The sequence below is a fragment of the Physcomitrium patens genome, chromosome 16, assembly GCF_059467195.1.
Source record: "Physcomitrium patens ecotype Gransden chromosome 16, ASM5946719v1, whole genome shotgun sequence".
NCBI lineage: Eukaryota > Viridiplantae > Streptophyta > Bryopsida > Funariales > Funariaceae > Physcomitrium > Physcomitrium patens.
In genome coordinates, this window is record NC_143425.1 from 6,154,517 (window position 1) to 6,226,605 (window position 72,089).

At 32.8% G+C, this 72,089-nt stretch overlaps 4 protein-coding genes across 7 annotated transcripts; 2 read left to right on the plus strand and 2 right to left on the minus strand.

Moving 5' to 3' along the window:
- Positions 1–4,924: 4,924 nt before the first annotated feature.
- LOC112293701 (metal tolerance protein 4) lies at positions 4,925–8,012 on the minus strand. Its single transcript, XM_024543428.3, has 7 exons — positions 7,473–8,012; positions 7,132–7,298; positions 6,810–7,008; positions 6,525–6,703; positions 6,124–6,274; positions 5,753–5,886; positions 4,925–5,541 (listed from the first exon to the last, which is right to left on the minus strand). The coding sequence occupies exons 1-7, from the start codon at positions 7,654–7,656 to the stop codon at positions 5,356–5,358; spliced, it is 1,200 nt and encodes a 399-aa protein (XP_024399196.1). The 5' UTR covers positions 7,657–8,012; the 3' UTR covers positions 4,925–5,355.
- A 4,448-nt stretch (positions 8,013–12,460) lies between these two features.
- LOC112293702 (mitogen-activated protein kinase kinase 1b) lies at positions 12,461–16,319 on the plus strand. Of its 2 annotated transcripts, none has more exons than XM_024543430.3 (8): positions 12,461–13,201; positions 13,826–13,910; positions 14,043–14,168; positions 14,278–14,508; positions 14,670–14,852; positions 15,033–15,256; positions 15,384–15,429; positions 15,798–16,319. In XM_024543430.3, the coding sequence occupies exons 1-8, from the start codon at positions 13,128–13,130 to the stop codon at positions 15,855–15,857; spliced, it is 1,029 nt and encodes a 342-aa protein (XP_024399198.1). In that variant the 5' UTR covers positions 12,461–13,127; the 3' UTR covers positions 15,858–16,319. The 2 variants fall into 2 exon arrangements, with proteins under 2 accessions (XP_024399198.1, XP_024399199.1); XM_024543431.3 differs by having other exon boundaries at positions 13,077–13,214.
- A 2,611-nt stretch (positions 16,320–18,930) lies between these two features.
- LOC112293932 (acid phosphatase 1) lies at positions 18,931–22,282 on the minus strand. 3 transcript variants are annotated; one of them, XM_024543942.3, is made up of 5 exons: positions 22,086–22,282; positions 20,759–20,937; positions 20,276–20,487; positions 19,868–20,077; positions 18,931–19,565 (listed from the first exon to the last, which is right to left on the minus strand). In XM_024543942.3, exons 2-5 carry the CDS (start codon positions 20,921–20,923, stop codon positions 19,388–19,390), a joined length of 765 nt encoding a protein of 254 aa, XP_024399710.1. In that variant the 5' UTR covers positions 20,924–20,937; positions 22,086–22,282; the 3' UTR covers positions 18,931–19,387. The 3 variants fall into 3 exon arrangements, with proteins under 3 accessions (XP_024399710.1, XP_024399708.1, XP_024399709.1); XM_024543940.3 differs by having other exon boundaries at positions 21,126–22,262; XM_024543941.3 differs by having other exon boundaries at positions 21,833–22,234.
- A 1,938-nt stretch (positions 22,283–24,220) lies between these two features.
- On the plus strand, positions 24,221–28,212 carry LOC141046383 (COP9 signalosome complex subunit 4-like). The gene is made up of 3 exons (XM_073539864.2): positions 24,221–24,700; positions 25,460–27,239; positions 27,588–28,212. Exons 2-3 carry the CDS (start codon positions 27,096–27,098, stop codon positions 27,681–27,683), a joined length of 240 nt encoding a protein of 79 aa, XP_073395965.1. The 5' UTR covers positions 24,221–24,700; positions 25,460–27,095; the 3' UTR covers positions 27,684–28,212.
- Positions 28,213–72,089: the final 43,877 nt, after the last annotated feature.

Below are 72,089 nucleotides of genomic sequence, written 5' to 3' on the forward strand. Positions count from 1 at the left end.
TTGATCTTGTTCCATGAAACTTCTCAGGGATACTAATCCTTGTCACTTTCATTCTTATAGAAAAAAAACTCCATGGATTTGATTGTAAGGTTGATCTATTTGCTTCTTTTAATTACACAACTTCTTGTCACTGATCCTAAACTTCTTCTATAGGCTCTAGTACTTCCATGATTCACGTTAGAAATATGTGAGATTTTCATTCTTAGAGTATCGATAAGCTCATGAAGATTGGCAACAGTTGCAAATCTATTCTCACTTCTACCAAGAGTAGCATCCATAATTTTTTCTTCTATAAATAACTCAAAAAAATTCAAAAAGTTAAATTAGAGGAGGATAATCCACAACCTCTAATAAAAAATTCCACAAAGAGGGATAATCCACTCTCTTTAAAGTAAAGATTATTATTAAAAAATAAGATTCTTTGTTTGAAGGTAGGTAGTCTACAATCTTTAAAATATAACAATAGAAGTGGGATTATCCACTCACTTCTAAAACAAGGCAAAAACAGTATGTTAGCACTCTTGTCAAACTGTTAAGGATATAAATCTGGAAGAAAGAAAGTCCTCAATACACTCTTGTGTCACTGAATAGAACTAGAAAGCCACTCAAAATATGATGTAATATTAAACTAGAATGGCTATTACCAAAAATAAAAAGATTAGAAAGTCTTGAAACAAGACTAAAGACTATAAAAGCATTGATATGAATGAGGAAGGCTTCACTCTTGCCTCCATATATACTCTTTATTAAGAGCTATGTGGTGATGTCTTATATGACCTCCAAAATATGATGACTTTGCAAGACTTGTATCTTAACTTGCAAGCCAAGTTTTCTATATATGCACCACATAGTTAGCTTCTTCCATAAGCTATCAACATAGAGTTAACTTATTGACCAAGTTTCTAACCTACCAATCAACTACAAACACATGTAAAGTCAAGCAGCATTGTCGTATTACGTATTGTTTTGCTTAGGAATGCACCAGGTACCTAGTTGTAGAAGGTGAGATTATATTTCACAAGTAGCTAAGAAATCCTAATAGATTTTGTCCATACGAGAAGAATATAATCCGAATTTCAATTCAAAAGTACTTAAAATACTATTCTTAGTGGTCTTAACCATACATAAATCCCAATTACCTTATTATTTTCATATTTAAGCAATTTAGATTTTTCTTGTAAGCCTCAATCCTAATCAGTGAGCTTTAATAAGTTGTAACATTCAATTTGACCATCCACTTAATGTGGAATTTTGCATGCAATTGTCAATATAAGTCTTCTATATGCTCAAGAATTTTTAGCCCAATTCAACTTATAGATTGTGAGAAAACCTCCAAAAATTGCACTAATGTCACTCCGCCGCCAACTTGAAAAGTGAAGCAAAAATCCCAGCAATGGTTTCTCCGTTTCCAACTATTAACTTTTTTTCAAAATTGATATGTAGCTTGATCTTCAAGTCCTTCAATACCATGCTAATTTTTACCTTAATCCGGCTAATAAATCTTCAAATATCATAGAAATCCTACCTGACCTCAAACTGCCACCTTCTGAAACCCTCTTGTGCTCAAAACTAGATATTTCTAAACCATGCCGTTAGATTATCACAAAAATTTGTATACACTTAGTACACTCAATAATTCAAACAACATCAAATTTTCAACTGTAGATGTTACACCAATTGCACGAACTAGCCAAAATTGCTAGCTTTAATTATATTATATAAAACCCAAATCACTAATACAAACCCTGACTTTGAACAACAATGGTAAGTCCTCCAAAATTTTCTCAAAATAATTCTTATGTCTATGAAAAGAACTTCAAGCTAGCTCTCAAACCCTAACCTCCAATCTTTGAATGCCTCCCTATTTTGTCCTAGGCTGTCATTTTAGTGGTCAGAGGTCTGATTTCGATCCTATCTCACAAACGGTCGACCCCCGAGTATCAATCTAATCTATCCCAAGGTTTTTTTAGCCCAACCCTATTCTCAACTTAAACCTAGTATCAACTATATGAATTATTTACCTCTTCTAATCTGATTTTATTAATTTATGGTCTTTCTAAGGTAGTAGAAGAGTCTCTACAACCTAGAAGGTAAAATTACTAACTAACCTTCAACCTACTAACTATTAAGATAAAAAAATAACCTAAGAGGCTTTTGTAAAAGCCATGTTTAGATACATCAAATTATAATTAAACTAAAATAATTAGATATTAATTAGAAATTCAACTTTGATTATAATTTCACTATATAGTCATATTACATCATGACTGCGTCTATGAAGCATTTAGGAATTTTGTCTAAAAGGTCTTATGAAATTAACCTAATTTTATCTATTTTTAACTATTCATACCTAATCATATAACTATTTAGTAAAATACATATGTATGTCCATGACATACTATCAACTATCAATAAGATGATTGAGCAACTCTTTTGTTATTTTTAGAGTTTACTTATAATAATACAATACATTCTTCTCTATAATAAATACCTTTTTTTGCTAATTATGGTTATCATCCACAACTTGATGCTTTTGACTTTCAAAAATTGATAATATAATGGCCGAAGATTTAGCAAATCATTTATTTGAGCTACATACAACAATGAAGGCGCAACTAAAAGAGGCTCATGAACAACAAAAGAGCACCGCAAATGCTTATTGCAAAGAACAAATACCACCCCTCTTGTAAAAGTAGATAATAATCAAGAATTTGAGGTAGAAGAAGTCTTAGACTTAAGATCGCGGTGACATAGGTTAGAATATCTTATTCATTGGCATGGATATAATATTAACAAATGCACATGGAAGCCAACAAAAAATCTTACAAATACAACAAAGAAGGTCAAAGCTTTTCATCAATGACATCTATCAAAACAAAGATGAAGGATATCAAACCTTTGCTATAAAAGAAACATAAATTAGAAAAGATTGTATTCTACCTTCTATCTTTGTTTGTAGTTTTTGTGTAATTGTAGCATTAAGATGATGGAGAATTAATAATGAACAAATTGAATTGAAGAGCCATCATTTGCTGACTTATTGGATGAGACATTGCAATTATCACAGCCTTCAAGACAATGTAATATGAATGAAGACTTCTAAGAACGACATGTTCTTCTACAAATAGATGGTGAGATAGAATGCATTTGATATCACAACTTGAGAAGAGACTCTTGATATTTGGTGATTTTATTAGAGGTAGAAACAACTCCTGATGATATTATAAATATTTTTTTTGAAAGAAGTTACAAAAGTTTCAACAATGATTAAATAACAAGATAGTCTTCCCACCTTAGAATGAAAAATTACTGATGGTTGAGAGGACCTATTAACTACCTTCAAAGGGAATAAAGATTAGAGTATGTGGCAAATATAATTTGCTGTATCTTAGATTTTTTCAACATGTGATCACCGCTCCTCGTAGAACTTGTCTCTAAAAGAGGAGATAATGTCATGGATATATATCTATTTTAATTTTTAACTTAGTAATATGAATAGGTAGAAGTAGATAAAAATAGATTGATTTCATAATATCTTTTAAAAAGCTTCTTAGAAGTTTCTTAGATGTTTTTTTGACTTTACATATATTTGTAGTTGATTGGTAGGTTAAAAACTTAATCAACAAGCTAACCATGTATGACATGTGTTGATAGCTTGCGGAACAAGCTAACTATGTGGCGCCCATATAAAAAATCTGCTTTGCAAGTTAAGATACATGTCATGCAAGTGTAGACACTTAAAAATCTAGCTTATTTAAACAAAAAATGATCACCATATTCAACCAAACAGGTAGAATTTTGTTATAACTCACTCTTTAAACGTACATACAACCAAAACACAAAGTATGTGTTATTTTAATCTATTACATGTTAATCAATTAATTATTCTTTTTGTATTAAAAACTACCATGTGAATAAGAGTGAGAGCATTGAGCAATTTTATTTACTACTATCATAAAATAATATGATAATATTTTTTTAATTAACATGAAAATTTTACTATTAAAATTGACTATAATAGGTGCATATAAAAAATAAATTAATTAAATAAAATAAATTAAATTACAAAACTATTTTAGCTAAATATTTTATATAAAAGTGTTAAATAAATACTTTAATTTTATATATTTTTAGAATATGTTACAATATATTAGTAAAAATTCAAGAAATATATCTTTATATTTTATTTATTTACAAAGGTAGTCTTTTTAAATGGAATAAATAAGACCAAAAAATACTTTTATTAAGAACTTAAAATTTCCTTATTAGAAAGGATGTTGAATCTTTTGTTTCATTAATTATTTTTTAAAAAAATATTTAACTTACTTAATGAATTATTTGTTTGTAATTCATATAATGATGCTTTTTATAATTTCTATACAAACATTTTAAAAATATATTCATGATTACTTAAAATCATGATACATGATTACTTAAAATCAAATACTATCTTTATATTTAATTAATAGTATTGTTTGCCACTAACTTTGACTTTGGTACATCCATATTTGATGATGGACAAATAGTTCAATCTTGAATATTTAAGGTTATATTATTTGTTCCAAACAAAAACAAAATATGGTTCAAAACTTGAGACTTTGAATCTACATATTTTGATTATTTATTTAATTGTCTAGCATCAACAATAATTTAGTGTAAATTTGGATTAATATTTTATTTTATTTTATAATTTCTTAATTTTAAAATCCAATTTACACCTAAAGAAAATTTTATGGTTCATTCGGACATCATTCTAGAATATTGTACTCAAAGAGGAGAAATTTCGTGACTCTAAGTCAAGGCCTTAATAGATATCCCTATCATGCAAAATGATTCAAATGGTACACAAAGTAGCAATGCACAATACAACCATTGCTCCATTAGTAACTGAAATTGTATTATGATTTCTGTTACTCAATTCATATGCAAAAATAAGGACGTTGCATGAAACTAGAAGCACAAAAACAAATGTTACAACCTTCACATGATGTGTGTTCAGGAATTTGGAATTCTAACACAATGTGAGATTTCCATCTCAGAGCCACTTGGCCGATTAATCTACCAACACTTCCATTGTGCATGGTGTGCTCTACCCAGTTTTCCTATTTCTTACATGTTTATTTAAATCAATGGATGTGCAAGATCAGTCTGTAATGTTTAAGTTGGCAATGATATCCTCAGAGCCGTTCCATAAACGAGCTTCACTTGGGTATGTGGGGTTCTACCCTGAATTAGCAGGCGTGAAAGGACTATCATATTAGAAACAGACTACATCTGAACCTATTCTGCCAGCTATTCTTAGCCTAAAATGCTTTAAAACAGTGATCAGATTCATCCTAGTCGGAGAGTTTTTGATCAGGAATCCATCAGACCTGTGGCTTTGCCGCGCTGCCTGGTGTGTTCAGGCCGATGTCTAGATTCAAAGTCAAGGTGTACGTAAGCTCGTTCAACCTCAGGCAAATCTTCGATCTTGTTCTGCAGGTCTTCTCCGATATCATGGGCTTCTCTCAGGTGCATTTGCTCTGGTAACTCTATGTCCACCTGATGCGCAGAAAGCTATGCATTAGAATCATAGATGAATGAGAAACCTAGATGTATTCTGGACCACTAGGTTGGAAGGAAGGACACAATTGGACTGCATGCAGGAAGAGCTCACAGCAATAGCAAAATGCAACATTGTTTTAGTGCTAGAATAAACTAGTCTGAACTGAAGATACACAACGACAAAGACGAGCTAGAGTTTCATACTGACCTCGACAAAGTAAAGACTTCCAAAAGTGTAAGCCCGGACAGTGTCTATCCGTCTAATTGCCTCATGGTGGCTTATTGTAATTAATGTGAGCTTTCGAATTAATTCTGGTGGTGCGGCTTTTCCAATGAGTGATCCTGTGTCCAAAGATTTGCCAAAGATGTAACAGCCACTGAATTATCATCATAAACGGTTCGACACTGCACACAACTGAATTGTTGAAGCCTAGGCGGAGGTTCAGGGTTTTTAAATAGAGTTCTGAATAATTCGGTAACCCCTCTGGTATGACCATCCTGGATGCCGAATTTATTTCAAAGTGAACTGACAGGCGATATACAACGTCAAACGATTTCATTTTCAGGAAGAATTCAAACCTGCATTCTCAAGCACAGCCTTGGACCATTCGACGATAGTGTATACAGCTAAAACAAGAGCTCCAATAGGATCTATCCACCAATAATATCGGTTTGCAAGCAACGCTGCTGCCAATCCGACAATGTTTGTAAGCGCATCAAAGCCATGATCCTGCTCTCATGATCACAAAATTCAAAAAAAATGGAGTGTATAAATGATTAAAAATCCAGGCAAGGGATCAGCAGTTTCTTAGTTACATCAAATGATACGTATATGAAACTGTCCTAAAAACCCTACAACGGTTATCGTTCTTTCAAAGTTGTGTGTCTAAAACCCTCTTTCTCGTGACGGAATCCTTAGTGGGAAAGTCACCGTCTATTACTTACAAGCCTGACAGCGCTGAATGACGGCAACTGCTTACCAAGGAGTAAGCGTGAACAATCTCGCTCTTGAAAGTGCGGCAGAAGAGATACAAAGCGAGCTTGGCAGCAGTGGCGACTACCATCACCACCGTCATCCACACAAGTTCGCTAGAGTTCATTTTATTTCCGTCATCTCCTTCCAAGAGGTGCTCCACGGCTGTGATCAGCACTTGTACACCTGGAGTGCAAGGGTTATGACTCCCCTGCGAAATTACATTGGCTTTCAAGCAAGTAACAAGCTCTTCGTTTCATGATCCTGAAGTGTAATAGAGGGGGAGCATTACCAAGGGTGGCCATAATGGCTGCGAAGATGACAATGCCCACAGGTTGAGTACGGAGCTTTCCAATTGGATACTTATATACATTTTCTCGCCTCATCGACCACCTTGTGAAGAGAAGAATCACCCCTGCAAGAAGATCCAACAAAGACTCCAAAGTAGACGCTACGATTGCCAACGACCTGCTCTTCACCGACGCAAAAATCTGTACCCAGTATATGAGTCTCTAAGCAACAAAGCAACAGGTTTCAATAGAGAGCAAGAAGGGAAGCTGCGTTTGCACTTCCGTCAGCCACGCTCGACACTTCATCAAATTGGAGATGAATACCTTGAGAACAAGGAGCACAACATTAGCAATGTTGGAAAGGTTTATCGCAAGGCTTTCATATGGCTCCTCTTCATCCCTTTCCTTGTGTGCTCCACCGACCGGACCCTCCGCTACTTCTCTGTACAATGACAATGTTTCTCTCTGCACCCGGTTGTACTCCCTTTGACCTGCATCTCGTGTTCCATGCAACTAAGGGATCACCAAAGCCGGGTCGCCATCGCTTCCAGACAAATTAGACGATGAGTAGGAAATTATCATACTCTCCAATTATGTTTGAGAGATTTACGTGAATCGCAACGCGTGTGGTTCTGCTAATTTTTTTGAGGCAAGAAACACTATACCTTCGCTGAGATTCGAAGAATCATTGAAAGCCTTGCCCGACAACACTCTATGGTACTTGAATGGCGCTCTTCCGGTGGATGAGCTTCTGGACGGTTGTACAGAAGCAGTCCCATCGCTGTCTTTGATTCCCGACTCCATGGCATCATCTCCACCCAGTAACGGAGTGGTGTTCTCCTCCGCCATAGCTCCTGTATTACTTTGCAACTAATCACACTAATGCAAAACACTAACCCTATTCCTTGCACAAATGTGCCAAATCGTTCACGAAACTGATAACACGACGCCGTGTCAGAAGCTAGATTAACTTCACCCTCCTGTCGACTCGGTACCTGTACAGATGTCAGGTTACAGGCAGAATGTGGTGCTAAACTCAAGTCAAAAGCACACACACAGCCTGAAAAAAATAAATAAATAATAAAAACTGAGAAAAAGTATGCCAAATCAACTTCTTCTTCGTTAGGTTAGCATCGCCATGTCACCTCAGGAAGTGCCTCGCACTACACTTTTCTCTCCACATTTCACGTGACGCAGATGGAGGAAAGATTTCGGATCCGAGATATAATTCCTGACTGATGCCTTTACTTCAATCATTTTGGTGGCACTCCGTCACCATCACCAAGTTTGACATATCTCAGTTTTGGGTCCCGTTATCGACCTGCACGGGACTGAGATACAGGGGCAGGTGGGCCTGTCATTTAGCGGGTGCAGTCTGAACTTATTTTCAAGTGATTGTTAACTGTAAGTAAACAATTACGATTAGAAGATGGGATTTGGCGATGCTCCTCCCGCCACGCAAAATCTGGTGTGGATAGGCTATCTGGCGTGCCTCCTAATCTCCAGTGGGTGGGCCAAGGGTGGTGCAGCCACGCTATGGTTCCGGTTCAGGTCCCATCGGAGTAGCCCGGTGGAGATGTTCAGTGTGGCTGCGCTTTCGTGGATCGTTGGGAATGCTACTTTCTGCAGTGTTGTCTGTTCATACATCTAGAATTGCATGTATGTCTGCCTTCGCAGCAGTCAATAGATTGTTGCGAAAGAGGGGGAGGGAGTGGGGCAGTGAACTTTCAAAGAGAGAATTCACAGACACCTGACAGGGCCGTGATCTCATGACCCCCAAGTCACTTGCAATTTGTGGGTGAGAGCAGGTATGGGCAGAGAGAGAGAGAGCTGGGGGTTGTCACCAACGAACTGCTACTTGTAGCGAGCATAGTGAGTTCCGATTCATCCTTCAGAAACCCAACCCAATCTTGTGCTCGGTGCTCAAAGTAACGCCACTAGTGGTAACAATTTATCTTGATGGTTTGAATTCTGTTGCGCTTCAGCAGACCACTTGATGTTAGTGTTCTGGCTACGAAGACCCCAATGTGCTGCAGGTTCGAATCGCACAACGAGGTATCATGCGTGAGGATACATATCGTAATCGCAAATTTTTACCATTCGTTGTATTCCTGTGGTACTCCCAAGTAGAACGACTCGCCATGCACAATGCAGCAATCGTAATTAGCCAAAAGATTTGGCGACATAGCTATTCAGCAGATGGAAGAATACTTCAATTGAAGCAGTGATGGAGACTGTTCATGTGCCACCGTGAACGCATTAGACAAGTCACAAATGATCCAAGACGTGATTCGTAATGAAAAAAAAGAAATTCATACTATGATAATTCCGTATTAGATTGCCCAAAACTCAATCTTCCTCTTCAACGATCTTCGTGCCCAGGTTTCGAAGCCCTTCCGCAGGAATCTGGGCAACGAAGACGTAAGAGTACAAGAGATTGAAACATTATGCATTAACATGTGCGATTGATTGAATGATAAACCGAGTTGAAGATCAAACACTAGTGAGAAAGAGAGGCATTCTCATAGATCTATGAAAAACACATCTCCACATCAGGAAAGAACATATGTGAAATTGGTTGGAAATGGTAGAAACTTCTTCCAGAAATAGATGTCATACTTCAAAACTTTCTAGTTAAGAAACGAAATAATAGAGATACTGGGATTATGCTAAAACAAACTACTGGACTGCAAGCAGGCCTGGATGAGGCAAATTTAATTCAGCCCACCAAACTGTTACGACGACTGTAACGACTGACCACCAATCCCACCAAGCTCTGATCATAATCCAAGAACACGCATTTATTCTAACATAGAAAAATAGTACTAAATGATAGAGAAATAGCAATACGTAATTAATAAATTAACGTAATGCAGAAAATGCTTAACTTAAAACCCTGAACCCAACAAAGAAGAATCGAGAAACCTTCCCAAAGACCCCGACATCTAATCGAGTTTGGTATTTCATTTTAAATTGGGGAGAAAAAAGAAAAAAAGAAAAAAAGAAGAAGAAGTACAACAACGTGAAAATTAATTGCCTGTTGTGTATTTTTGGTTGAGAAAAATATATAAGATTTGAATATATATATATATATATATATAAGGGAAATAAGTCAACATGATTTTTTTAAATATTATAACTCAACTTCTGCACATATCTTTTGAAAGTATGTCATAACACGAAAGTAACAAAGTGAGATTTAAGAATAATAATAATAATAATAATTGAGGCTTGAGAACTCTTTATAGTACAGTGATATCGATCAGAATTCAAAATACAATTTCCTTGTAATTCCTAGAACGTGAGAGGAATTTATTATTAATTTTTAAAATTGCATGGATGATTAAAGGAAAAAAAAAAAAAAAAAAAAAAAAAAACTCTAATTGCTGCATTTGACTTTATATCCAGAACATGTGGCCAAACAAACGTCATTGACCTCCTAAGCCAAGGTGGGGTGTTTGTACAAAGTATATAGTAAGTGTGTAAATATATACATATACGATTTAATATTCATACAAACAAATTATTGTTTCATATTTGAATTTTTATTAATAAAATCCCACATTGAGAGCTTTTGTACCATCACATTTAAATTATATAAACTACACATTAACCTCAATTTTTATTATTAAAATTACACATGCTCATATAGTATACGTGGTTATAAATACCAGAGTGTCAATTGTAAGAGAACAGTATAAATGCTTTGAAAAGCTGATAGCACAAACAAATGCTCAAAGTATCCATTTTGTTGTGTCAAGATAGATTACGAAAGATGCAAGGGTGAAAATTATGATTTCTGATCTTATCATTGTATCTTGAAATTATGTAAATTAATCACTCTCAAGTTTTGGGAAATACCATACTATAGTAAAAAATTATCATCTTCTGTATTCAACAACTTGACAGCTTTACCAGAAGTTTATTTTATTACTATTAAAAGAAGAATAAATAAATTATGATTGATTTTTTATGAAGAGATTGTTATGTGTGTGTGTGTGTGTATATATATATATATATATATATATGTGTGTGTAATATTTTGAGAAAATGATTCATTGAAATATTTTTAATAAACTCGATTCAATTAAACATTTTCTATATGTTTAAAATATTTTTAACTAATGTTCCTAAATGATTTTGTTACGGCTGTATTTGAAGAGTCTTATGCAATGGAAACATTTTAAACATACACAAAACTTTGTGCAAAAATTTATGAAAATTATGAAACATATTTTCTTTATTATATGTATTTAAATTAAAACATGTATATTCGAAATATCATCATTTATCTAACACGTTTCTAAAACACAATAATAATCAATACAATGGAATAATATATTGAATGAAATAATAATAATAATAATAATTTCATTGTCATGACACGTAAATTCATATAAAAATGTTATAACCCAACAAGTCACAATTTTCACACTTTGTAGTACCACAAAGTTACAAAGAAAAAAATAGAGCCATATAAATGAGCACAAAAAATGCCATCCTTTCTTCATAACACCATGATTCTTAACCATAGCACTGCACTCATTACTCCTTATAATAATAATAATAATACATTAAGTGGGGCCTCTTTCTCATTCCTTTATTCATCTTCTATCAACAACAATAACACCAACAACAACTTGACCCATTTGTGGAATAAAAACAATAATAATATTATTATTATTATGTGCCAAGCTGTTGATATTGAACAGAAAACTCGGAATGGGCTCCTTCCTTGTACTCAGCACTTTTTTAATAAAGAAGTTCTACCTTTAATCCTGTCTACTTATTCATAAATAATTGTGGGAGTGTGTGTGTGAGTGTGTTTGTTTGTTTTTTTTTGTTTTTTTGTTTTTTCTTTTTTCACGTTTAGTTAATCCTGCACTCCTACAAATGTATGTATTAGGGGTTCCTAACATTTGGTTGCCCATCAGCAAGCTGCTCACAAAATCTAACATAATCTACTTTTGTACACACGCACACACATGGACGATGATGATGATGATGATGATGGAGTAATGAAGTTAAAAAGAAAAGAGAAAAGAAAAAGTTGTCAGAGCAAGAGGGAGCTCAGTATCTGCTGTTGTGCAAAGTCAATAACAAACCACCCTTTTGAACCATCAATCCCCGTAACACTTGACAAACAAATCCTTTTATATATATTTTTATATATACATACATATTTTCACACTCACTAATTTACTATGGACGGAGTGGGAGGCGGAGGAAACGAGAGAGGGAAGGGAAGGGAAGGAAGCGGAGGAGAGAGAGAGAGAGAGAGAGAGAGTGCGGGTGAGATCGTGGGACTGAATTTCACTCACCGCCATTACTTAGCATCGTCATCGTCATCGTCATCATCTTCCACACAATAAGGATTGATTGATTGATTCATTCATCATCGAACTCTCTCTCTCTCACAATGAGACTAAAATAACAAACAACATCAAATTAAACAACCAACAAAACAACAGAACAACAAACAACAACAATGCTGCAGGCAGCCGCAGCACCACCTATCAGCAGCATGACGAACTAGCCTGCACTACACAACACTGCACTGCACTGCACTGTTGGAACAGAACGGAACAAGGAGGAACAAGGAGGAACAAGGAGGAGGAGGATGAGGGCACTCACTGTTGTGTTGCAGGGCTGAACGACGACGACGACGACGGCACTCACCACTCTCTCTCTCTCTCTCTCTCTCTCTCTCTCTCTGTCAGTCTCAATCTCTCCTCCCCTCTCTCATTTGCTTGCTTGGGGCATTCACTCACTCATTCATTCATTCCATTCATTCATGGACAAGCAGCTTCCTTTCCAGCGGGGTCACGACGACGTTGTGGGATCATCATCATTGGGCTATGCAGGGCAAGGCAGTGCAAGGAGGCAGGGAGTGCAGGGCAGTGTAGCGCCGCTTGCCGAGGCATCGGATTGCCTCGCTTACAAGCTCTGCTACTGTGTGCATACGACATGATGTGTCGTAGTTTAATGGCGCAATTGCGATCGGAATCACAATAATAATAATAATAATAATAGACAATTTGAAGTCTCGTTTGGTGATGGGTTCGTTGTTGAGTGGTAGCTGTCGGTGCGTAACGGGACGCCCAAGTGGACAGTGTTGTTGTTGTTGTTGGTTATAAATTGGCCGTGGATTGGATCGGAGTATTGTGTTGCAAGAGAGTGGAAAGCAGCGGTGCACCCCCCCCCCCCTTTTTTTTTTTTTTTTTTTTTCCTCTCTCTCCTGTTTTGTGGATTTTGTATCCCCTGCTTTGGAAGAGCTGAATCGGATTGCGTGCCGGCGTTGTGTTGATCCGGAGGGGAATATGAGTAGGAGGCATAGGACGGGAGGTCTTCGCGTCGCGGTGCCGAAGCAAGAGAATTCCATCCACAGATTTTTGTAAGCTCTTTGGGTATTTACCTTTTCTTTTTGTTTTTATTGATTGAATGATTTATTTCTTAATAGTGTCTAGGTACTCTTTGAAGTAACCTCTCTCTCGTCTAATAAATGTGTAGCGGTCATCGTCAATTCATTGCCAGGGGTGAAGTACAAATGAAGCATGCAGTATTCATTTCTTAGTGCACGGTTTCTGGAAGAGAGGGATTGAAATTTACAGTCCCCAGTTACTTATTAACACAAACTGTCTATGACACGTATTGATTGCTCTGTTCTTAGCTTCCCTTGGGTCTCTTGAGGCCAAGGAGATGTGACTTAGTTTGAAATACAAGTGTTTTTAAAGTACGGTTCAGGGGTCTTCTTTAAAGTGTGTGCAATTGAAGAATTGAGGGAATTGCTACGACGCCCTTTTCGGTTTTCTTTTAGAGGACTCACTTCAGATGCTTGTTTGAGGTGCCACATAGTTGCTCGCCTGAGGTATGAGTCTGAGAGTTCGGAAGATGTACTGGGCATGTCTCGTAAGCATACGACTACGCAGACACGTTGAAGAGTTTATTCATTACGGTCTTTGTCTCGACAATGAGGAACAGCAGAATCTTAGGATGCTCTTTTTTGAGGGGTGTGCAGGACGGCTAATGGAGTTTTTCACGATGACGATATCCAGCTCGATCACATGGGGCTCCGCGTCGTCTCTTCGGAATCCACCGCTTATGTAGGACTGCTTCTCTGCCCATTGTCGTAGTCCTCGTATTCTTGGTTCGTTTTTGGCTTTTGCTTAAATAATTGAGTAGATGGCGCTGGATCTTAAAATCCTCCCTTAGCTTAATATTGGACGCACACACAGGCGAACCCCCCAGACGCGCAACTTTCATTGGCAGACCTGGAGGCTGTGCGGGTCTTAGGCAAGGGTGCGGGCGGTAGTGTGCAGCTTGTTCGGCACAAATGGACAAACGACATTTACGCATTGAAGGTGGTGTTCTATTCCCTTTTATTTTGCAAACCTAGAGAAATGTAGCGTCCTCGTTTGTGAGAAGGATGCATGCACGGTCATTAGCGAATAAGAGTTTGCGACACTGCAGGGGATTCAAATGAACATAAACGAAACAGTGAGGAAGCAGATTGTACAGGAGCTGAAAATCAACCAGCTGACACTGCATCAGTGCCCCTACATAGTGAAATGCTATCACTCTTTCTACCACAATGGGATCATATCCATTGTCCTGGAGTACATGGACAGGGGCTCATTGGCCGACATTATCAAGCAAACAAAGCAGATACCTGAGCCCTATTTGGCTGTCATCTCGAATCAAGTGAGTCTCCTACCATCTGCTTTGTTGCTTTGTCGCAGAATTGCAGTGCTAATTTCACCGAATTTCACTCTGCAGGCTACCGAGCGCTCTGTACTCGAATTCTCCTGCACATTTGTACAAAATTGATAACTCTGCTGATTAGTTTCTGGAAGAGTTGCTAGGTACTAAAGGGATTGAACTATCTACATCAAGTCAGGCACATCATACATCGTGATATAAAGCCCTCCAACCTCCTCATCAATCAAAAGGGTGAGGTCAAAATATCTGATTTCGGTGTCAGTGCTGTGTTGATTAGTTCCATGGCCCAGCGTGACACGTTCGTCGGCACTTACACATATATGTCGGTAAGTTTCCTGTCACATTGTTGTGTAAATCGTTTAGATATTCTTCTTTCTCACCTTCCTTCTTTTCAATTTAAAATAAATAGATTTTGTGTGTTACATTGGTCTCAGTTGCGAAGTCTGCGGATTGTTACCAATTGTAGTCGCGTCACTCACTTTTATTGGCTTTGGATGACTTGACAGCCAGAACGCCTCGGGGGGCAGTCATATGCATACGACAGTGACATATGGAGTTTAGGGTTGACGATTTTAGAGTGCGCATTGGGTTATTTCCCTTACCGACCACCTGGGCAGGAAGAGGGCTGGAATAACTTTTTCATGCTCATGGAGCTCGTAATTAATCAACCTCCCGTAGCTGCACCTCCTGACAAATTCTCTCCCGAATTTTGCTCTTTCATTGCAGCTTGGTAAGCATAGACATGTACTATTTTTATCGGTTGTGTTGGGCGAAAAGTTGTGAGAATTTTTTACTTTGTATTATCATATTTAGGCATTGGTGATGAAAACCTTAAAACATGCACAATATGTGTGCAGCATCCAGAAACGTCCTGGCGACCGATTGTCAACTGCAGATTTACTTGTAAGTATCATCTGGTAGTATCTGCATTGGTTACCCTCATGTGTGTCTGTTCCAGCTACTTCAAGTCCTGCAATTGGCGCACTGTTTTCACGTACACTTGCTATATAATCTCTTCACTAAATTGTTTACGGTTGTAGCTTAAACTAAAACATTTAAATAGCACTTGGTACTCACAATTAAGACTTCGATAAATATTTCTTAGGAATATTACGACTTAGGAATGCCGATGCTATAGATTTTGCTGCATGATCTCAAGAATGTTGTTGGAATTCAAATATTTGAAGTGTGGGGCTCTCTTGCATGGCTATGATTTGTGCTTACGAGGATAAATCTAAGCAGGTCTTACAGATCATTTTTGGTGGTTGCAGAAACACCCGTTTTTGCAGAAGTATAGTGAGGAAGAGTACCACTTGAGCAATCTGCGGTAACCTTTATTGCCGTCGGAGTGCACGGATCACTGCTGCCACAAGCACTAGACGCTAAATGGCTTCAGCGAAAAGGTTGATAGAAACATGTTTTTAGTTGTTCTGCCACCATGTCTTTCATTATCGATGATGTAGTTTTGGATACAGGGTATGGATTTAAAGCAGAAAGTCAAATATTCAAAATTAGTTTTTCAAACAAACTAATGAAGGTTCTATTTTTTTTTTTTTTTTTTTTTTTTTTTTTTTTACATCGATGTAAATCAAACCATGGTTAGATTCTCTTGAAGTTCATTTTCATTAGTGAGGGTTTAGAACAGCAGGTTGTTTAAGGAAAGCGCAGGAAAATTATAGGCATCCAACATGTCTTTAGAAATGTAAAGTTTTGAGTCAATAAGCACTGTTTGTAGCTTTTTGCATTATAAACATGTTTGTTATGAACAGAATAAAAGTGTGCAGATTACATCAGACGATTTAAAGGTATTTTATATTCAAAATGTTGCAAATGTTTGTTTTTCTTGAAGGAGCAATGTTGAATATGTTTCAATGCTATGTAAGTTTTACTCGTTTAAATTCATTAAAAGTAGCAACATGGTTATATATACTTATGTAAATTATAAAACATCAATAAATTTTCTGTAAATTAATTGTTGTAAACATAACTTCAATTATAAATCTTTTCTTTGATTTTAAGGTTCAGTTAATCCTAATAGAATTTTATTTATTATTTGTTGATTATTTATTTTGTATATATATACACACATATGCACATATAGTACCAAAACAAATAGCATGCTATGTATATATATATATGTATATATATATATATATATATATATATAATTATCTATGACAAAAAATGAGTCATCACAATGACAAATAAAATTTCTAAATTTTGGTTTTGCTTGTTTAAGTCATTTCAACTGTCTTAAAATCAATGGTTGTTTTGATTATATCAACTGCTGAAAATGATAGTTAATTTGATAGCTTCAATTAAGAGAAGTGTATATATATATATATATATATATATAATTCAACATAACATTATTCTCCACAAGTCAGAGCCCATGGAAACTATTAAACTTTGAATTCGATATTATTATTATATTACATTATAATGATGTATTACATTTTTTGTTATTTTAATTTACTTTGCAAGATTATTTGGTAATTTTAGATTTTCTCTTGTTGTTGATGTAATCCCTATAACTTAAAATATTAAAATTTTTTGCACATTTGAAAATTTCAGAGTAAGAATTTTAAGGTTCAGTTTATTGCTGTTCTAAAAAGGAAAAATTATTCTACTTATTATCGAATAATAATAACAATGATAATGGGAACTCCATCAAAATTTAGAATATATAACTTGGTACTCAGGATATCAATGTTTTATTTATTTATTTTTATGTTTTTAGACTTAAACAAAAACATGTCAAGGATTGGATGTATTCTGGAAATATTATGTGCTTGATTGGCATTTCCAGCAGTCAAAAATATTTAGAAATCATAAACTAAGCATGAAATTAAGGAAGTTTTGGCTAAATTTAAAATGACTGTGATTTTATGTTTATGCATAATAGCTATTATTTTATTTTGTAAAAAAAAAACATATACCAAATTAGAGATTTACATTTGATAGTAAAAATAAAAAAAAAATGAGTTATCATTAGCATGTGGTAGCTATTTTTTTGTAAATATAATAAAAGCCAAATTAGATTATTAAAAAAATGTACTGTAATCACTTGAAGAATACATTAGTTTTATTTTATGGTAACTCCATTACTTTAAAATAATTAAATCTAAAAAAATCTTTGAAACAATAAATATAACGTTGTTATCAAAATAAAGCAAAAAAACAGAATTCACGTTCCAAAACTATAAAAATTGATGTAATAATCAACATTGCAAATCTAAGATAAAAATAAAATAAGATTTTGGAGTGTTTTAAGTTGTAAGAATAAAAAGAGTCAAAAAGAGCGTAAATTTAAACTTTAAATTAAAACAGTTCTATGTTGGGACAGTTTAGTGGGTTTCATTATGTAAATAAGCACATTGTGCTTAGAGAGTACATCAGTTGTAAACGGTTTACAAACAACCCACAAATAGAATGTGATTTTTAAGTTTAAAAACACTGTTAGTATTCAAAACTTACTCAATTAGATAATCATGATTCTACTTCACAGGATATATATATATATATATATATATATAGAACAAAAATTATGGTTTATCTAGGTACACTAATTGCATTCCTCACCCACACATAAAATTAAATTACAACAACGAAATAAACTAAACCTTAAGGTTGATCTTTTCAAAGCATGTCTTATTTTACAAAAATCATGGGAATCAATACAAAACTCTCTATAGCCACATTGAGCATTTCATATTTTATGCTTTGTTGTAATAATCTTAAATCAAACAATTTTTACATTCACTTCAATCTCAATAATACAAACTTTTTGAATATGACATTGTTTCAATATGTTTTTAGAAAATGGTTTATTAGCAGCCTTTTCTTAGTTGGTTTCATATTGTTATATATAAATAAATGAATGTGCCAACAATATCAAAACCATGAATGATTCTCATATATCAATGAGTTTCTTTACCTAATCTATCCAAGATATCTACACATCTTTTATTTAATAATTTTACAACAATATTCTTTCCATTTTACTGTATCTTTCCAAAAATTAATAATATTATTGGTTTTTTATTTTCCTTTTTCAAATGAATTAAATATCTAGGCTCATATCTCATATATTATGTTTATAAATGCATGTGAATACATTTCTATAAAGTAGATGTGCAAGTATGTGCACATAACATATTTCAAAAATTTGACATATTCATTTCACTTCATCTATTTCATTTAAATCCACAACTATACTCCATCACCTGCTTCCAATTCTTAACTTGATGAAGACTGTTACACATGCAAACTCAATGGTTTCAGTGTTCTCAGTCAATGTCAAGGCAATAAAATTTAACAATACATATTCCAAAATCTAACAGATTTTACTTCCATTCGAAAATTGATCAACTTTGAATCGTGAAAACCAAGTGAACTATAGAGTATGTAATAGCTATTCCTGCATGTATTGAAGACATCCTTACAGAGGTTAGAGATGCAAAGAATTTCATGGTACAATTAAACTGTCTTGTAAGCATCATTGGCACCACTTTGTGCCACATTTCTTCTAAACTCGCTAAGTACCTTGATGACATTATGAACAGCTACTGATATTATTGAAATGAACCAGGTCTCCAGGCTCATGACGTAATTACTCCGTTAACAAGCCAGTGACAAAAATATTGACCGGCGAGTACGGAGCAACTGCAGGGTTGGTGTACGATTGAGCTGCATCGTGAGTTTGTTTAGCTCTTTCTGATGCTATCAATCATCGTCACCTTGCGTAGGGAACGGATGGCAAGCATACAAGACGGCTAACTAAAGGCAATGCTGGTGAACATATGCCCTTGACCTGCTACTTACAAAAGAACCAAGAGAGAAGAATTTTTTTCACTGATATCTACGGTATATGGTACATGGGATTGGGAAGCTTGAATGTCCGATTTCCAACAGCAGCTCCTGCAAGATCGCTCCACTGATCACCCAACGAAGTCCAGATGCGGTATCCTTCGTGTTGGAGCTGAAGTCGTTTTCGAGTCTTATACTCCACCGCAGATGTATGAGCTTCAGCAGGAGATCTGGATGACAAGCCGTGTCAACAATTTTTCTCAACTTGGCGCGATGTCAATTAAAGATTTTTAAAATTTTAATTTTTTTTTCACAAAAGTGGCAGAACCAGGGGATCTGCACACCAGCGTTTCTGAGACACTCAACCTTTATCGCTCCTTGCATCTACTAGACTTGCCCACAACTTCCCAATAACGAGAACTTCAACACCCTCTGAACTAATTAATAATGAAAATCGGCATTCATGATGGCATACTGAAGATTGAAATTCAGGAAATGTCGATAGCTTTTAGAGTGACATGTAACCACATACCTGAGAAGCAAGGTGGTCCACCCCGAATAGCCCACGTCAAGTAAATTCTGACTTGTAATGTTTCGTTGACTCTCTGTTCTTCCGGTCATGAATACGATTCCCCAGTTCTCAGCTTGGAGTACTTTGTACAGCGATAGCATGGCAGGAATAGCAGGAGCTACACCCTCCTCCACCCACTTGCTAAACAATGGATGATCAAAAACTTCCGCTCTGCACAGACAAGTCGTGTCAAGAAAAAATACAAATTTCAAGGCAATAACCTAAGCCAATGCTTACAGTACATGAAACTAAGTTTCGGTTGAATACTCAAGATTGGTGTTCGTATGTACAGGAATCGACGTAACCAATCACTTTTAATAATGTGAAAAACTTCTCAACTCTTTTCTACGAAGTAAAGGACGGCCTTACCCATAGCGATGCTTTCTATAGTAGGGTAGATTGGAGAGAGCTGTTTCATCAATATCAAAGATAACTACATCTTTCCCATCTTCCCCTGGTATAATGTCTTTAAGATAGTCCAAGACAGCCACAGCAACACCTTCCATATCCACGGCGTATTGACCATTGTTCATGTAACGCGCCACCAAATCCTCACACTCTTCGGGGATGACCTTCCATCCCTGCTACAAAAAATAAACTGGTACGGTAAAGACACAGAATTTGAACCCAAAACCTAAAATTGCTAGCTTGAATATACCTAGTGTATTTCTCCGCCATAGAGCATGTTATTCGCTTCGAGCATCACGGTTGCACAAAGTTGAGTCATGAAGATCCACTAAAATTTTACTCTTCAAATTTAGAAAACAAACTGTATCGGATAAACACATCTTATTAATAGTACTAGTAACACCAACACATCCATTCCTCTGTTCACGGACGACCGTTCCTGACCTGGGCATTGTTGACCTGGCTGTTGAAGAAGAAGCTTGAACACGAAGTTTTCATCACGATGTGCGAACCCTCAATTCTCATCCCCAAGGTCTGCTCCATACACAAGCTGGAAGCAGCCAACAAGGAAAACAAGGTGGACAAAAAACAAACTCTAATTATCGACATATTGTGCCAAAAGCCTGCAAGGAAACAGAATGGTCACATTAGAACGCAATCTAACAAATGTTCGTACGTAAGTAAGACATAACGTGGCTATTAAGATATGAAAATTAATCTGCAAAACTAGCCCTCACACGGCGAGTTGCCACTACCCTATCCCCTAGCACTCGAAAGCTTCGAAGAGCGGAGCGACGTGAACGAAACGTACTGGAACTGCGCACCACCAACATTAACCACGATGTCCACTGATGTGGGATCACAATGAGCTTCTGTGATCACGTTAGGCAGAATTCTTGTATAGACCAAATTCTTCAATCCGCGGCCGCAACGTTTTCCAACTTGCTTCTACTCCCTAACCTTGTAATCTCCCCCAGATAATATTTAGAATCGAACCAGCCTAAGCCAGTCAGGTCTCTGAAATGATCCACCACGATAGCACTCACTACAAATCCAACCAGCGAGAATGCCCTGTTTGGTCTACAACTCTGGAGGTTCAATGCTTCTCTTAAGCATCAATCACCAATTCCAGATCCAAGACCAAGCGAAGATCGCTCACTGTTACAAAATATCAACTCCGAATATATCACGTCACACTCGAGGAATTCCTAAGATATCCGTACGACGCAACACCGAAACGAACTACAAGAACAGGAAAAAAAAGACCGATTCAGGCAACGACGATAGTCATCCTCTTCAATCACCTCCACTTTTTATACACGAAAACTCGCACTGGTCACAGACCGAAACAAACAAAACATTCATAACCCCCGAAACTCCAACGCAACTCCCGTCGTCTCGAATCAGCCAAACAAACGCCACCACGTCGCAAATTGACACCCGACCACGGAGGGAAAAAAAAAAGAAAAAAAAGAAACAGAAATCAGAAACCAGAAACCAGAAACCCCGTCACCCTACCAAATGTATCCCGCCAATTGCGAACCCGAATCGATCACCAATTTCAGGCTCCACTTCCAATTTAATCCACGACTTCAACCACAAGTTACGCTATCATCGACAACACGACCCACGGCCACTCTAATTCCGAAGGAACTCCACTCCCACTCTCTCCACTCCCACTCTCTCCACTCCCACTCTCTCCACTCCCTTCACACCCTCTCCTCAGACTCGAATAGCAACCAAATTATAGCTCAAAAGCGACGAATCTCACAGTTAAAATTGGCAAATTGTCCCCACGAGTAGAATTGATAGATAGTCAGTTATGGATGCGTGTCCATGAGAGCACGAGATCACAAATGCACGTCACGAAATCGCGTGCGGAGCGCGCAACACCAAAACGAACAGAAAGACAGAATAGAAACAGAGGTCGGCGAAACGAGACCAGGCCGGCAGCGTGCTTTTATAACAGTGGGGGACTCTTACCAAGAGTGTGGCGGAGGGGGATGTTACTACTAGTGCCTTAGGGAGGTAGTGTGAACGGGGTTTTCCCGCAGGTTCGGGATTGGTTGGCATTGTTCCGGACCTGTAAGGGTCTGGTCTGGTCGGCGATGGGCGGTTCGTGGGCCCCCCAGGACAAGGGTGTGTCAGGGATGTACATTTTGGATTATTTATGTTGTGCATCGTCGTCTGTTCATCCTCGGTTTGGATAATGGGTGGGCTATTCCCGAGAATCGGAATCAGAATCTGAATATACCTTCGCGATTGTTCATTACCTAACGAATGAATGTCGCCTGGTCTCCGTTCATCTGGAAAGCTTTCATTGGTGATAATCTCATGGCTATTTTTGTGTACACATCACCTTTTAAAACAACGTTGAATTCTTTATGTGGAAATTCATGTCATTGGGTACTGAAAAGCTGTTTACAAATAGTACAGCGGAGGTCTTTTTACATATTGTGTAGGGCTTTCTATTGGTTAACAATTCCTTTGATTTTGGGCCAATGAGAAGGCTTCTTTGTCTCCTTGTCCTATACCAAGTTTCCTACATACATTTATGTAATCTATTTTTTTAACAGTTTTTTAAAAAATATGTGTCACAGTATTTATAAATGCTCTAAATTATTCTATGTGAAATTTAAACAAACTTTTGAATGTTTACTTTTATAGTTTTTTATTTTATTTTGTATTATCATGTATTTTATTTATTTATTTATTTATTTTTCCTTCCATGGATTGCAATGCCTAAAACTGATTTATTTTACTAGGTGACACAAAACTTATAATTTTCTTTATTCTTTCATCCTAAAAGCAATTAAATTGTAACTCCATTGCTTTGGTAAGAGTTCCTTGTTACTTTAATCATTCTTTTGATATTTAGTTGGGTTGTTACATTTCTTTTAAATTAAACATATTGTGTGGTAGAATTTGGTTGAGGAATTTAATAAGATGGTGAAGATAGCCTTTAATTGTGACTTGATTGGAATTGATTATGAACTAGAGGGATCTTGGCTAGCAATTAAAATTTGGATTAGGATTAAAATTACAAAGGTAATTTTTTATTTTAAGAAATGTCATATCATATAATAAAAAATAAAAAATAAAATAAAAGCACCAAAGACCACTTAAGGTCTACCTAAGTATTTAAAATTGTGCTTTAATTTAGTTTAAGGGAGAAAATAGTATAAACTTAGGTTGACAATAAAAAAATACATATATATATATATATATATATATATATATATAATTTAAATATTAAGTTATATTGTGAATTCACACATTTGAAAACTTTTGACTTTGACAAATAAAGAGAGGATTACTACAAAATTAAAAAACCCATGTTTGAAGATTGTTACAGATTTATTTAGAATGATAAATTTTAAGTGTAGTTTATTTCTAATTAATAAAATAATTAGTAATAGTACCAAATTTGAAAAAATAATTTATTATATTTTTCAAGTATATCTTATGTAATAATATTAAAATATTATAATTATTTGATTTGTTACTTATAATATATTTTGATTTTTAATATGCAATTTATCTACTTGGTATAATCTTGTGGTAATATATAAATATATACATGTACTATTTAATTTATATTATTATGTTACATTTATTTTATTCTAAAAACTTTTATAAATTACACACAATATCAAATACAAGTTGGTTTTAAAATATAAAAAATTATTAGATTCATTATAAGTACTACAAAATAAATAAAGGATTTTAAAGTAATATACATATTTTTTATAACTAAATATAATTTCTTTATAATATTTAATGATAAAAATTGTGGTTATTTTTTAGTTATTTTTACTTCATATCAATATTATAATTTAATTTTTTTTTAGTTTAAATTTTTATTCTATTTTAATAGAACATTTTATTATTTTTTTATTATTTTTTATGTGTGTATCAATGTATATATATATATATATATATAGTACTAAAAGTGTCCATGTGCCTATTGCCATACTTGTAGAAACAAGATCAGTTATAAGCTGGTAGAAATATGAGAACAGTTTGGTCAAGTAGTTTGAGGCACTGAATTTTAATTCTACTTCAAAGGGATGTAGTTTTAAATCCTACTATATCTATGCACAAAATACCACCAATAAGAATTGCTTTAATAATGCACTTGCTTGTATCAACATTAAGTTGATTCCATTACTTTTGTTGTTGGCTTTGAGCCTATCTACTAATGTCTTTGTTATTGTTGAGATGATGTGGGCAAATCCTTGATTCTTCAATTGTTGTTGCAGAGCTTGGAGTTGATTGCACAACCTTCAGTCTTACCTTGTTGGAAACAGTTGCTAGTTTTTTTCCACATAACATTTTGCGTATTTCACTGTCCTAGGTCATTCAAGGCATATAACAAGAACCATTGTATGATCTCTATGATATAATACTTCCATCTCTATCTTCTGTAAAATAAAAATCTCATAAATGTAATCTCATTTATAGCGCTCAGTGTCTATCTATTTATTACCATGATATCATCAAAATACTTTGGTTAAGAAAGTCCAACAAAGCCAACAATAACAATATTAATGCTCTATTTCTTGATCATGCAAATTTCAACCAATTTTTCTTCTTCACTTCAATTCCAATAAACTTCCTTTTTTTTTTCTCTTATTGCAAAAGAACCGAATATCACATATCAATGTACATATAAATGTTAAAAATTATTATTTTTGAGAAACTGTTAGTTCATGTTTTGAATTGAAGGCAAAAAGTTTACAAAAATCCCATTTCAAAGAATCAGTAAACATAAAACTCATATAAATTTAAAATATCATGTAAACTTTGAAAAATCAATGAACAATACAGTCTTAACACAGAAAAGTTTTTACAGTTGTGTTGTATTTAACATTCTATCTTTGACACAATTCTTCCACATTACTCTTAGCATTATTCGTAATGGGCAGAGCTCGTTGACCAACAGAGAATGATTTCATACAAAACTTATCACTACCACTATTCAAACATACACACAAACACACACAAGCACATAAAAATAAACAGAAATAAATAAACAGAAACACGAGACAGAACCACATATTTCTAACCATTATTTTTAATATTCAGACCCATTGTTACCATAGACTCGATCCTGACCTCTGAATATGGTTGTCAACTGCGCAGTCTTTGGCGAAACTTCCACCGACAAGTGATCTCATTTCAAAGATCCCTACGTAAGTCAATCGAACAAAGAAATGGGTCAACCTCAGCTTGTCGGTAGAAAAAAACTGCCATGCACACTGGGTGTTGGTATTACTTATTTAACTACACCAGTGACATGATCAAACCAGGCGCAGTGGAGTGTGCGTGTGTGTGTTTATAACATATGGGGATGCAAGAGCCATGAATTTAAGGGGAGTGGGTTTCTGCCTGCTGCAATGAAGCCCAAGCCTGTGCTCAGAACTATATAAATGCCTTCGCTTTGAGGATCTTTAGGGTTTTTGGTAAAAAAGAATCTGCAAATATGTTACTGCTGTGCTATCAGTGATCAGAAGCAGAAAGATTGATGTTTACAAGCTTCCTCTTCTGTTATCCATCGTGGTTAACAACAACAACAACAACGTGGAACATACCAAGCATTCGTTGAGCTCCGCTTTTAGTGTATGCGCTTCATTGTCCGATCTTTCTGCTTTGTTCTATTCATGTGAAGGCTGGTTTGTTTTTTGTTTTTTGTTTTTTTTTGTTTTTTAAATCATATTTCAATGTTCGGACTATGTTTCAATCCCTTTTCATTACCGTGATTTTGAAACCGGCATTCGCTAGGTTTTGGCTCTAGAGAGGGTTTTGGAGTGCTGGTTCATTTGTGGCTTGGTCTCGACGTCATTTTAATCAATTTGCGCAGTTTTGAAATGTTCGGAGTAATGTTTTGAATCTGAACCGCTTTACAAATCTTTGCACATGAACTTAATAACTTCATGGGTTTTGAATCACATAAGGATATTGCACAGTATGAGCATATAGCCCAGATTCAACCCCATGTGGTATCCTTCGAAGCACAGGTGTTGTAATCAATGTTGATGTTTAATAGTTTTGATGAGTTAAAAGATACAATTTATTCAGGCTACTATGTGCGGATGTCTAGTCTAGTGCAACATCTGGTAGTGTGCTTATTATGAATGCTGTGTAGTGGGGTTATAAGAAAAACAGTGACGATAGGGTTCGGTTTAATGTAAATGTCTATTTTGACAGCTAGGATTCAGTATGTTCATGAAGACTGCCAAGCGATAAGTTTTTTTTGGATATGGTTCTCATCGTTAGTCGATTGCTATTGTCGCCCATGGATAGCCTTCTGAATGACTTGGACCTTTATGCATGATGCTGGACGATGAAAAGTTTGTGAAAATTCACGTTGTTGTTTCTAGAGGTAAAACTGATACTATCAACGTTGTGTACTATCTTATCCTTGCTTGGCCGTGGCATATTTGGAGTTTAGAAGAATAATCTACTGCCTGCTTTGTTGTTGACGGTTGAAATTGTGTCACCGAAAGAGCGGTAGTGTGTTTGTGAAGGATGATGACGCAGTAAATGCTGAAGTTTTCATCAAGAATGATTAATAACTGCGAAGACAAAGCCTTGGATTTGCAATACAAGGTTTGATAGTGTTCGCTATCTTGTCCTGTTCTCATCATGAAGAATGTTGAGTTAGTCTCTAATTTTCTGAGTTCAGGTTAAATTGTGATTTAAGAACTGTGGATTGCAGATGTGCTACGAACGCATTGTGGATGCAAACTTCTTAAAGGCTGCACTTCGTTAATATGAAATGTCACAATTAGAAAATCGTGAAATCAATGATAGGCGATCAGATGAACTTGAATTGCAGCAAGCACTCAGTGCGGCGGTGAGGTGGACCATTTTGGCAGCAGCTGCGCTTCAAAGCTCAAGATTGCTAGCAACTCCTCACGAGGTAGCAAGACATCCATAAAGAACATTGGTTGCACCTCTATGAGAAGATCAATATATGTATAATTTATTTCAATTTTGAATTCTACTGAATTATTTCTTTACTAACCAAATGAAATATGGCAGTTGTACACAGTACCTGTTAATATGTCTCACGTTCTCTTATGAATTACGTTTCTTAAGATATTGATGACAAAGGATTACTATCTGTTGTGCAACTAAGCGTTTTCTCAAACCTTGTCAAAGATTGTTAGGGCATTAATTTCTAGTGTACATTCAACCATGCATGATTAATCGAAACCAACACCGCTCACTTGTATTGACATTGTCTCTGTTTCCTTAATGTTTGCAGCATGAGAGATTCTCAAAACTGAAAACACACTCCATCTTCCAAAAGGGTTTGTCATTATTCAGCAGCATTGGGTTGCAATTTGTTGAGAATGTTTAGAAAGACACAAGAGTAATAGTAAGTCATATACACACACAAGAGTAGTAGTAAGTCATATATACACAAGAGTAGTAGTAAGTCATAGTAAGTCATACACATAAGAGGGTTTCTAAGGAGAGAGAGCTTCACACACACAAATCTATTAATCTGGTTGTGTCTCATATACAAGAAGAGAGAAGAGGAGAGGATGAACAGTACTTCTCCACTAGACTCTAAATATTGTAGCTATGGTAATTACTGTAGTCTACAATAAATATTATGGAGAGTGTCGGCTACATTTAATGATCTCAACACTCCTCCTTGCTCATCATAATATTTACATAATATAAAATTTGTATAGAATTATGATCTATACTTTTCTGTGATCTTGCAAGATCAAGAATTGTTGCCTCATTAAAACCTTATCTAGAAAAACCTTATTTTATTTAAGGACAAAACCATAGATGAAAGAAAAAGAGTACAACATCATTTTCTTTAATTATTTAAAGAGCTCATTAACTTTCTTATTCAAGAAAAGCAAGTCACCGCATACCAATGCCATAAGTAAGTCAACGATGGTTGCTTAATGGGAGAGCTTTCGTGAAGAGATCAGCAAGGTTATTTGTAGATTCAATTTTCTTAATTATAAGTGCTTGATTAGTAATCAAGTCATGAGTATAACTAAAATACTTTGAATCAATATGCTTTGTTCTATCGCCTTTAATGAAACCAACTTGCATCTGTGCAATGCAAGTACTATTATCTTCATGCAAGATAGTTGGAGAATCATCATATGAAAATCCACAGGTTGTTTGAATGAATTTATCAATTGATCGCAATCAAATACATTCTCGAGATGCTTCATGTAAGGCAATAATTTTTGCATGGTTGGATGAAGTTGCAGTTATTATTTATTTCACTGATTTCCATGATATTGCAGCTCCATATCTTAAAAATACATATCCTATTTGAGATTTAGCTGTTGCAATATCAGATTTATATCCTGCATTTTAATATCCAATCAATTTTGGATCTACAGATTTTGTGTAATATAATCCCAAGTCTTCAATACCTTTTAAATAATGTAATAAATGTTTGATGCCATTCCAATGTCGTAGTGTTGGACGTGCACTATGTCTTGCAAGAACACTAACTGCAAATGCAATATCTAGTCTTGTAGATGTAGCTAAATACAAAAGTACTCCAACCGCTGCGAGGTATGGATATTGGTCTCCCAATATTTCCTCCTCCTCTTCGCATGGATGGTGTGGATCATGACCATCACGACCACATCCAACCATTGGTCTGGACAATGGATAAGCATCAATCATATTAAATCTTTGCAAAATTCGTCTAATATACGTTAGTTGGTAGAAAAAAATGCTACCATTTGTAAGATGCATAATCTGAAGACCAATGCAGAAAGTTATTTTTTCTAGCATTTTCATCTCAAATTCACATATAAGTAGGTTTGTAGCTGTAACACATGTAGATGTAGTGCCCACTAGGTTAAGATCATCAACATGTACAACAATGATCACAAAACCAGTTTTATCTCATTTGATAAACAAACAAGGAATTACTGGATCACTTATAAAATTATTTGTAATTAAATAATCTCAAAGACGTTGATACCACATTCATCCGGATTGTTTTAAATCATACAAGGCCTTACATAATTTAATACCATGATATTTTCTCGGAGCGGGTTGATTTGGAATTCCTGTTTCTAAGCTAGGTGGAACTTTCATATAAATATTTGCATCAAAAGAACCATATAGATATGCAGTAACTACATCCATCAGATGCATTTCAAGGGTGGCATGAATTGTCATTCCAATAATATATCAAAATGTAATTGAATCCATGGCTGGAGAATATGTGGATTCATAATCAATGCCAAATCGTTGAGTAAATCCTTGGGCAACAAGACGAGCTTTATAGTGGATTATTTGGCCTTGAGCATCTCGCTTGTGTATTAATATCATTTTATATTTCACAGGGTGAGATGTAAGAGTGTCTACAATTGGACCAAAGACTTTTCTCTTACGCAAAGAGGCATATTCCTCCTCAATAGCAGTTTTTCATTTTGACTAATCAGAGCGACGCATCCCCTCTTCGATGGTTTGAGGTTCAGGATCGTCTTCCTTGCAAGAAAGGGCTTCTATAATCATATATGCAAATGATTCATCTATCGTAATATATGGTCTGTTCCAAATATCGTCTGTGGTATAATACAGAATAGATAATTCTTTACTCAACTTGTTCTTATTCCTTCCAATTCCAAGATTATTTTTTATAGGAATTGAAGGTACATTATGTATGGATATATCATCATGAATTGGTAGACCTGCAAGATGAGTGGCAATTTCTTAAAAAATAATACTAGGATTAGTTAATTTTATAGCTTTCTTTTTACGTGGTTGCTTATCTGGTCCACGAGTTCGTTTAGTTGTTGTTGTTATAACTTGGAGGTATTATAGTCAATGGCATTGCAATCTAAGCAGGTGCATTCTGAGCCTCATTAATACGAACTCTTGTAATTCTAGGTGCATCATTGAAGCCATTAGATATTTCATCCACGATCCGTTTTAAATGCAAAATCTTAGCAACTTCAGTTTTTGCCAAAGATGTCCCAGGATCGGGATTCATTGTAAATGTTTCTGATACTTCAAATATGAGTACTTTATTTCTTTGTTGATTGGATACTCTTCCTTGAAGAGATGGAAATACAGTTTCTTCAAAACGGCAATTTTATAAACATGCACGTAATAATGTGCCAGTTGATGGATCAACAATACAAATAATGCTTGGTGAATCAAAACCAATATATATGCCTTTTTGTCGATGAGCTCCAATGGTACGTCATTGAGGTTTTGGTATTGGAATCTAAGCTTAGCAACCAAATACTCGTAAGTGAGATATATTTGAAATACGACCCAAAATGAGCTCATGTGGTGAAACAATTTCAAGAGAAGAAGGGCGGAGGCGTATTAATGCTGCAGCATGTAAAACTGCATGATCCCACATAGATGCAGGTAGATTTGCGTGAAGGAAGAGTGGCCGCATAATGAGTTGTATATGCTTTATAAATGACTCTGCAAGTCCATTTTGAGCATGTTCATATGAAACATAAGATGTCAACTCGATTCTTGTTGTAGTACAATAGTCTTCAAAAGACTTTATGCAAATTCTTTTGTATTATCCATACGCAATGTTTTTATAGGATAATCAAGGAAATGTGGCCAAAAGCAAATAAGCATAGATATAAGATTGACAAACACCATATTTTCAGTTGATAATAATGAAACATGTGATTGTTTATCTGATGCATCAACAAGGACCAAAAAATTACGAAATGGTCCTGATATTGGATTAATAGGACCACAAATATCACCATGCAATCTTTTAAGCATTGGTGGTAATTCTTGTCGAAGTTTCCAAATTGAAGGCCGAGTAATCATTTTACCTTGCACGCATGCACAATATAATTTCATAGAGTCTATATCTACACGCTTTAAATTGTGTCCAGTTATACATGGAATGATCTTTCTAAATAATGTGGATCTTGGATGTCCCAATTGTCCATGCCAGAGAGAAACACGACTCTCTGAAATAAAGGATGCAAAATTAAATATAATGGGAGGCCGAATCATAATTTGGTATAAACCATTTTTTGTAGCAAAAGCTTTTTCAACAACTTTATGGTTCTTCGCAAGAACCAAAACTTCTTTTCTATTTAAAGTGGCGGTCAAGAAGTGACAACCATTAATACGCACATCTCGGTAGCTGATCAGACTTTGAGGTACTGAAGGTGCAAACATCGCATGTTTATATTTTATGATGGAACCCACAGGTAATTTTACCATTGCTGTGCCCTCTTGAAAATAAAATGTATTTGCTCGAGCCATGGTCATCATATTTTTAGTTTGGCAAGTTAAAGATTTTTCAATAAAAAATCGTCTATCTTATAAGATAGTATGTGTTGTTGCAAAATCATTGAGCACATCATCTGATTCATTATTAGAGGTTCTATCATTCATATAAGCCTCTAAGTCATCAATACCAATTGAATCCATGGATGCATCAATGGTATGAACTTCACGAGCCTAAGCTCACAATTTCTTATTTTTTTGGAATATTTTAATAAAATGTTCTGAAATATGGCAAGCATGTGGTAAATATCCAATCATTCTACACTTATGGCAAGAACGCATCTTTGATTTTTTTTTTCTACTATAATTATTAGTAGAACGTTTATTCTTTCTATATGGGTAGAAATGGTCTTGACTATAACTACCCTGATACTTATGAGCACGTTTTCCATGTTTATATAATTTCTTCTTAGACTTTGAAATATTAAGTACATGAGATTCAGGAACTGTAGTTCCAATAGGACAAGCTTCCGCATTGCATAAGAGTAGCTCATTTTGCTTCTCTGCAAGAAGTAGATAGGACATGAGAGCAGAATGACTATGAAATTTCATGTTCCTATATTGTTGTGCAAGCACAGCAGATACAAGAAGAAATGAAGCGAGAGTTTTCTCAATCATTTCTTCTTCAGAAATGCTTTGTCCACATAATCGTAATTGTGAGACAATACTATACATTTCACTATTGAAAGCATTTAAATTTGGAAAATCCAAGACACGTAAATGTGTCCAATTATGACGTGCACGTGGAAGAAAAATGGTCTTTTGATGATCAAACCTAGATTTAAGATTCTTCCAAAGTTCTGCAAGGTCTTCCATTTCCAAATATTGATGTTGTAATGTATGTAGAAGATGGCAATGAAGGAGAAGAAGTGCTTTCCAATGAATAGCAGGAGGTATAAAAATACTTATTGTAGGAGATTCTTCAAACATAATGGCATCCGAGAGTTGTTTTATAAATAAATTTGTTTTTACCATTTTTACCCATAATAGATAATTTTTTCTATTCACAGTCAATGGTGGAAATAAAAGAGCTTAAAAATGTTGGGATGCACTGGTAATAGTTGGAACCATAGTAAAAGTAGTTGAAGATGTTGAAGCACTTATTATAAATAAATCTGTAAAGAAAATACAAGATTAAGTAGAAAAGTTGAGTAAAACGTACCTTAAAATATAAAGTCAAATAAAATGATAAACTTGAATTTGAAAAAATAAAATTATATCTATATATATATATATATATATATATATATATATATATATATATTTGTTAAGGAGAGAGAATTGTAGATTAAGGCAGCAGAACAATAATAAGATGGCGGTAGCAGGCAACGGTGTCGTATTACGTGCTTTCCTGCTTGAGAACACGCCAGGCGTCTGGCTGTAGAAGGTAGTTTGGAGATTCGCTAATATTCAAGTAGTCTATCGGTTTTTGACTGTTGGAATATAAACGACTGCAAGGATATATCATAAATCTATACGGATGTCCTTCGACTGCTTGCCGAAATCCTTTTTACCCCAGCCGGTAAGTCTCTAGACATTACAGAGAACCCTGAACAACCTAATCTGCTAATCTCTAATATCGCTTTATACTCACGACCTTGTATCCACTAACTGTTTTGTTAGATTAACCAAAAAATTTTCATTCACTCCGCATACTCAATCCTATAGACACCCTTTTAATTCTTCAATCACAGACGTAACTTTGATTTCACAAAACAGTCAAGAATAATTACACCCACTTCATTAAAAATCTCGATTCACCATTACAATACTGACTTCAGCAAAGAATGCCTCAATCTTCTCAAAACCCTATGAAAAAAAATCCCAATTCTCTGTTTTTTTTCCCCCCCGAAGCATGAAGCTAGCTCTCCCTCCCTTAAAACCCTAATTCTCCCCCTTTTCAAATCCTAGCCTCTGAATTTCTTCAATCTTCTGTCTTCGATCCGGAATTGGCTCCGCCGTCAGAGCTTTCTCCTCCATTTTTTGCCTTTTTAAAAGGTTCTTTTTCTAGAAACAACGTTCTTTGGAACGGCACAGAGAACAAGACAGCCTAAAACGGAATCGAAACCCTCGTAATCGGGACCACATTGAGTCGCCCGACCAATTCAGGTCTCATATTGGATAAGAAGCCCGTAGTAAGACCTGGATGTTCTCGTAATTGGGTCAAATTGGTCCTTCGCGTCAGATTGGCTAAGTTATCGATTTAGTCCTTTCAATTCTGTTGACTCCTACTATTGGACTCGAACGGAGCATTTCATTACTAGTAAGTATGCCCTAACTGATTGTGACGGGGTCTCTGAACTGGCCTCTGAATATTGGCAATGGAATCGATCGTTGCTCCAAATATTCGAGGTAACTGAACATTAATAAAATTCCTCTTTCTTTATATTTTCACGGTATACTCGTATTACAACACGACATCCACCCCCTCTAAACTTGTATATCCTCCGGTATGCACCAATTTACCCAATTGCTGTTTGATTTATAATATATTCTCTACGTCTTTGTCCAGTTCATCTTCGTCACCTTCATTATCCAAATCACTTTCATCTTCTTACTGCGTACCTAACTTGCATAATTCTCCTTCAATATCATATAATTTTTTTTTTTTTTTTTTTTTTTTTTTTTTTTTTTTTTTTTTTTTAAAATCATCAAATTTCTTATATATAATATTTCCATTTTCCAAAATACCAATAAAACTCGCATCAAAGGCACCTTCATCTAACGAGAGTACCTCCTCTTTTATACCTCCATAATCTTGCTTTATAGTGGTACCTCCCGAAAATCCTTAAATCCTTCAACAATCTTTGGTAATGGTTTCTCCTTCAACCTATCTCGATTCCGTTCATGGTTAGGAGGTATTGTTAGAAATTGTACAGCTTTCCTCCCATCTTCGCTACGTACCCTTGCATAAGCAGAACCATCGTCAAGTACTTTTGTTTCTATCTGTCTTGTCGTAATATGAGGTTGTCCTAAAATCAATGGATAAGACGTTGTATCTTGAACAAAGAAATGTTACTCCATTGCAACATCCCCAATCCGAATTTTGACATCTGGACAAGCTCCATATAATTCGCCCCGTGTGTTATTAGCTGCTCGTATTGCCCATCCATGTTCCATATCAATTGGCCATTTTTGCTTCTTATAAAGATCTTTAGACATGAGATTTATTTCAGAACCATGGTCGACTAAAGCAACAATTGGTTCTTCTATATCTCCTACTTTCACCAATACCTCAGTAGTTGCCTTTGCCCAATGCTTTCGAGTATAATAGCTCAAAGTTTCTATTTTCTTATCACTATAATCTTTGAAATGTACTCGTTGATTATATCCATTCTTTTTATTTGTTGGTTGCTTGTTACTAATATCAACCTCTTCTTCATTTTTATATATTCTTGCATCAATAGCATGACTCATTCCAATTTCGCCCATTAATTGCCTCTTTCGCTTAATGCTGTCAATGATAACATCATAAAACTCCTTCTTTGCAATTTCCAAGACTTCTTTCAATGTGAATTCCACCTTAGCGTTTAATATACGTTCTTCTAACACATCTTTCAAATTTGTTGCCGCTTCAATGTCAGAAAGTAGCTTATAAACAATTGATTTGTCCTTATCTTTTGTCTCCCTTATTTTTTCTTCCAATGATGCTGAGGTATCCTTTACAGGCAATTCTTGTGAAGCTACCTCCCGAGCCTTGTCTCCTCGAGTTTGGTTCTTAGAAGAATTTTCTTCTCTCGTATCATCAAAATTTCCTCGTCTCTTTTCTTCCATCAAAGCTTCATGTTGGCTCTTAGCAATATATGCATGAACTGAAAGAGACTCAACAGGATCCTCCCAACCTGTTGCACCTCGTATTGCAGTTGCAGTCCTCAATAATGCTTCTCGAGGTAATTTCCCTTCTTGCATTATAGAAATGGCAGAAGCCCAAAACTCACTAGTTTTCATACTTCCACCAAGGTCATCATCTACTCTAGCACCATAACTTGCACTTTTTCATGCTGTTGTTTCATGCTCTTTTAAGTAATCTTGAACCAATGCTCTCATTCTTCCCTTGCCAAAATTGGTTTGAAGAAGATCCTTCCTATCTTTTAATGCTATCTTCCCATCTTTCCAGCAAATAATTCGTTGCCGTATCATATTATTAAATTCATTGCAATCTTTTCTAATGTGTGAAGCATCATCACACCAAATGCATCTTTGTACATATCCTTGTTTTGAAACATTCTTCAAATTGTTTGTAGAAGTATTCTCTTCAAGTCTTGCCAATTTGATTTGAAGATTTTGCATTCCTCGTATAATTTCTTCCATCCCCATATCTGCTTTCTTTGATAAGGATGTCGAAGGTTGAACTGTAGGCATTATTAGTGGTGTTGTATGTACTGGAGCTTTGGGTGCTTGTACTGTTTTCGGAATATTGCTCCTATCCTTCATCCTTTCTTTTTTTGTAAGCAACCCCACCGCATCTTCAACGTTCTTCCACTTCGTTGTCAATCCTTCATCTTCTTCTTTGTCTTCAAGAAGGAGTTCTAATTTTCCTTGCAATTTTCCATCAGCAGCTTGAAGAAATAGATCAACTTTGTTCGGCTGTAATGTCAATTTTTCTACCTTTGATAATTGAGAGTATTGCCTCTCAAATTTCTTTAGTAGCTCTGTTGCTTGCAAATTCTTATTGGGCCATTCAATCCATTCCAGAAACAGCTTTTTAGTAGCGCGATCAGCATCTTCCAAGAAATATTTGTCTTTCAATGCATGTAAAAAAATCTCCCATGAATTCCCATAATGATCTGTAATCAATGTCATATGGTCTCTTATCTCCGGTATCATGGCAAGTCCAAATAATTCAACCATTTTCTTCTCAGAAACCCGATTTAATTCCATTTCATGAACATAACATCTTAAATACCTTGAAATATTCCTTCCATCAAATTGATCAATTTTATTGATCACTGCTTGCAATGCTTTGGTTGCCAAAGCTTCCTTTCGATCATTGCTTTGCTGTTGCTGCATTGATAATGAGAAGGCTTGAAACATACTAGCAATAGACGGATCCATGTGCATACTTTGTACTTTAGAAGAACCCCCACCAGAAACTCCTCCGAAAGATCCTTCAAAATTATTATTTTCGTTCTCCATAAAAATAAAAATCAAACGAAATCCAATACCTTCCACCTCAAGCTTTCACGTCGGATTCACCACTTGTGTCGTATTACGTGCTTTTCTACTCGAGAATGCGTCGAGCGTGTGGCTATAGAAGATAGTTTGGAGATTCGTTAATATTCAAGCAATCTATCAGTTTTTGATTGTTAGAATATAAACGACTGTAAGGATATACCGTAAATCTATACGGATGTCCTTTGACTGCTTGCCGAAATCCTTTTTGCCCTAGCCGATAAGTCTCTAGACATTACAGAGAATCTCGAGCAACCTAATTTGCTAATCTCTGATACCGCTTTATACTCATGACCTTGTATCTACCGACTGTCTTGTTAGATTAACCAAAAAGTTTTCATTCACTCCGCATACTCAATCCTATAGACACCCTTTTAATTCTTCATCACAGACGTAACTTCGATTTCACAAAACAGTCAAGAATAATCACACCTACTTCATTAAAAATCCCAATTCACCAGTACAACACTGACTTCAGCAACGATTGCCTCAGTCTTCCCAAAACCCTATAAAAAAAAATCCCAATTCTCTATTTTTTTTCCCCCCCGAAGCATGAAGCTAGCTCTCCCTCCCTTAAAACCCTAATTCTCCCCCCTTTCAAACCCTAGCCTCTGAATTTCTTCAATCTTCCATCTTGGATTCAGAATTGGCTCCACCGTCAGAGCTTTCTCCTCCATTTTTTGCCTTTTTAAAAGGTTCTTTTTCCAGAAACAACGTTCCCTGAAACGGCACAGAGAACAGGACAGCCTGAAATGGAATCGAAACCCCCGTAATCGGGACCACATTGAGTCGCCTGACCAATTCAGGTCTCATATTAGGTAAGAGGCCCATAGTAAGACCTGGATGTTCCCGTAACTAGGTCAAATTGGTCCTTCGCGTCAGATTGGCTAAGTCATCAATTTAGTCCTTTCAATTCTGTTGACTCCCACTATTGGACTCGAACGGAGCATTTCATTACTAGTAAGTATGCCCTAACTGACTGTGACGGGGTCTCTGAACTGGCCCCTAAATATTGGCACTGGAATCGATCGTTGCTCCCAATATTCGAGGTAACTAAACATTAATAAAATTCCTCTTTCTTTATATTTTCACGGTATACTCGTGTTACAACACGACAGCGGTAGGATGGCAGGGTGGTAGCGGCAGACAACAGCGACAGGCGGTGGCGGATAACAACGGGCAACAACGGACAGCAGCAACGAGCAACGATGGACAATGGCGGGTGGCAACGGCGGGCAGTAGCAGATAGCAGTGATGGTGGCGGCGACGGCGATGGGCGACAGCGTCAGCGATGACAGGGTGGCAGCGACAGATTTGGCGGCTGTTGTGCAGCAGTTCAGCATCTGTTCAGTGGTAGGCGTAGGGTGCAGCAGGGAGTAGGGAGCAAGCAAAGGGTGGAGTTGGATTGGATCAAGTATTCAGAGCAAGCAAGGCAGAGAGTGGAACAAGTGCTCTAAGCAAGCAGCTAATGTGTGAGGGGCCAGCAAGAAGAATAAGAACATGACCTAGACACTAAGCAAGGGTAGCAACAAGTTTGAAGAGTCAAAGACTAGAGCAAAAAATTATGATAGTGTGTAGAAGAGAATCATGTTGATAACGTGTTGAGAATGTTTAGAAAGACATAAGAGTAATAGTAAGTCATACACACACACAAGAGTAGTAGTAAGTCATACACACATACAAGAGTAGTAGTAAGTCATACACACACAAGAGTAGTAGTAAGTCATACTCACACACAAGAATAGTAGTAAATCATACACACACAAGAGTAGTAATAAGTCATACATACAAGAGGGTTTCTAAGGAGAGAGAGCTTCACACACACAAATCTATTGATCTGATTGTGTCAAGTATATAAGAAGAGAGAAGAGGAGAGGATGAATAGTACTTCTCTACTAGATTTTAAATACTATAGCTACAATAATTATTATAGTCTATAGTAAATATTATGGAGAGCGTCAGCTATATTTAATGATCTCAACACAATTCATGCAAATTACTTGTTTGTGTTGTATGTATGTTTCATGTTTTACTTACAAGCATGTGTTGTGTGACACTGTTAGTAGAAGTAACCTCGATTTATTGGAACTGTGTGATGCCAAGGAAGACAAAGAAGTAAATCTTTAGTACTGATAAATTGAACATACTTTAGTACTGGGTAAGTTGTAGATCCACTCTGTGACTTATCTGTTTTAGCAGTTTTGAAGAGTTGAGATCACTGCTTAGTATTAATGCTCAAATAGTGCTTGGATTTTGTTTAAATCATCTTAGATGCATTTTTTTTCCAATTTTGTGTCTCTTGGAATGATCCACTTCATTTACTCAAAATGAAACAACAAGATATTCTTTGGCTTGCACTTAATCTTGTTCAATATTATGATGTGGCTTAATACACCATTTTGAGAATGCTGAACTTGTCAACTATTCATGTTCGGATGGCAAACTGAGAAGATTGTTATAATTCACAAAACCTACACTACCTATACAAATGAAACTAAAAATAGATTTTGAACTCTTAAAGCTTGAAACTAAGACAAATGATTAAATGAAAGTCTCTTCAAGTATATCAAAGTTTTGAAAGTGATTTATTTTGTTCTAGTGTTTTTCAATTTGAAAATGATATTGAGGAGTTGTTGCAATGGAAATTATTAGGTTTATTTATTTTTGCTAAATCAATTCTATATTTTTATTTAGTTGATTTTGTAGTATTGGAGGTAGTTTTGATTGTATTTTGTAGGTAGGTATTTGGTCTTCCGATAGTTCATATGTAATATGCTTGTAAGTGAAGTGGATAATTATATAAGGTTGAGTTAATTGTTATTGATTTAATAAGTCATTCTATGCTTTTTTTTTCTTGTCGTAATTCAACATCATTATTTTTCAATGAATAATAAATAGTTATTAAATCATTGATAATATTTTATATAATACGGTAAAAGAAGATTTAATGGTTGTTTAATTTATGACTATAATGGAGATTTATTGATGACATAATATTTTTTTATTTTATTATTATAATCAATTTTTTAAAGATTTTATTTTAAATATTAAATATAATATAAAATATTAGAAAAAATAAGTTTATATTCTTTAATAATTAAGTTTATTTTAAAATACTTAGATAAAAGTTAATTATTACATATTCAAATAGAAGTTATAATAGCTTGATAAAAAAATTAAGAAGGCATGTTAAAATTATAATAATACCTTTGTCATTCTTTCTCATTCATCCATGGATAAAATTCTAATTAAATCTATATTAGATTTTTGTATTAAGATTCAAAAGTATAAAATCTCAACCTATATATTTATACCTTATGCATTCACAATAATAATGAATTGAGAATATATCATTTTTATATGTTCCTTGAATTCCTCTTTTTGATTTTTTTAGTATATTTCTTCATTGATTTTTCTTGTTTTTTTTCTTGATATCCGTGATGGATGTCTAGATAGCATCAAAGATTGAAAATAAGTGCCATTGTGTGATGTAGAAGGTTTAATATAATGTTATAAAAGTATCATAGACATATGTATTTATTCTAATAATTACCTATATGATTATATAGAAATAGATAAAAGTAGGTATATTTCATAACATCTTTTAAAAAAACTTCCTAAAAGCTTTATAAACATGGTTTTGACTTTATACATGTTTATAGTTGATTGATAGATTAGAAACTTGATCAATAAGTTAGCCATGTGTCATATATATATTTATAGCTTGTGAAATAAGTTAATTATATGAAGTACATATAAAAAACTTACCTTACAATTTAAGATACATGTCTTGCAAAGTCAACATATATTAGAGATCTTAGAAAATATTGCTACATAGCTCCTAAATAGATAATATATATGGAAGCAAGAATGAAGCTTTCTTCACTCTTGTCAATGTCTTTTTAATTCTTAGTCTTGTTTCAAGACTTTTTAGTTTTGTTGTCTTTAGCAATAGCCATTTCAGTTTGATATATTATCATCTTTGAATGATATTTTAGTCTTTTTGAGTAATATAAGAGTGTATTGAGGATTTCTTTCTTTGAGATTTATGTCCTTGATAGTTTGACAAGAGTGCTAATTTATTATTCTTATCTTATTTTAAAAGTGAGTGGATTATCCTACTACTATTATTGCACTTTGAAGGTTGCAGACTTCCTATCTTTAAATAAATAATTCAAATTTTTAACAGTAGTTTTTTCTTTAAAGAAAGCGGATTACCTTTTTTTATAGAAATTTTTATTTGATATTAGAGGTTGTAGATTATCTTTGCTTAATTTAATTTTTTGGATTTGTTTGAATTTTTTATAGAAGAAAAAATTATGGATACTACTCTTGATAGAAATAACAATAAGATTGTAACTATTGCAGATCTTCATAAGTTTGTCAATATTTTAAGAATAGAAATCTCAAGTATTTTTGCTATGAAGCATGGAGGTACTATTCCTATGCTTATGGAAGAAGTCAACAACAAAATTCAAAGTCTACACCAAAAAGTTATATAATTAAGAAAAACTAGTAGATTAAATTTATAATTAAATATAAAAAGTCTTGCTACTACAAGTATAAAGGAGGTAAGAATAAGTATACTTGAAAAGTTTGATGGAATAAGATCAAAGTTTGAAGGATTTTTACAACAAGTAAAGCTCTATCTAAGGTTGCATCCTTCTCAATACCTTGAATAAATCCATCATCCTTGAGTAGAGATGAAGCTTGTATCTTTATGACAAGGATTATGCTCAACCACAACATATGCTATTGAATTCCAAAATTTTGCTTATAATGTGGATTGGGATGATAAAATGCTTATTAATCAATTTTAATATAAATTAAAAGATAATATCAAAGATTTTTTATTGACAATATTAAGAATAGATTCATTCAAGAAATTTATTACTTAAGCCATTGCATGCAATAATCAACTTTTTAAAGACGCCAAAAATAAAGATTTCATTGAAGAAGTATAAGTCAAGCCATGGTGACACCTTCTAAATTTTTGGAAGCTTATTTGTGCAGACCAAAGCCTTTGCAAATTGATATGATATGTTTTAAATTTCTTATCAAGCAAGAAAAGATTTATTGTTGTCAAAAAGGTTTGTACCTATATTGTGGAAAAACTAAGCACATTACTTAATATTGTCCAAAGAAGCAACACAATCACAAAATAAAGAATATGATTGCCAAAAAAAGTAATATATTTAAAATCAAGTTTCTCTAGCTATAATAGGGATTTAAATCTTAAATCTAATAAGTCAAATACTTTATGATTTTTGGGTCTTAAATATATATCTATTGTAAAATAAGACAAGAGAGAATATGATCTTTCTTAGATATTGTACATGATTCCAATTGGATTTCTTGTAATCTTATCTTTTCTTATAGTTTGATTCAAAATTTCATTAGTCAAGTAGAAATATATAAATTTTCTACATCTAAATCCTTACAAATATGTATGAGAGCTTTCATGCATGCAACAAACTAATGATCATCTTTTACTATATATGCTACACCCATTTCTAATGATAAAAAGATATCAAGTGGTATTTGTAGCCAATATTAAGATTTTTAGGATGTTTTTGAAAAAAATAATGCAAATATTCTTCAAAAATATCAATCCAATGATTATTCAATTGATCTGCAAAAAAGAGCTCAACTACCATTTGTACCAATCTATAGCTTATGATAAAATGAATTAGCTGCATCAAAAGAATATATTAATAAGAACTTGGTTAAAAACTTCATATGCTATTTGAAATCTCTAGTGGGAAGTCTTATCTTATTTGTGAAGAAAACATATAGATCTTTGTAGATGTATGTAGATTATGAAGGATTTAACAAGATCACCATCAATAATAGGTATTCTCTACCTCTGATTTTAGGACTTATTAATCGATTCAATCAAATAAAGATCTATACAAAAATAGATCTATTAGGAGCATAGAACCTAGTCCACATCAAAGAAAGAAATGAACAGAAGACTGTTTTTTGAATTAGATATGGATATTTTGAATATAATGTCATACCTTTTGGATTCACAAATTCACCAATTGCTTTCTAACATCTAATAAATGATATCTTTTTTGATTTTTTTGATGATTTTATTATTTTTTATTTAAATAATATCTTAATCTACTCCAAGAACATAAAAGAGCATAAAATTTATATTTATTATCTATTATAAAAATTAAAAGATTTAAGATTATATCAAGATAAAAAAATATGTATTTCATACTATTTAAGTTTAATTTCTAAGATACATCATTTCAAATAATGGTCTTATTATGGATCCTAAGAAGCTTCAAACTATCATAGATTAAAAGATCTCAAAAATAGTAAAAAATGTGCAATATTTTTTAGAATTTGCTAATTATTATTAAATCTTCATTAAGAACTTATTCCAAGTTGTGGTTCTTCTTATATATTTGACATGTATAGACAAATTTTAATAGAGCAAAGATATTAAAGCATCTTTTTAAGTTTTAAAAATAACATTAATTTTTTTATTAATCTTTCAATGTGTCACTTTTTTGAAGGTATTTTTTATAGAAATAAATTCATCAAATTTTGCTATGAGTGCCATTTTATTACAAATAAGAAAAGATAAAAAGCTTCATTTGTTAGTTTTTTATTCCAAGAAATTTTTAGCAGCTAAGATTAATTATAAGATCCACAATAAAGAACTTCTTATAATTATGAACTCATTTTAAGAATGACATTGTTATCTAAAAGGTGTCTCAAATCTAGTCATAATATATACAAATCACAAGAATTTTAAATACTTTATATTTGTATATATTTTGAATTGTTGTCAAGCATGTTAGAGCATGTCTTTATTTAGATTACTTATTGACTTAAAAAACAATAAGATTTATCAGATGCCATTTTTAAACATTTATATCTTTTACTAAATAAAAAAGATGTAACTTTTGATCAACAAAGAATATTTTTTTTAAAGCCAAAGGATTTTTTTCTTTCAAGCAATAAAATCAATATTGATTGTTGATTCAATCTTTTTCAAGAAAATTTAATTAAGTATATTTTCTAATCATCTTATCCATGATATTAAGAATAATTCTTTTAAGTCTCATAATACTTCTAAATTTTAATTTAAAAATAATCTATTTTATTTTAAGATATAATTAAATATTCTAAAAGACAAAATATGATTATGTATTCTATAAGCTTATCATGACTTTCTAATAATTAGATATTTTGGATATAATAAGACTTTAATATTAAGTTATTTTTGGTGGTTTCAAATATATAAGGTAATTAAAGACTTTGTATAATCATATAATGTTTGTTCAAGATTAAAAACTACTTATCATTAATCTTATAGTCTTCTTTAACCATTACCTATTCCAAAATAACTATGGTCTTTTATTTCTATGGATTTCATTACAAAATTTTTAGTCTTAGATTTGTATGATTTTATATTTGTGATAGTAGATCATTTTATTAATATAATAAAAAAACAACTAAATTTTTTTATGACCACATTTATTGCTATGATGGATTATTAAAGGATATTATATTAGATAGGAAGATTCAATTTGTATTAAGATTTTAGAGACTTTTTTTTGAAGATTTTAAAAGTGGACATAAAATTATCTTTGGCCTTTTATCTTTAAATTGATGGATAAACAAAACAAATCAATCAAGTTCTAGAGTAGTATTTGAAGTGTACTATAAACTATCATCAAAATGATTGGACAACTCTTTTATCATTTACAGAGTTTATATATAATAATTTAATATATTTTTCTATTCAATAAATAATTTTTTAATCAATTATGATTATCATCCATGATTTGATATTTTTAACTTTTCAAAAGTTGATAATCCTAAGATAAAAGATTTGACAAATTGTTTATCAAAACTACATGCAAAAATGAAGGTGCAATCAAAGGAAGCTCAAGAACAACAAAAAATCAATGCATATGCCTATCATAAGAAAAAACCATAATTCACCATGGATGATAAGATATGATTACTTCATCACAACATCAAGTCTATTCATCCTTGAGATAAGTTGGACTATTGTAGACTTAAATCTTTTCTTATTTGTAAGCAAATCAATCCTAATGCTTATCAATTACATCTACCAAAGTCTATACAGATCTATTGTATATTCCATGTATCTCTTTTTGAACCATATAAAATAATAAATATCTCAAGAAGAAGATAAATGCCACCTCCTCCTATAAAAGTAGATAACAATCAAAAGTTTGAGGTAGAAGAAGTTTTAGATTCAAGGCAATATCAAAATAGGTTGAAATATCTTATTCATTGTTGCAGATATGATATTAATGAATATACATGAGAGCTAGCAAAGAATCTTATAAATATAACAAAGAATATTGATACCTTTCATTGATAACATTGATCAAAATTAAGATGAAAAAAAATAAGATCCTTGAAGGATGATGACTACTCCTTATGAAACTCATCTCTAGAAGAAAAATTAATGTCATGATATTTTATTATGTGAAGTCTTACTTAAAAATATGCCAAACATCAATCTATAAAAAGTAAAAGAAAATCACAACAATAAATTCTAAAAACTCTAATAAAATCATATATAAATTGTAATTAAAACTTAACAAATATAATCAAATATTGATTAAGTTCCATTAAATTTTAAATAAATTATAAATAAAATATAAAAATATCTTAAGTAATATTAATTAAATTCTAATCAAATGTTAGACAAATTCTAATCAAATCCTAAAAAAAATCCTAAACAAATCCTAAACAAATCTTAGACAAACTCTAGACAAATCTTAATCAAATCCTAACCAAATCCTATATAAATTCTAGACAAATCTTCATCAAATCTTAAAAAAATCTAATCAATTTTTAGAAAAATTTTAACCAAATTTTAAAATTTTTTTAATCAAATCTTAAATAAATTCTCTTCAAATCTTAGTAAAATTTTAATTAAATACTAAATAAATCCTAATTAAATCATAAACAAATGCTAATAAAATTTTAGAAAAATCTTAATAAAATTCTAAACAAATCCTAGAAAAATCTTAATCAATCTTAAGTAAATATCTTCATCTTTTTATTTAAATAACTTAATTTTCTTACCTACTATAGATATCTTTAATTTTATACTATCAAGTTCTTACAACAAGTATGTTTTATTTTCATATACTTATTTAAAAATCTAAAGTCCAAACCATCTAATTTTAATTCATTCTCAAATTCATGACCTATTTTTTTTAAATCTTTTAAATTAGATTCCATACAAGCCTTTTCAATCATTTTTTAAAAATCCGATGGTAGTAGAAATGCCATTAGTTTAACTTTCTTTACATCTTTTTTATATTTTGTATTCACCTTCACTTCTCACTTATTTATATATTCTTTCATCCTATCATAAAATTTCTAAGAATGCATATTTATCATCTTATATCAAAGATAAGAACACAATAAAAGTAAATAAATAAGTGAGACTCTTTCAAAGAAATATGACAAAATATAAATAAAAAAATATATATATTAAAAAAAAAACTGAAATAGCTATTCCCAAAAGACAAAAAAATTAGAAACTCTTGAAACTAGACTAGAAGCAAAAAAAAAAAATTGACAAGAGTAAAGAAGACTTTGCTCTTTTTTTTATATATACTATCTAACTAGGATCTATGTGGCAATATTTTATAGGACTTCTAAAAATATATTGACTTTGCATGATATGTATCTTAACTTACAAGGCAAATTTTCTATATAGGCATCACATAATTAGCTTGTTCAACAAGCTATCAACACATGTGGCATGTTGTTGTAATATAATATGACTATGTAGTAAAAATATAATCAAAATTAAATTTTTAATTAAATATTTAATTACCTTGATTCAACAATAATTCAAGATATTTAAATATAGCTTTTATAAAATCCTCTTAGTTTATTCTCTTATCTTAATAGTTGGTAGATTAAAGATTGGTTAGTAATTTTACCTTTTAGGTTGTAGAGACTCTTTTACTGCCTTAGAAAGATCATAATTTAATAAAATCAGATTCATAGAGACACGACTATCAGGAAGTACTCTCTGTTGGTTTGCACCTTTAATGGAAAAAGATTCATGACTCTTTTATGATTTGAACTCATTCTTAGAAGTTTTTATGGTCACATTTGGAGAAAGTGATCGTGAACGAGTAGCAGAGACCAAGCTTTTATCCTTATGGCAAGGATCATGATCAACCACTATATATACTGCCAAATTCCAAAACCTCGCTTGTGATGTAGACTAGAACAACAAAACACTTATCAAACAATTTTGATATAGGTTGAAGGATAGCATCAAAGATTTGTTATTAACAATGCCAAAAGTAGAATCTTTGGAATAATTTATTACTCAAGCCATTGCATGCAACAATTTTTTATTTCAAAGACATCAAGAACAAAGATTTGATTGAAGAGGAATAAGTCAAGTAATGGCGGTAGCTCCCAAGTTTTTTGAAACATATTTGTCAAAGCTGGAACCAATACAAATTGATATGATACATTTTAAATCTCTCACAAAGCAAGAAAAGACTCGACATTGCCAAGAGGGGTTGTGTTTATATTGTAGAGAAGCTAAGCACACTGCTCAATATTATCCAAAGAAGTAACGCAATTATAAAATGAGGAACACAATTACCAAAGAAGATAATGTGTCAAAAAATGAGCTACAATAGGGATCATGCAACTCGAATCATAAACAATACCTAGTAAAGGTCCTATCCTCTCCTTAGATCCCTCACCTTGTTTTATAATAGAAGTATATTTATGACCTAATAATCACAAAGTCTTTGTCTTGTTAGATGCAGAAGCCTCAACATATTTTATAGACAAAGATTTTGCTAAAAATCAAAAAATACTTTTAGTGAAGAAAGTTAAATTCATACATGTAGAAGTCATAGATGGTCGTTTGTTATTTTTTAGAAATATTATCCATAAAACTATTCTTTTAGATGTAGCAATTAAAGATCATAATAGCATAGTAGTATTTAATATAATAAAATCTCCCTCTAATTTGGTTATTTCAGGATTATCATGGCTAGAAAAATATAATCCTTAAATAGATTGGATTTTTCGTAACCTTAACTTTCTTCATAGTATAATCCAAGATCACGTTAGTAAAGTAGAAGTACGTAAGTCCAATACATCCAAATCTTTATTAGTAGGTGCAAAAGCTTTCATGTATGCTACAAAAGAAGAATCATCTTTTACTATATATGCTATACCTATTTCTAATGGCAAAATAATGTCGAGAGGTATTTCTAACCAATATCAAGAATTCTAAGATGTTTTTGAAAACAAAAATATAGATATTCTCTCCAAGTATTGACCTTATGATTGTTCAATTGATATGTAAGAAAGAACTCAACCACCATTCGGACCAAACTATAGCTTATCGTAGAATGAATTGGTTGCATTAAAGGAGTACATTGATGAGAATTGGGCAAAGAATTTCATACTCTGTCGTGTTGTAATACAAGTATACTGTGAAAATATAAAGAAAGAGGACTTTTATTAATGTTCAGTTACCTCGAATATTGGGAGCAACGACCAATTTCAGTGCAAATAGTGAAAGGCTAGGTTCAGTCACCCCGTTACAGTCAGTCGGGGCATACTGAAATGCTCCGTTCGATTCCAATAATGGGAGTCAATAGGAAGGAAAAAAACCAATTCAACAACGGGTGAGCTTGGTTCGAAGAGCCAATTAGATCCAATTTCAAGACATCCAATCCAGGTCTTACTATAGGCCTCTTAGCCAATCTGACGTGAAGGACCAATTTGACCCAATTATGGGAACATCTAGGTCTTACTACGGGCCTCTTAGCCAATATGAGACCTGAATTGGTCGGGCGACTCAATGTGATCCCGATTACGGGGGTTCGGATTCCGTTTCACGCTGTTCCATCCTTTGTGCCATTTCAGGAACATCCTTTCGGTAAAAGGATCTCTTAAACGTAAAAACAGAGGAAAAAGCTCTGACAACGGAGCTAATTCCGGATCCAAGACGAAAGATTGAAGAAATTCAGAGGCTAGGGTTTGAAAGAGGAGAGAATTAGGGTTAAAGGGGAGGATAGGTTAAGAAATGAAAGTGGAGAGAATAAGTTTTTAGAAGGGTCAGAGAGCTAGCTTCATGCTTCGGGGCGGGGAAAAAAGATAGAGATTTGGGGTTTTTTTTCTTCATAGGATTTTGGGAAGACTGAGGCAATCGTTGCTGAAGTCAGTGTTGTAATGGTGAATCGGGATTTTTAATGAAGTGGGTGTGATTACTCTTGACTGTTTTATGAAATCGAAGTTACGTATGTGATGAAGAATTAAAAGGGTGTCTATAGGATTGAGTATGCGGAGTGAATGAAATTTATTGGGTTAATCTAACGAGACAGTCAGTGGATACAAGATCGTGAGTATAAAGCAGTATCAAAGATTAGCAGTTTGGGTTGTTCGGGGTTCTTTGTAACGTCTAGAGACCTACCGACTGGGGCAAAAAGGATTTTGACAAGCAGTCGAAGGACATCCGTATAGATTTACAATATATTCTTGTAGTTTTTTATATTCTAACAGTCAAAAATTAATAGATTGCTTGAATATTAGCGAATCTCCATACTACCTTCTACAGCCAGACGCTCGACGCGTTCTCGAGCAGGAAAGCACGTAATACAACAACGCCATTTTAAATCTCCAGCCGGGGCTCTTATCTTATTTGTGAAGAAGAAAGATGGATCTCTGCAAATGTGTGTAGATTATCAAGGACTCAATAAGATCACCATAAAAAATAGGTATCCTTTACCTTTGATTTCAAGACTGCTTGACCAACTCAATCAAGTAAAGATCTATATCAAAATAGATCTATGAGAAGCATACAACTTAGTTCGTATCAAAGAAGGAGATGAATGATAGACTACTTTTCAAACTAGGTATGGACATTTTGAATATAATATCATGCCTTTTTGACTCATGAGTGCATTGGCTATTTTTTAACATTTTAAGAATGATGTTTTTTGTGAATTTTTAGATGATTTTATTGTTTGCTACTTAGACGACATTCTAATCTATTCTAAGAATACAGAAGAATATGAGCTTCATGTTTGTCACGTATTACAAAAACTTAGAGATGCAAGATTATATGCCAAGTTGAAAAAGTGTATATTCCACACTACTCAAGTTGATTTTTTAGGGTACATCATTTCCAATGAAGGCCTTATGATAGATCCCAAGAAGGTTCAAACTATCATAGATTGGAAGATTCCAAAAACAGTACAAGATGTGAAATGTTTTTTGGACTTTGCTAATTACTATCGAATCTTCATCAAGAATTTTTTTCAAGTTATAGTTTCAGTTGCACGTTTGACTTATAAAGACAAACTTGAGTGGAATAAAGAAACAGAAGCATCATTTGATGGTTTAAAAAAAAATTTACTTTGCACCAATCTTATATTATGTTGACTTTTCCAAGGTATTTTTTATGGAAACAAATGCATCAAATTTTGCTATAGGTGCCATGCTGTCACAAATGAGAACAAATGACAAACTCCATCCAATAGCTTTCTATTCGAGGAAATTTTTAGCAGTCGAGATTAATTATAAGATCCATGATAAAGAACTCTTTGCAATCATGGATTCATTTCAAGAATAGCATCATTATTTAGAAGGCACCTGAAGTCTAGTTACCATATATACAGACCATAAAAACCTCGAGTACTTCATGTCAGTATGTGTCTTGAATCATCATCAAGTCCATTAAAGCATGTCTTTATCTAGATTCAATTTCAAGGTCACTTATCGACCCAAAAAATAAGGTCTATTAGACGTTCTTATTTTACACCAAAAGAAGGAGATGCATCTTTTGTTCAATAAAGATCAATTTTCTTGAAGCTTGAGCATTTTCATCTTCGAGCTATAAAATCAACATTGACTATTGATTCAACATTTGTAAAGCAAATTCAATCAAGCATGTCCTTTGATCCTCTTATTCAAGATATCAAGAGTTCTTCTTCTCAGTCTCACGATAATTTCAAGTTTGAATTCAAGAATAATCTATTATATTTTGAAAGATGCCTATATGTTCCAGAAGATGAAGCTCAATTATGTGTTCTTCAAGCTTGTCATGACTTTCCAGCAGTAAGACATTTTGAGTACAATAAAACTTTAGAACTAATATCCAGGGATTTTTGGTGGCCGCAAATGTGAAAGGCATTCAAAGATTTTGTACAATCTTCTGATGTTTGTTTAAGATCAAAAACTCCTCGTCATCGACCTTATGGACTTCTTCAGCCATTATCCATTCCAGAACAACCATGGTCTTCTGTTTCTATGGATTTCATCATAGATCTTCTAATCTCACATTCTTATGACTCTTTATTCATGATAATAGATCGTTTTATCAAGATGGTATATTTTGTATCATATACAAAATCTATTATAAGTAAAGAAACAGCTAAGCTTTTCATTGATAATATCTATCACTATCATGGATTGCCAAAGGATATTATATCAAATAGGGGAACTCAATTTGTATTAAGATTTTGGAGAACCCTACTTAAGATTCTAATGGTGGATATAAAGCTTTTTTCAGCTTTTCATCCTCAAATTCATGGACAAATAGAACGGTGTCGTAATACGTGAAGTCTTGCTTGAGAATACTCCGGGCACCTGGTTGTGGAAGAAAGAATGGAAATTACAATAACAAAATCTTAATTCTAATAGAATACTAATAATTCTCTAATTAGACCATAATAATGCTAAGCAAGATTAATCAAATTCAAAAAAACCTCAAAGAAATTTCAAACAAATAATAAGAATTCTTAAAGAAATATAAGAAGGATCACAAATATCTTTCAAATACATCTCAATTCAATCTTAATTTAATTCTAGTTAAAATCCTATTGAAATTCATTCAAAATTTAGGCCAAAACTAATTAAATCTTAAATCCTAATAAAATCCTAAATCCTAAATCAAATCCTAAACAAACCTTAAATCAAATCCCAACCAAATCCTAACCAAATCCTAACCAAAACCTAAACCAAATCCTAAATCCCAAATCAAACCCTAACCAAATCCTAATCCAAATTCTAAACCCTAAACCAAATCCTAATTCAAACCTTAAATCCTAAACCAAATCCTAAATAAATCCTAAATTTGAAATAAAACCCTAATCAAATCCTAATCAAATCCTAAATCCTAAATAAAATCCTAACCAAATCCTAAATCAAATCCTAACCAAATCCTATATCCTAAATAAATCCTAATCAAATCCTAAATCCTAAATCAAATCCTAATCCAAATCCTAAACCCTAAACCAAATCCTAACCAAATCCTAAACCAAATGCTAGTAATTCCTACAACAGATTTAAACCTCAATAACTAATGAATAAAATGTTGATCTTAACTCAAATTTTGCACACTTCTAAAAAAATAAGTTAAAAATAAGCAAAAAAAAAATTTGAAAAGGATTGGAGTTACGAAATTGATGATAACTTCAAAAATGTGCTCGGGTATTGGCTGGCCTCCTTCTCCAATCTTGATGCCAATCTTTCAGAGCCAATATCTCTCTTTTGCACTGTTCGATTGATTTCAAAATTCTCATATACATAGAAAAATAATTCTTATATCCTCTCACTTAAGTTTCACTCCAATCAACTAATAGATTGCAAGAAATCTCAAAAATCTCCACTAGACCTAAAATTCTACTTTTTGAGACCTTGACCCACTTAAACCTCAATATTTCTCAATTCAACTATTAGATCGAGCTCAAATTTACAAAACATATTAAACAAAACTATAAATATAAACCTACAAAATTTCATCTATAGATCTATCACAAAACTCTTGAAACCATCCAAAATGTAAATCCTATTTTATTTCATAAAATCCAAGTCATCTGAAACAAACCTTGACTTTGCAAAGCTCTTATAAAGTTATATCAACTCCAAATCACCCAAAATTAATGCCCATAGAAACCTTATTCAATCTTCTATCAAATCCCACTCTCCGATTTACCAAAGAGTTCTAGAGTCATTGGCGAGACTTGGTTTTGTATCCCACGGTCTGATTTCGATCCTGGTTCATAACCGGCCCTCTCCGGGTATCAATATCTAGTTTTTCCAAGTAATTTTTATTGAAATTTACTCTTAACTTCTTCCTAAAGATGTTTATATTATTAATTTTTCCAATCTACTTTGTTTTGCCTTAATTATGGCCCTACAAAGTAAGTAGAAGTTACCTTTCTAAAAAGGTAGCATTGCTACTAAAAGTTTTATTACCTTCCTATCTTTTATCCATATTTTTCTACTTTTTCTTTTAACTTGGCTCTTCTATAATAAGTTCTATATTATCATCTTTCACTATATACTTGTATTACAACACGACAACAGATAAATCAAGTTCTAGAGCAGTATTTGAGATGTACTATCAACTATCATCAAGATGATTGGACAACTCTTTTACCATTGGTAGATTTTGCATATAATAATTTGGTACATTCTTCCATTCAATAAACACCTTTCTTTGCTAATTATGATTATCATCCATGTCTTGATACTTTTGACTTTTCAAAAGTTGATAATTATATGGTGAAAGATTTAGCAAATCGCTTGTCAAAGCTACATACAACAATGAAGATACAATTAAAAGAAGCTCAAGAATGACAAAAGACCAACATGGATGCCTATCGCAAGGAGCAACTTGAATATAATATGAGTGATAAGGATTGGTTACTTCATCGTAATATCAAGACTACTTGTCCTCATGATAAATTAGATTATTGTAGGCTGGGACCTTTTCCTATTTTTGAACAAATCAATCATGTTGCCTATTGATTATATCTACCAAAGTCTATGAAGATCCATCCTATATTTCACATGTCTTTTTTGAAGCTGTATAAGACAGTGAATATCTTGGAAAGAAGACAAATGCCACCTCCTCCTATAAAAGTAGATAATATCTAAGGGTTTGAGGTGGAAGAAGTCTTAGATTGAAGGTGGTGCCGAAATAGGTTGGAATATCTTGTTCAATGGCGTGGATATGATATTAGCAAATGTACATGGGAGCCATCAAAGAATCTTGCAAATACAGCAAAGAAAGTTGAAGTCTTTCATCAACAACATCCATCAAAACTAAGATGAAGAATAACAAACCTTTGCTATAAAAGAAACAAGATCAAAAGAAAATAACATTCTACCTTTTATCTTTCATTGTAGCTTTTGTGTATTTGTGATGAGATGGAGCACCAAGAACTAGTAGATTCAACTCAAGAGCTTTTATTTGCAAACTTACCAGATGAGACATTAGGATTGTCACAACCTTCAAGATGACAAAATCAAGATGAAGATCCTTACAAACAACATGTTTTTCCTCGAATAGATGGCGAGATACAATGTGTTTGGTATCACGACCTTAGAAGAGACTCCCGATGTTTAGTGATTTTATTAGAGGTAGAAACAACTCCTAACAGTGTTCTAAATATTTTATTTGAAGGAAATTATGAAGACCTTAACAATGACCAAATAACAGGGTGGTCTTCTCACCTTGGTATATGACACTATAGATGGTTGAGAAGACCTATCAACCATCTTTGAAGAGAGCAAAGATTGGAGTATGTAATAAATACAATTCGTCGCATCTTGAACTTCTTCAACATATGAAGACCGCTCCTCGTGGAACTCGTCTCTAGAAGGGGGGGAGATAATGTCACGGATATGTATATTTACCTCAATAGTTACTTATATTATTAAGTAGAAGTAGGTAAATATAGAATAATTTCATAAAGTCTTCTAGAGAAGCTTTCTAGAAGCTTCATAGATGCGGTTTTGAATTTAGATGTGTTTGTATGTTAGAAACTTAGCCAAAAAACTAACCATGTATTGATAGCTTGTAGAACAAGTTATTTCCGTATAGCAGCTTGTGGAATAAGCCAACTACGTGGCGCATACATAAATAACTTACCTTTTAAGATAAGACATGTGGTGTAGAATAGATATTAATTTGTTTTTGAAAGATATTGGTAAAATATATTAATAGTCCATATAATAGGAAATTTAGGAGGACGGATGAGTGATTTAGTTATTAAAAGTGGTTAATTATAGAATTACAATTAGAATCTAAAGAATCAAGAGAAAGTATATAGGAGTTGTAGAAGTTAATTAAGGTGCCAGACTGTGATAGTCATGAATCGAGGGCCATCATTGTGATAGTTATGAGCCGAGGTAAGCTTGGTGCTACCTCTTTTCTTTTGTTTGTTATTTTCCTTGAATAAGAGGATTGAGAGTTTTTGAATATTGTGAAGTGAATTATGGAATGGAAATGTGATTGGTATTATTTGAGAAGAAAAAAGATTGAATGCTGAAATTTGATTGTAGTTTAGCAGAGAGAATGAATCTGTATTTGTGTGAAACACCGTAATGTGAATGGCAGTTCTGTATGAAGAATTCTAATGATTGGAATGAGGATAATTGTGTGCTGAAAGCTATGAGGGCACAATATTATAGTTGGAGATTATGAGGGTAAATATATTAGTGGAAATAGTAATTATTGGTATGACTGAATTGCTGTACGGAAGAGACCGATAAGGTGAAGGAGGAGATTATAGTTTCCTTGTGTGTTCAGATATTAGAAATAGAGACAATACATTCAGGAGGTAATTGATTGTGTGACCCTATCGTGAACGCTTAAGCAACTAGTCATTCTCCATATTCGAATCTCCCTCTACGGGTTTATTCTGGGAGGTTTTTTTCGGAATAAGTAAAACGAGCAATCACATTTTGGTGCCATTGCCAGGGAGTGATAATAGCTTTGAGTGTTAGGAATTAATTACTAAACGTGTAAAAAAATTGACAATGGAAGACGATTTCAGTAGTATTTGAAGCAAGATTATGATTATTTAGAGTGAGAATTTAACAGCAAAGAGGATAAAGCAATCAAAAGAAAGAACAGAGAGATTACAAGCAAGAAATTTGTTGCATAACAAGCAAGATCGTAAATTGAAAAAGAAGCATCGACAAAGTTAGATTAAGCCATGGTTGCATGCTTGTCGGCATATTCGATCATACCCAAAAGATGATCGATCTCTAATATTTCAGAAGTACATATCGTTAAAAAAATTGCCAAGAGCACTCATGGGGAGTACTACTAATAGTCTAGCATACTTCTCGAAGCCGTTAACAGAAAGCGAGGAAGGCATAGAGGAAATAGATATCCCATTGGATATTTTTCCAATTGGAGATACGTCCAATTCTAATAAGACTAGTTCTGAAGATCGACATAAATCACTTACTAATAAAGACCAATTCAGAGTATATCAAAACATGTTGTTTTCACTTCATATTCAACCAATAAAATTATTTGGAAATAATAATAGTCAATCGGGAAGGCCTAGAAGTCCGAAAAAGACTTTTGTGGGAGACAGTTTTTATTTTAATAAGGAATTAAGCGGAACACCGGTATCTTTAATGACATCCGGAGGACCAGCAATTCTGATTGCAGTTCAAATGGGTGCAGTGAGCGATCGAACGACTAGTGTCGTGCTACTACCTACTTTTTGGAGGTTTTTGGATGCGGATCCCAATCAACATTTATCTCTGTTTCTTATAGCATGTATAGCTAATAATAGAAAAATTAAAGATATTTGATTGCAATAGCTATCAGTGACATTGAAAGACACAGCGTTTGAGTGGTATAATCGCCAACCTGTGGAACAATATATCAATTGGGAGGCATTAAAAAATACATTTTTAGCCCATTTTCGACCAATTGGTTTTGAAGAACATCTTAGAAAAAAATTAATGAATAGCAGAATGGTACCAAGGGAAGCGGTACAATCATATTATGGTCGTGTAGCAGATATACTTCAAAAATGGCCAAATAATCAAATATCAAAATCGTTTGTGTTGTCCATATTGGTTAATGGACTACACCCACCAGAATTGAAGATGTTTGTAAAAGAGGCCCAATCAGCCACCATTGCATCATCTCTTGAGCAAGTAAAAGTATAGAAGGAATGTCACTATGACCAGAACTTAATACTTGGAGCCACGATGATTCCATCTCAAGGAGGTTATCAAATAAAAAATTGGAATGACGCATCAAAAAGTTATCTGGAAAGGAATGATTATGGTATAATTCCACAGGGAATAGTGGATGCCATTCCATTGCAAGCTGTACCACCATCATCATCACAACCATATGCGCCTTATTTTGCGTATCAAAAACTAATACCTACAAAGAAATTATCAAATGCATTGATATCAAGGGATCCCAATGAGTCATTGCTGTTAACATTGACGAAAAAAATGGATGAATTGGCTATGAATCTGGTCAAGGATAAAGAAAAAAGGCATAAATCAATTAATATGCGTCCCAATATCTGGTGCAGCAATTGTAAGGGGCAAGGTCATTTAGTAATAGAATATCCTTCACTACCTCAAATAACTGTACAATATATCTTTTGCGGAGGCAAGTATATTACCACCAACTATTCGAATTTACGGGAGCAACAACAACTCTGTAATCAGATAATGACTCAATCAACTTCATGGGATGTCAATCAAGTATAAACGAATAATAGATTTGGTTGGAATGGGAATCGAGCGAATAAACAAAATAGAAATTATTCTAATTTCTTAAACTCTGAATTTTACCAAGAAGGTGTATCCAATACTCATGGATTGGTGATGAACCAATCAGGATACCATCAATATCCATCCATGACGAAGCCAATGCAAGAGTCTATAATAAGAATGGGTCAATCAAGATTCTTTACTCATCCGACATGGAACAAACCTAACCATTATATACTGGTGGAGGCACCCAATATGCCAGATGGGGGTACAAGAAGACCACTTCGTTGTTTTCGTTGCAGACAGATTGGTTATTATGCCAATGAATGTCCCAATCCCAAAGCTAGTGACGATTATGCACCAGTTTGTGGGAATTGCAAGTAGTCGGGGCATACGTATCAGCAATATAACGCTCCGTTCAATTTCAATAATCGGGATCAGCAGATCCAAAGCCAAGGAAAAATTGAGGAGATAAATTGAGGTCCTCAAGATTTTCCGATAAATCGGATGGAATGTGTCCAAGCCATTCTTACCCAGAGTTAGTAAAAGGAGAAAAGACCAATTCAACATCTGGGTAATCTCGATGTGAAAGACTAATTTGATCCAATTAGGGGACCATCCAATCTAGGTCTTGTTACAAGCTTCATACCCAGTATGAGACTTGAATCGGTGGCACAACTCAATGAGGTCCCAATTAAGGAGGCTTTGGTTCCGTTCCAAGTAGTTTCGATCTCTACGCAGTTTCGAGAAACGTCTTATCCGTTGAAAGATCCTCTCGAGGGTGAGAATTCTAAGAAAGCCCCGGCTGCTGTTCCAATTCCGAGTCCAAGACTGAAGAATATCTTACCTCACGGAGTTAAACTCAAATCAATGAAAAGAAAGAAGGTATTGGGAATTATCTTAAATATGGAACCCTATGATATTTTGAAGGATCTGGATGCTATTCGGCCTTCTATTTCTATGAAGCAACTTCTAGCAATCGCACCAGAGTGCCGTTCTACATTGAATTCATAGTTAACACGGCATAGGCACCCTAATAAAGAAGTTTGTGAAGTCAGTTTGAACCTTGACCCAGGTGCACTAACCATCGATGTTTTGATTGATGGTGTTATGATCTCGGGTGTTCAGGTAGATGGTGGTTCCAACATCGATTTAATGAATGTGGATACAATGGAGGACTTGGATCTAAAGCAATTGCTACCTACGACATTGGTCTTGCGGATGACAGATCATGTCGGATAAAGCCAATGGAAATCTTACAAAATATTGCCACTGTAATCGTGGGATTGACATACAAAATCGATTATATTGTATTTCGATTACAGAGTTCTACGTTATCGTATCCCATTTTATTGGGCAGACCTTGGCTTTATCAAGCCAAAGCTAAGAATAATTGGGACCGAGGCACATTGATAATTAGAAAAGACTGTGATCAGATTGTTTTACAGATGTACCCGATACAATATTATGGAGAATCTCAATTGCCAGGATTAGAATTTTTATCAGACAACGAGAGTCAATCGATTGAGGTAGATGACGATGTTATAGGTTCACCATAATTTAGAGTAGGATAAAATACTTCAACAGTAAAGACAAGAGTCTACCAATGTAGAGGTTCCGGTGAATATTTACTGCATCAGGAAGATGCGACTAACTCAGATCATGCTATTGCCGAATGGATGAAAAATTCCATAGTCAATAGAGTCAGCACATTGGAACCAAAATTGGGTGGTTCTCATATATCGAATAATACAAGATATTCAGATCAAAAGAAGACAATTAAATCAGAGGTTGTTGAAGATCTTGTGTGTCAATCCATTAACCTGGGCACCAACAAAATGCCATAGCTAATTAAAATATATGTCGGTATTATAGGTACAGAATTGGATGCTTGAAAATAGTTTTTTGTCTATCATAAATCTACCTTTGCATGGTCATATGCGGATTTGAAAGGGATTCCAGTTGACGTGTGTGAGCACTAGATTATTTTGGAGGAGGGTGTTACCCTAGTTCGTCAAAGACAACACGAGTTTAACTCAAAATATTTTCTTTTAGTGAAAGAGGAATTAGATAAACTTCTCGACGTGGATTTTATTTATCCTCTTTTACATAGTACATGGCTGTCGTCAATCGTAATGGTACCGAAAAAGAATGAAAAAATCCAAATTTGTCAAGATTTCTAAAAACTTAATGCGGCCACGAAGAAAGATTACTTCTCATTACCTTTTACGGATAGTATGAATAACATGTTGTCATTATCACCAAGTAGTAAAAGAATAGGAGTGGGACACTAGTTAAAGTCATTCTATGGTGTTGTTTTGGGTTGGTTGGAGTGCCATTTTCTTGTATTTCTTGTATTTTTGAGAGTAGTAGTTTCAGTTAAGAGTTAACAGTGAGGAGCCGGTCACAAGTGTTGATTGAAGATATTCCAAAATGGATGAATTAGCAGCAACAACAATTGGAACTTCGGGATGTCGAGATCTTGAAATTAGAAGCTCAAGTCCGTGAATTGGGCGAGTACAATAAAGACCTTTCAGCTCAATTGAGGTAGGAGCCGATGGAAGGATTGGAGGAGGACGAAGATTTGCAGTTGGAACCGGAATCGGTGGAACCAATAACAGATACTGCTGCAATTGATTAATTAGATAGGCTAGAGGAATCGTAATTTTTGTAGAGTTTTGTTAAATAATTTTTAGATAGGTATCAATTGAGTATTTGCGAGGACGTTGTACAGATAGGAGTGGGGCTATGTAGAATAGATATTAATTCATTTTTGAAAGATATTAATAATATATATTAATAGTCCATATAATAAGAAATTCAGGAGGATGGATGAGTGATTTAGTTATTAAAAGTGGTTAATTATAGAATTATGATTAGAATCTGGAGAATGAGGAGAAAGTATATAAGAATTGTAGAAGTTAATTAAGGTGCCAGACTATGATAGTCATGAGCCGAGGGCCATCATTGTGATAGTTGTGAGCCGGGGTAAGCTTGGTACTACCTCTTTTCTTTTGTTTGTTATTTTCTTTGAATAAGAGGATTGAAAGTTTTTGAATATTGTGAAGTGAATTATGGAATGGAAATGTGATTGGTATTATTTGAGAAGAAGAAAGATTGAATGCTGAAATGTGATTATAGTTCAGCAGAGAAAATGAGTCTGTATTTGTGTGAAACACCGTAATATGAATGGCAATTTTGTGTGAAGAATTTTAGTGATTGAAATGAGGGTAATTGTGTGCTCAAAGCTATGAAGGTACAGTATTACAGTTGGAGATTATGAGAATGAATATATTAGTGGAAATAACAGTTATTGGTATGACTGAATTGCTGTAAGGAAGAAACCGATAAGGTGAAGGAGGAGATTATAGTTTCTTTGTGTGTTCAGGTATTGAAAATAGAGATGATACATTCATGAGGTAATTGATTGTGTGACCTTAACGTGAATGCTTAAGCAACTAGTCATTTTCTATGTTTGAATCCTCCTATACAGGTTTATTTTGGGAGGTTTCTTTTGGAATAAGTAAAACGAGCAATCACATGTGGCTAGCAAAGTCAACACATGTTAGAGGTCATATATGACCTTGTCAAGTAGTTCTTAGTTATATAGTATTTATGGAGGTAAGAGTGAAGCCTTCTTCATTCTTTTTAAGGTATTTCTAATCTTAGTCTTATTTCAAGACTTTCTAATTTTCTTATTTTTAGCAATAGCTATTCTAGTTAATTTTATATCACCTTTTGAGTGACTTTTTAGTTTTTTTCAGTAATAGAAGAGTGTATTGAGGATTCTCTTTCTTTGAGATTCATGTCCTTGACAAGGATGAAAGAAAGAAATAGATGGATGAAGGTAAAAAAAAGTAAAGATCTTCATTCTTTATTGGTCAAAGGCCATATCCAGTAGGCATTCAACAGGCTATTTGTGACAACAACAAGGATTTTGGCAACTTCAAAAGGATCATTTGAGAATCAAAAATAAGAATTTTAAGGTTTAGGATTTGATCTATAATTTTTGTATAAATTTTAGAGGATTTGGAATTAAGGTGATGAAAATATAGCCATTTGAAGGAGTTTTATGATAGAATTTAGAAATCAAAAGGTAGGATTACAAAGGCAATTTCAAGGTGTACATTTATTATAAATGAAGTTTTGTATTTGGAGTTTGTATAAAGAAGTTATAGAATGTCAAATATAGTATATATAATTCAAAGGTAGTAAGTGAGTTATTTTGTTGACAGTAATGGTTAGAGCCATATCATAAGTTTTCAAATGAATTTTTAGCTCAAAATTTTTAAAAATATATATTATTAGGTTAAAAAGGTATATATTAAAGTTTTGTGGTATTCGAATGATTGTTTTGTGAGATATGAAGAAAATTGCACATAGGTGTATGTAGCAAGGGTTTAAAGTTACTATTAGGATTTTGGCAATATCTCAAGTTTTGTAATGAATTTATTATTGAATTTTTTTGTAGTAGTTTTTTAAAGTACATTGATACTTCATGTATAATTTTGATTTGTTTGAATAGCCCAATCATGTGATATGAGCTGTTGAAGTTTAGAAAAAATTCATCTTAAGGATATACAAGATTTTATAATATTTTTATCATTTTTAGTTACTTTTGGCACTTAGAGCTTGTGTATTGATGTAGTTGCCCTTATAGGGACCATTTTTATATATAGATCTGATACTTTTTTAATCTAGAGACTTGGTTGATCAATTAATGATATCCAAAAATCTAGCATTGTGATGATGTAAAATGGCTAATAGGTAAAAAAGTGAAGAAAAAATCATATTTTTGAAGATCTTATTTTAAATATATTATAACAAATTATTTTATAAAAATAGATAATATTCAAAGAATAGAAAACTTAAAGGTGCTAATATTGTCTTTTTACAAAATAGGCTTCTATTTATTTTATAGGACCATAAATAAGGCAAAATAAAGTAGATTAAAAAAATAAATAATATAAAAATCTTTAAAAAAAATTTAAGAGTAAATTCTAAAAAACATTATCTAAAAAAACTAGATATTGATATCTAAAGAGGGTCGGTTATGAACCAGGGTCGAAATCAGACTGTAAGGCTTAAAACCAAGCCTTGATGATGATTTTGGAGGTCTTTGGCAGATCAAAAAGTAAGATTAAAAAGCACACTTAATAGGATTTTGATGAGCATTGGTTTTGAGATGATTTGGATTTGTATTGACTTTGTAAAAGCTTTGTAAAATTGGAGTTTGCTTTGGGTGACTTTGGATTGTGAAATAAAATAGGTGATACTTTTTAGAGACTTTTATAAGTTTGGCTATGGATCCATAGGTGAAATTTCGAGGATTTGTAGGTTTATATGTATTCAATATATGTTGTGAGTTTGAGCTTGATTGAAGGGTTGGATCAAGGATTATTGAGGTTTAAGTGGATCAAGGTATTAAAAAGTAGAGTTTTACGTCTAATAAGGGTTTCTAAGTTTTCTTCCAATCTATCAATTAAATTGAAATGAAAATTATATGTATAGATAGTAGTCTTATTTTCTTACATATATGAGAAATTTGAGATCAATTGAATGGTTCAATAAGGAGATATTAGCATTGAAAATTCAATCTTGAGATTGGAGAAGGATGCCAACTATTATTCATGCAAATATTACGATTGATCTTCTTTTAGGTGAGTTTGATCTTCTTCAAAATATTTGTGCTTGTTTTCATTTTAGTTGTAAAGAAGTGTATAAAATTTGAATTAAAATCAATGGTTCATTCATTAGTTATTGAGGTTTAAATTTTCTATAATAATTACTTTGGATTATTTAGGATTTGATTAGGATTCGATTAAGATTTGTTTAAATTTATTTAGGATTTGATTAGAATTTGGTTAGGATTTGTTTATAGTTTGCCTAGAGTTTGGTTAAGGTTTGTTTAGGATTTGATTAGGACTTATTAGGATTTGATTAGGATTTGATTAGGACTTATTAGGATTTGATTAGAATTTATTTAAGATTTGATTAGGATTTATTTAGGATTTGATTAGGATTTGTTTAGGATTTATTTTGGATTTCATTAAGGTTTGATTAAGGTTTGTTTAGGATTTGACTAGAGTTTGGTTAAGATTTATTTAGGATTTGATTAAGATTTTATTAGGATTTATTTAAGATTTGATTAGGATTTATTTAGAATTTGAGTAAGATTTAATTAAGATTTTTATTTTAATATTTTATTAAGATTTCTATTTTAGAATATTTTTGAATTTCTATATTCTTCTTTATGATTTTTTTAAAGGATCTTTAAGAATATTTTGTGTTCTTACATAATTCTTGATATTTGTTTATACTTGCTTATCTTTAATTCTAATTTGTCTAAAAATCTATTAGAGTTGTTAAAAATTATTTCAATTTTCCTTTTATCTTCTGTAGTCAGGTGCCTGGTATATTTTCAAGCAAAACACCACATAATACGACATATATTTTGATAAATTCGACGTGAAAAGCTTGAGGTAGAAGGTAATTGGAAATTTTTCTTGGTTTATTTGAATTATGGAGAAGGAAGGCAAGAGGATGGAAGGAGGAGTTTTTGATGGTACTTCAAGTAGAATTCGAAGTCGAACTTCAATTGGAAGATAAAGTATGTATTTTGACTTTAATTTTGTAAGCATGTTTGAAGCATTTACCTTATTCATAGAGCAGCAATAGATAAAAGATTGCAAAGAAGGTATGGCAAATAAAGCATTGTAAGTGATTGTGGATAAGATCAATCGATTTGAAGGAAAGGATATTACAAAGTATCTAAGGTGTTATATAAAAGAAATGGAATTGAAGCATATTTTTGAAAGAGAGATGGTTCAATTATTTGAACTCACTATTGCACTAGAAATAAAAAGTCATGTGAAGTCTATTATAGGATAATTTGGAGGTTCATGGAAAAATTTATTTCAAACATTAAAAGATGAATATTTTTTAGAAGATAGTAACAAGGTTATAAAAAGGTTATTTTTTGGGTGGATTGAAAGACCTTAGAAAGGTTTCTACACAATAGAATTATTGAGGGAGTTTACAAGGAAATATTTTTCTTTATTAAAAAATAAAATTTAATTATTAGATCTAAACAAATTGGAGTTATTTTTTCAACCAACTAATGGAGAATTATAAGATAAGTTGAAAATTTTACTTAAAGATAAAGAAGAAGAAGAAGGATTGACAACAAATTGGAAGAAAGTAGAAGAAGCAATAGAGTTACTTACAAAAAGAGAAAGAAGAAAGGACAAGGTGGGTGTTCAAAAACTATTGCAAGCATCTAAGGCAAAAATACCTTCTATTCATCCTACTTTTATGACTCAACCTTCAATATCTATATCAAAGAAAGAAAAAATAAACATGGATGAAATCATATGTAAGATAAGAGATTTACAAATTAAATTTGTAAAACTTGAGGAGAAGGATCAAACATCAAGAATGTCAATAAGACAAAAATTAGGACCAATGGAAGGTATAATGCATAGGTGCATGTGGTGTGATAGCATAGATCATTCAAGAAGGGAGTATGAAGATTTTTCAGAGTCGCTATGCAAAGGAATTATTTTTTTTAAAGATGGTATGATACATCTAAAAGAGGGTGGAGAAAAATTGAAGACAAATTTTGATAAAAGCAGAATGAAGGTGTTTGTGGGAGATGCTTTTAAAGTACATATAATTTCAAGTAATAAAGCATCAGCATTTTGGATGGCAGCAAATCCAAGCAAATATTTAAGTATGAATCTTGAGTATCAAAGGAAATCTAATTCTTTGTAGTCAAGTGCAATGAATTATGCTGAAAAAGAAAAATCTACTAGAGATGATTTAAAAAATGTTGGCAATAATATTTGACAAATTACTAGGTGGGATGATTCGGTAGATAGATTATTGATTCATGCTCAAATTGCAAGGAGTCAATATGAAGCATTAATAGAAGAAAAATGAAGGAGAGATGAAAATTATGAAGGGCATTAAAAAAAATCACAAGGAGAGATAAAACACAAAAAAAAAAGAATCCTATATATGAAGAGATAACAAAGAATATTTCTACAAAGAAAAAGAAGATTGTGAAAGAAAAAGCAAAAGTTCTTACTTATAAATTATAATTAGATATATAAGCTGTTATAGATTTGAAGAAGGTATTGGAGGAGTGGATTTTGAGTAGAAAGATTGAATTCATAATTGGTAAAATTCTAGGAATTATAAAATAAGAATTTCATGAAGTTATTATTGATACAATAAAAAATAAATGGCAATCTATTGGTGATATTATGATATCAAATGTTTAAGATACAAAGGTAATAGGAAGCAATGAAGATGAAGAAGTTGAAATGCAAATTTTTGGAGATGTTTTACGAGTCAAATTTACAAGGAAAGAAGATATGATTCAAATTTCTAGTCATTATTCTCATAGTCATTGGAGAAAGGCTATTACAAAAACTTTAGTAAAATTGGGAGAATTAGAAGAACCAATTGTAGAATTGATTGATCATGGTTCTAAAAATAATTTATTGTCAAAAAAATTATATAAAAGAAAAAATTGGCCTATTAATATTTAGCATGGGTGGTTGATAAGAACAAAAAATAATTCAAAGAGAGATTTGTATGAAGCTTGTCCAAATATCAAGGTAACAATAGGAGATGTTATTCATGAAAAAAATTTCTTTATGCAAGATATTCCTACTGTGAATCATCAAATTGATCCACTTATTATTTTAGGATAAAAATATGCATTTAGGATACTTTAAATCACAAGATATAGTAAGTAGTGTAGAAATCCTTAGAAAAATAGAAAATTAGAATAATAGTAGTGGAAATGGAGTCTTAATAAGTCTTAGAAGAAATTATCTTCATTGGTTTAGTATTTTTATTTATTGTTGAATAATAAGGATTATTTATTAAGACCAATATTTAAATTGGTCTTTTATCTATATATAATATTTATAAAAACTATAAACGTTAGTAATTAGAAGAAGCATGAAGAAGAACCTTATATCATTTTAGTTATTAATATAAAAAAAAAAGATTTATAGTGGATTTAAATTGATTTTTATTATTATCAAAAATCATCAAGGTAGGAAAATATAAAATTAATTGGATATTAGCATTATAAAAATATTATAAATTTTTTTCATAATTTATTTAAAATTTATTTAGAATTTTTTAGGAATTTTTAGAACAATTTTCAAGATCTTGGTAAAAATGAGTTTTATTACTTTGGGAGTCTTTATGAAGAAATGGAGCAAGAATTGAAGGCTACACAAGGCTCCTAGGCTAATTGGTTATTTTAAAACATCATGGTGAGATCAAAATTGCAAAAATACTGGTCCTTCTAGTAGAAAATAGAAGGACCAGGAGCTAATATAGTCATAGAAAGAGGAGTACATAAGTCCCATATGGATTATAGCACCTTAAAGGTAGTTAGGAAGATAAGACTAAGGCTTTGTAGCCTCTCTTAGACACCCTTATATACTACATGTAAGCCTTAGTGAGGCTCGAATCCTTAATCTATAAACAAATTACTTTTGAAGTAAAATATTTTTACTTCACTTTTTAATTATTTACTTCATATCTTTAAAACTTCATAACTTACTCAAAGTAATTTGGATTTATATGTTTCTTATGTCATTGAAAAGAAAATAAAATTACCTATCTATAAATTTATTTTTTACTTTTTACTTTTTATTGGATGAAAATATAGTGAACAGACTATGAATTTATTTTGGATGTTGTAATTGCTTCATGTCATTTATTTCAATTGCTTTGTGGTTGTTCTTCTTTTGTTCTTAATAATTTTTACTTTATTTCATACCACCAATCACAAGCAATTCTTAATTGAGGCCATTTTGTAACTTAGATTGAAGAGTAAAAATTTACATTCACATCTATATACCCTATTATATTAGGACAACCATATTTTACTGCCACATGAATGGAGACAAAGGTTATGGATGATGGATCAACTTATGCAAGGATAAGAAGTTAAGACGGAAAGAAGGTAGTTCAATTTTTAAAAGTTTTTGTAAATTATGGAAGAAATTGAGATAATTTGAGAAAGCATTCTTTGCCAAAGATATACAAAGAATTTGAAGATCTTAAAGATTCAAAGGATTTTTACTGGATGTTGTCATACTATAATTGCTTATAGTATATAAAAATTAGTTAAAAAATATACTATGTTCATAAATCTCGGTGTATATTAAAATAGCTAATAGATTAATTTAAAAAAAGTGGATATAAGAAACTTTATTTTGAATTTTATTTTATTTTATTATAATATTTAAAAAAATTACAAGATTTAAATATTTAGTATGAAGCATTGAGAGGAGAATAGAGCCTAAAGATGAAAATCTAAACTATTAGGAGGCTTATGGGGAGGGATGAAATCAAGACATGGATAGATGAAGGCAAGGAATGAAGATCTTCATTCCTATTGGTCAAAGACCATATCCAATGGGCTTCAAGGAGGCTGCTCGAGGCCTTATTAGGAATTAGGGTTTTTTTTCGAGGTCATTTGAGCTTTAAAGGCTAGAATCATTAAGTTCAGGTTTTTGGGTATGGATTGGATGTAAATTTTGTATGATTTTGAATTTTTATGAAGGAGTTATTGGTACTCAAAGTTAAGGTATCAATTTCATACCTACTATCACTTTTTGGGACATAACATATGTTTACAGAGAGCAACAAAGGATCGGCAATTGGGATTAGAAAAAATACTTTTTCAACTACACTTTTTATATATTTTTTGATGAATTTGGAGTTTGGATGAAGTTATAGAAGGTTGAAGTCATCACATCCAAATCAAAGGCAGTATGTAAGTGATTTTATTCATAGTAATTGTTGGAGCCATATCTTAAATTTTTGGACGAATTTTTAGCTCAAACTTTTTGAAAAAGATAGATTATTGTGTTAAAAAGCTATACATACAAATTTTATGGTATTTGAGTGCTTAGTCTATGAGATATGAAGAAATTTATATACGTATATAAAAACTAGGATTTAAAGCTACTATTAGGGTTTTGATGATATCTTAAGATTTGCAATGAATTTGTAGTTGAAATTTATTGTGGTTATTATTAGAAGTATATTAGTACTTTTTTTATAAAATTTGAATGTGTTTTGATGGTCCAATTAGAAGCTATGAGGTTTTGAAGTTCAAGAATAATATCTCATAAGGTATACAAGGTTTTAAAGGATTTTATCGTATTTTGGATGTTGTTGGTTACTTGAGGCTTGTGTATATGGTGTAATTTTTCCAAAAGAGAAATTTTATATATGAACTTAAGGCTTCCATTATTTTGAAGCTTGATTGAGTAATTAGTGACAACTAGGAGTCTAATGCTTTCTTGAGGCAAACTCTCTCTACCTCGACAATGCCATTGTAAAGTGAGATTGCAATGGTAAAAATAATAATACCTTCTCACCTAATAGAAAAGATGAGGATATTATAGGATTATCACGAGATGGATATATTTTATTCAAAAATATTAATAACTTTAGAAAGATAAATAAAAAAAATATCAAAAATGTAGAACATGAATTTAAAAAATGTGGAGTAATTGATGAAGATGAATACATATCAAGGATATTTGAAGAATCTTAATTTGGTGATACTATGGATGATTTATAAATATTATTGAATGAATATTTTGAAAGAGGTGATAAGATAATAAATGTGCATTTAAGTAATTTTATGATAGAATAAAAGAATATATGAATAAGTATGGAGTGAATATAAATACAAAATATAAGACTGTTACAAGAAAGGTTAAATCAATACCATCAGATTTTGAAGAAAGGATTAAATAAGCTTCTATGCAACCAAACTTAAGAAATCTAAGAAAAATATGTCATGAATTCAAGGATGATTTGACATTAGATGGTTCAAAAATTGGATGTGATAAATTTTTAACAATAGACAAGAAGAGATGTTTTCAAAAAATGCTTTTATGACATAGTAAGGCATTTGTATTTGAATCATATAAAATAGGGTGCATTGATCTAAGTATTGTAGCTCCTAAGGTTATTTTTATAATTCCACATGAACCATAGAATTTGAAGCCCATTCTAATTCTAAAGGCCTATTTGCCAAAGCTAGTTGAATTACTCAATGAAAAGATTAAGATGGAAATTTTAGAACCATCTATTGTACCATATTCCAATCGATGGTTCACAATACTTAAAAAAAATGAAAAATTGAGGTTTATTCAAGATATGCAATCAATAAATAAGATAATCATTAGAAACATGGACTTAAGTCCAATTAATGATGAATTTACAGAGGCATTTACAAGAAGAAAAATTTATTCTATAGGAGATCTTTATTTGAGGTACGATCAATTTCAATTGGCAATACAAAATAAAGATTTGACTATTATGAAGACACCATTAGGATTGATCAGAATGTATACCTTACTACAAGGGACTATAAATTTTGTGGCACACATAATGAATAGAATACATAAGGTATTAAGAATTTTTATTCTAAATATATTAATGCCTTTTTTAGATGATGTGCCAATTAAGAAATGTGAAAAAGAAAGAAAAGATGAAACTTTGGATTTGAAGGGATGTAGAAAGTTTGTTGCAAATCATATTGATGATTGTAAAAAGATTTTGACAAGATTAGAAGAAGTTCATTTAACCTTATCTGGGACAAAATCAATGTTTAGAATAAAGAAAGTTTTGGTGGTTGGACATATGTGTGGATCATATAGATGCAAGCCAAATATGAAAAGGATTGATGTTGTAAAAAAGATGAAAAAATGTACAAATATAATGATAGTTAGAAGGTTTTTAGGAGCATATATTTTCTATTATATATGGATACCACATTTTGCATATATAGCAGATTTATTATATGAATTGTTAAAAAAGAGTAAAAAATTTCAATAGAAAGAAGAGCAAAGAAATCTATAAAAAAACTAAAAAACCTTCTTTGTTTGCCTCCAACTTTGAAAAAAATAAATTATAAGTGTAGAAGACCAATGGTATTAATAGTGGATGCAAGTCCAATTGGAATAGGTTGGACAATTAGACAAGATGATGATTAAGGCAATAAATATGTAATAGGATTTAGAACAAGGATTTTGAATGGTAGAAAAAGAGGATATATACAAATTAAAAGAGAATTATATGATGTAGTAATAGCTATGAAAAATAAAAAAGAATATTTGATTGGTGCATCGGTAGTTATAGAAATAGATTGTCTATCTTTATTGGATATGATTATGAATTGTTCAACACCAAATATTGCAATGTTAAGATGGATTGCATATATAAAGTCTATAAATCCTAAATTCAAGCACATTTTGAGAAAAGATAATATGGTTGCAGATATGTTGTCACGAGCACCATATAATGATAAAGATGATATGATTGATAATGAAAAAAATATCGGCATTGACTTTTAATCAACTTTGTATAGAAGAAGGGATGAATTGTATTTAGCTACACCATTTAAATTATTCTCAGAAGAATTATATGATGGTGAATGGTTGTATATAGAAAAATACTTAAGTACATTAATGCGGCAAGAAGGTTGGATGGACAAAGAATATAAGAGGATTTGAAGGAAAGGATATGGATATTTTTTTAAAATAGGTTTTTATGGAAGCATTCAAAGAAAAAGGATGGAATACCACAACGAGTTATAAATGGGATTGAAACGCAACAAAAGTTCATTAAAGAATTTTATGAGAGTTGATGGACTGAGCATCAAGGTATTTGAACAACATTTACTAAGTTGAAAGAAAAATATTGGTGGAAGAACATGCACAAAGATATAGCAAATTTTTTAAGATCTTATGAAATTTGTCAAGTATATTCAAACATTTGGTATTGAGATGGATTACATCCAACATATCCTTTAGCTTTATATTATAAATAGGTAGTAGATTTAGTAGCAATGCCAATGGAACTTGAGCAAATGAAGTATTTGGTACTTGCATGAAAAGATTTATCAAATATGGTTGAAGGACGAGCATTAAAAATAAAGGATACTGAAAGTGTATGTTGTTTTTTTATTGGAAGTTGTTATTTGTCACTATAGTTGTATTGGAAGAATTAGAATGACTAGGGATGAATTAGATGGAAGAGAAATACAAGAATTCTTTAATAGAATAAGAATTAAACTTTCATTAATAATATATAATCCAAAAGGTAATAGAAAGAATGAACATGGACATTCACCTATTGTTAAGACATTAGTAAAGGCATGCAATGGCAAAACACATGAATGGCCTAGACTATTACCATTTGCACTATGGACAGATCGTACAACTCATAGTTTAGTAATAGCTTACATACCTTTTGAATCAATGTATGGAAAAAAACCAATAATGCCAATAGAAGAGGTAGTGCCTATATGAGATGTATTGTCTTGGAAGGATAATCTCAATATGGAAGAACTTTTAGCATTATGGATTCAACAATTAAAAAAAAGACCTAATGATATTGAAGGAGCAATAATGAAGTTGAAAGAAGCAAGAAAAAGAAATAAAGAAAGATTTGATAAAACACATCGACTACAACCTAAGGTAATTGAAGATGGTGATTGGGTGTTAGTTTATGATAGTAGCTTAGAAAATCAATATAGCATGGCTAAGAAATTTACAAAGAGGTATTTTAGACCTTATGTTATAAGAAAAGTGTATGACAATGGAACATATTTATTACAAGAATTTGATGGTACAAAATTGAAGATACCTATAATAGGCAAGCAAATCAAATTTTTTAAATAAAAAAGTAAAGATATTTATTTTAATGAAGA

What these genes read in the sequence shown, in the direction of transcription:
- LOC112293701 (XM_024543428.3), bottom strand. Translation starts at nt 7,656, where the DNA reads ATGGCGGAGGAGAACACCACTCCGTTACTGGGTGGAGATGATGCCATG. An exon ending in AGCCATTATGGCCACCCTTG is followed by an intron (nt 6,704 to 6,809) that starts GTAATGCTCCCC and finishes CTTGCACTCCAG; the next exon opens with GTGTACAAGTGCTGATCACA. An exon ending in GGCTGTGCTTGAGAATGCAG is followed by an intron (nt 5,887 to 6,123) that starts GTTTGAATTCTT and finishes CTTTGGACACAG; the next exon opens with GATCACTCATTGGAAAAGCC.
- LOC112293702 (XM_024543430.3), top strand. Translation starts at nt 13,128, where the DNA reads ATGAGTAGGAGGCATAGGACGGGAGGTCTTCGCGTCGCGGTGCCGAAG. An exon ending in CTTCGGAATCCACCGCTTAT is followed by an intron (nt 13,911 to 14,042) that starts GTAGGACTGCTT and finishes ACGCACACACAG; the next exon opens with GCGAACCCCCCAGACGCGCA. An exon ending in ACGACATTTACGCATTGAAG is followed by an intron (nt 14,169 to 14,277) that starts GTGGTGTTCTAT and finishes GCGACACTGCAG; the next exon opens with GGGATTCAAATGAACATAAA.
- LOC112293932 (XM_024543940.3), bottom strand. Translation starts at nt 21,147, where the DNA reads ATGTTGGTGGTGCGCAGTTCCA. An exon ending in GTTGGTGGTGCGCAGTTCCA is followed by an intron (nt 20,938 to 21,125) that starts GTACGTTTCGTT and finishes GTTTCCTTGCAG; the next exon opens with GCTTTTGGCACAATATGTCG. An exon ending in TGGACCACCTTGCTTCTCAG is followed by an intron (nt 19,566 to 19,867) that starts GTATGTGGTTAC and finishes CTTGTCATCCAG; the next exon opens with ATCTCCTGCTGAAGCTCATA.
- LOC141046383 (XM_073539864.2), top strand. Translation starts at nt 27,096, where the DNA reads ATGTCACAATTAGAAAATCGTGAAATCAATGATAGGCGATCAGATGAA. An exon ending in TGCTAGCAACTCCTCACGAG is followed by an intron (nt 27,240 to 27,587) that starts GTAGCAAGACAT and finishes TAATGTTTGCAG; the next exon opens with CATGAGAGATTCTCAAAACT.